We start from the raw sequence: 72089 nt of genomic DNA, 5'->3' as shown, positions 1-72089 counted from the left end.
ATTCTATTGGAGGGATCTTGTGGATTGAGAGCCTCAAATACCAACCTAGAGCTCCCTAGTCATGACATGCAAAGGAATGCAAATAGAAGTAGAATAGCTCTCAAATGAGCATGAGAATGCAACCCCTTGCAAGTACACAATGAAGTGGGAGATTCTAAGATAAGAGCAAGGATGCTAGTGTCTAAGAACCAATATGAGATGTTATACAAAATGCAACTAAGCTACATGAACTAACTAGCAAGAAAATGAGAGTGTTACAAGCCTTCTAGTTAAACTAGATGTGTTATTCTAATGCATAAAAGGAAACTATACTAATGTGACATGATGCTAAGATACTATTATATGCAAGTATGAGAGTATGAGGCCACAAGATCTTCCAAAGCTCTAAGAGTTCCTAGAAAAACTTGTATCATAACAATATTGTAAAAAGAGTCCTTCCAAGGTGAGGAGAGAGCTCTCCCTTTGAAAGAAGTGCAGGCAGTGGAGATCATGAAGCAAGAGGATCTAATCAAGGGCGGGGAGTTGAATTTTTCATGATCCATGTGCACAATCATTTCTACCAATCATAAAGAGTTGACTTTTTTGTCTCCATGTGAGACAAAAAGACTTTTCTTTTATTTTTAAAATGGGAAAATGCTTTTAAACTTAGGATAAGGGATGAATGGGATCTTTTTATTTAAAGGGGAAATATTTTCCTTTTAATTAAATAAGAACATAGGTTATAGTTGTCAAAATATAGGATAAAATCAAATGCATTAATTTTTGAGGATTTGATCAAAATAAGTGATTTAATAATTTTAGCAAAAATGTTAAGAAGGGAGATAATAGTTTAGATTGTTAGGATTAAACCATAGATAGAAATAAAAATTACATGCAAATATAACCAATAATAGAAAATAATAGATCACACAAAAAAGAACACAAGACACCAAGATTTAACATGGTTCACCCAATCCCTGGGCTACATCCACCAAACAACAAGTTTGATATTATTACAATCCATAATCCCTTATAGCACAATATTGCCACAAGAACCGATTTTGCATCACCACATAATAAAAAAACCTAACCCTAAGCCCTTTTATACAAGTAATTTTATACTACTTTAGAGTTACAGTACTTCCCTAATTAGTCACCACAAACTAACAATCTCCCACTTAGAGACTGGTCAGACTCCACACTAGACAATAATCTCCCACTTGGAGATTGATCCTATAGTAATACCACTACCACATGGGGCTCCCATTGGATCAAACCACCCTAGACTGTGTTGTTCATTGATTGTTATTCAATCTAGAAGACCAGCCGAAGCTAAAGAGGAATTGCGATTCTCCCTTGTCACTACCTTGGTAAACATATCTGCTAGATTTTCATCTATATGTATCTTCTCTAGCTTAAATTGTCCATCCTCCAAAACTAATTGAATGAAATGGTACTACAACTATATGTATTTTGTCTTTGAATGCATAGCTGAATTCTTCACAAGATGGATGGCACTCTGACTATTTGTAAACAAATAATTATCCTTCTGAGGATGTCCCAATTCTTCCAAGAAGAACTAAAGCCATATCATCTCCTTGGCTACCTCTATAGTAGCAACATACTCTACCTCTATAGTGGATAAACCATTAATCTTTTGTAACCTAGAAACCCAGCTCATGGCTACCCCACCAATAGTAATACATAACCTATAGTACCTCACCTGGTATCAATATCCCCTACCAAATTTGAGTCAACATAGCCCTGTAGAACAATAGTAGAGTGCTCAAACTAGAAACACTTATTGGATGTTCCTCTCCAAATATCTAAGAATCCACTTGACTATATTCCAATGCTCAATTCCTGAATGACTCATATACTTGCTAACAACTCCCACTACATGTGCAATATCTAGCCTACTACATACCATAGTATACATAAAGCTTCCTACAACTGAAGCATAGGGTACCATGGACATCTTATCCTCCTCTTCTTGTGTCTTGGAACATATCTCCTTAGTCAACTTCAAATGACCAGGTAAAGGTGTGCTGACAGCTTTAGCATTCTCCATAGAGAAATGTTGCAACACCTTCTCAACATAATCAGCCTGAGATAGTGTCAATATCTTGTTCTTCCTATCTCTACAAAGCTTCATATCAAGGATTTGTTTTGCTACCTCTAAATCCTCCATAGAAAATGCATGTTCTAACTGGCATTTCAGCCCCTTAATGTGATCCATGTTAGACCCAGCTACAAGAAAATAATCAACAATAAAAACATAAAATAATGTAGTTGTCATCATCCAACCTCTTATTGTAAACACAGTGATCTAAATGACACCTATTGTATCCATGCGCATGCATAAAACTGTCAAATTTTAGATACCATTGTCGAGGTGCTTGCTTCAAGCCACATAAACTTTTCTTCAATTTGCACACTAAGTTTTCCTTACCTTTGACCTCAAATCCCCATGGTTGAGCCATATATATATATATATCTTCATCCAAATCACCATGAAGAAAGGTTGTTTTAACATCAAGCTACTCTAAATGCAAATCTTTAGTAGCCACAATACTTAAAATAAGAGAAAATATCTCATCAAAATTGATACCTTTTTTTTTTGTACAAATCCTTTTACCACTAACCTGGCTTTAAATATTTTCTTACCTCCTTCCTCTTCTTTCAACTTGTAAACCCACTTATTCTATAAAGCCTTTTTACTTATAGGCAACTTGCATAAATGACATGTCTTAATCTTCAACAAAGAGTCAATTTTGTCTTTCATTGTAGACTCCCACTGAATCTTAGTATCCACCTACATAGCTTCATTATAACATTCAGGTTCACCAACATCTGTTAATAAAATAAAATACAAAGAGGGAGAAAGTCTTTCTAGAGGTCTAATTTTCCTTGTTGACTATCTAACATTCACTGACCGTGTGCATGGTATTTGTTGTTGCGGTTGTTGCACATCATGAGGAATGGCTAGAACATCATCTTTTGGCGTATCATCCAGCACTACATAATCATCTTCTTTCTTCTCACGTTGCTGCAATAGATCTTTGTACAAAACTTTCTCATTGAATATGACATCCCTGCTTCTCACAATTTTATGATTTTTAAAATCTCAAAGCCTATAACCAAATTCATTAATTCCATATCCAAAAAATACACATTTCTTTGACTTAGCTTCTAGCTTGGTTCTATTTTCAGAATCTATATGAGCAAATGTTTCACAATCGAAGGTTCTGATAAAAGAATAACTCACCTTCTTACCAGTCCATGATTCCTCGAGAGTACCACAACCCAAAGGAGTAGAGGTACCTCTATTAATAAAATATACAATAGTATTGACAACCTCCACACACATGTATAAGGGCAACCCACCATGCAACCTCATGCTCCTTGCACGCTCTATTATAGTCTTGTTTATATGTTCAGCCACTCCATTTTCTAGTGAAGTCCTTGGAACAATTTTTTGTCTACGAATTCCATTAGTGGAGCAATAATCTTCAAATTCAAGACTACAATACTCACCACCATTATTAGATCTAAGACATTTTAATTTCTTACCAATCTCATTTTCAACCAAGCATTTCCATTTCTTAAATGTTTGAAATACATTAGATTTATGTCTAAGGAAATAAATTCATACCTTTCTAGTTGCATCATCAATAAATGTAACATAATAATGAAAGCCTCCAAGGGAAGATACCTAAGTTGGTCTCCATACATCGGTATGCACAAGTTCTAATTTTTCCTTTTTGTTTTCCTTCTCGATCTTAACAAAACTCACTCTCTTTTGTTTTCCATACACACAACTTTCACAGAAATCTTGATTAACACATTTGACCTGGTAGAAAATTCTTTGAATGAAGTACTTTCATACCTTTCTCACTCATGTGCCCAAGTCTATTGTGCCACAGTGCTATATTAGAATTTACAGCAGCTATTTGTTCTCCCTACTCAACTATAGAAATTGTTCCTGAACATTCATTTTTCTTTGAAACAATTAAAGTAGAAGGAACAATATGACCTATACAAAGATATAAGGTGCCTACTTTCACACCTTTTGCTACTACAAGGGAACCTTTTGAAACCTTCCAATTTTTATCATTAAAAGTAACTACACAACCCTCATCACCAAGTTGCCTTGCTGAAATTAAATTTCGACTCAGTGTTGGAACATGTCTTACCTCATGTTATAGCCAATGATTCTCATTCTACAACTTAATCTTAATTTTTCCCTTTTCAACAATTTGACAAGCTTCATTATCCCCCAAATAAACAAGTCCAAAATCCCCTTGAACATTATCAATGAAATAACCTCTATGAGGTGTAGTATGAAATGAAGCACCAGAATCTAAAACCCATGAATCATCAACGCTTTCTAAAGATAGAAGCAAAGCATCCTCTTCAAATTTGTTACTTACCACATTTTTCTCCTTGTCTCCTTCATTGTTCTTTTGATTTCAACAATATTTCTTTTTATGACCTAGTTTCCCATAGTACCAGCAGTCATTTGGTCCTCTCGAATGAGACCTCCTCCCCTTTGACTTTTCTCTTGATTTCCCATGAATTCTGGAATCACTTCCTCTCTCTATCATTTTGCCTCAACTTTTTGCATTCAAAGCACTTCTTGATATAGATCCACTTGAAGATTTCCTATGAGTTTCCTCACTCAAAATAACACCGATCACATCATATTTTAGGGTATTAGATCTAGGAACAAAATTACTAATAGCCATTACCAAGCCATTCTAGCTTTCAGGAAAAGAACACAAAATCAAGAGAGCCCTAATTTCTTCATCAAAATTGATACCCACAAAAGATAACTAACTAGTAATAGTATTAAACTCATTTAAATGATTTACAACAGATCCACCTTTTGCCATTTTCATATTAAATAAATGCTTCATGAGAAATACCTTTTTTGAAGAAGAGGGCTTTTCATACAGTGTTGCTAGGGTTTTCATCAACTCTTTTGTTGTCTTCACTTTTGTAATATTAAATGCCACCAATGATGTCAGGCATAATTGAATGCTTCCAAGTGTCTTTCCCTCTAAAAGATCCCATTTGTCATTTGACATAGATCCTTGATTCTTGGTTTTTCCTTCCAAAGGCTTCCATAAATCCTTCTGATAAAGATAATCTTCCATTTGCATCTTCCATAATTAAAATTTCTACCCATTAAATCTATCAACCCTCAGCTTACCCTCGTCTGCCATCACTCCCACTCAAACGTGAGACTTTCCTATAGAGGATAACTGAAAAAACAACCTCACTTTGATACCACTTGTTAGGATTAAACCACGAACAGAAATAACAATTACATGCAAATATAATCAATAACAAAAAATAATAAATCACATAGAAAAGAACACAAGACACCAAGATTTAATGTGGCTCACCCAATCCCCGAGCTATGTCCACCAAACAGCAAGTCTTATATTACTATAATCAAGTGATTGTAACCTAATTACAATCTATAATCCCTTACAGCTCAATACTGTTGCAAGAACCAATTTTGCATCACCACATAATAAAAATACCTAACCCTAGGCCCTTTTATAGAAGTAATTTTATGCCATTTTAGGGTTACAACATGTCAGCCATACATCGACCATGACCCAAAAAAAAATTTGGGGCTCTGCTCCAAACTCCAAAGAATTTATGATGTATAGTACTTCCCTAATCAGTCACCACAAACTAACATAGATGACCATTTTTGGGTGATTACACTACTGCAGGTGAAATAGAGAAGAACCCTGAATATTTACAAGAGATTTTATTCAAAAGAGTTGAGACATAACTTAGATTTTACATGAAATTCAAACCCCAACCATCATGAAGTTAAAGTTATAGAGAAGCAATAAATAAATATCAGAATAAAATCAGATTTTTTTAGCAACTTGCTCTTAGATGTGACAGAAAAGCTAAAAAGAATGCATCCAATAGTTGAAATGATAAATCTTACATAAGAAAATCTTTGTAGTAGTAAGTAGGCATGGAGATGCACTAACATCGTGCTACCAATGCCAAAAAGGGCACTTAGTGTTAAATAACTCGCCTTGAAAATGTGTTGTGGTTGCAAAGAATTAGATTGTGCTATTGTTATAAAATGTGGAAATGGATAACATGAAGTGTTAACCCACCTATGTACACCTATAGAGTTGACTCATGTCAAAAAGAATATAATTTGCTAGAAAAAAGATGAACCATCGATGAAGATCTTTCTATTTTAGATGGGCAACCCAAATGCTCCAAAATATTTCCAATAAAATATTAAAACATAATGATTGATGAGTATATCCTTAAAATATGATAGTTGGCACATTTTCCAAAAAATGTTGAAAGAACCAGCAAAAGGTTTTTCCATTTCCAAGAATGCCAAAATGACCTATTATGAAATATAAAAATGGGTTAACATGAAGGTTAAACCCCCACCACATGGCACTATCATGGGCCCACCACAATTGTTGGTCCAAAGAAGGAAAATACATGGAAGGTGTAAAGGATTCCTGTTAAATGGTGAAACTAGCTTATAATAGGAAGGTTTCTCTATTTTGCAAAGGGAACATGGGTATATCTTGTTAAATAGTGGTATATAGACAACACAAAAGTTAACTAAAAATATGACAAGCTAACACACTATGAAATAATTTATCCCTTTGAAGATCTCTCAAATCATTTATCCGTGATGATTTGAATGGAGGAAAAAATAACCAGCAATAACCAAAACATGTAATAGTTAACATTATTTATATACTACCATTTGTTAACATCCCCCCTATTGGAAAGATTCAAGTAAGGTACTAAGAACGGGGGTGGATTGGTACCACACAAATTTCACACTTATTTAACTTTCTAACCAAAAATAGATAAATTGTATTTCAGTTTTATTGATATATGTTGTATTGTTGATTAATTAATTGATATGTAATAACTTAATACAATTACTGAAATCTAAAGTAATAAACTTGAAAATAGAACAATGAAACAAAACTCATAACACAATATTTTGGTTTTGCAAAAAAACCTTGGCTAGAGGGAAAATTTGCAATGGGGATGGTACCCATAACTCATTAATGCAGCAATAAGGTGCCTAGTTTAGAGCATACACAAGTGTCATCTTTTGAATAACTAATTCACCCTATTAGGAGTGATTGATACCTTGTTAGAAGTATCTCAAGTCTTGTAAGAGACTACTTTGTTAAGATGTTTTATCCCACTAATACAATGTTCACCTTGTTAAGGGATTTAAACTAACCTCCTGATTATAACTTCTAAGTATGGCTAAAGACTACCCAATAAAGGGATCTTACAATCTTCCTACTAAATTGTTAGGAATAAATCAACAAAATATCGACCTATAATCGCTTTCACCTAAGTCTTGTTAGATAATATTTTGCTCCTTTTTTCTGCAGTCCTTTGTTCTTTGTTCTTGCTTTTTGATGATATACAACAATAGTATGCTTTGCTTCACACTCGCACACACTCTTCTCTCTTGATAATTCTTATTTATTCTCTCATCCTTAACACTTCCCTAAACCTATTTGGGGTTTTATAATGTTGGAATATTCAAATAGGAATAATGCTTCTGAGAGGGGAGGGTTGAATCAAAAGTATTGTATTTTTACCATTAAAATGTTTAACTGAAAGTAGATTGCATGCATATAAACACATCAAACAATTATGAGAAACACATATGCATCACCACATAACACTTGAGATTTTGGTAACCCAGAAACCCTCCAGGAATAAGAAGGTAAAACTAGGGTGGTGATGATACCCACAAAAATTATTGTAGCAATAATATTTAACCACTTCTGATGGTCTGCCCTATTAAAGACTTTACACCGTATCAATAGTGACCTGATTAAAGGATTTTGAAACACCTTACATGAAGTGTTACATTGTTAAAGGATTTAATCACCTATTTAAAGGATCTACAAAATAGCTGCTAAGCTAACCTATCACCATAGGGTTTTCTTTCTAATACAGTTGCTGGAGAGTATTAGGTATAATAAACCTGATAGCTTACAATCCTTTGATTGCTGAATACAGGCACTTGATCTGCTTTCTCTAATCTCGATCCTCTGTGATCTGATACTCTTTACTCTAAAAATTATTTTTCCTTACACACCCTCGTCCATCCACACACATACAATGGGATATTGTCTTCCTTATAAAGATACTTGAAGACTTAGGGTTAGGTATGGGTCTACAATCCATTTGAATCTCTATTTCCCACTCATTCCTTGCACTTTTACTATTGGTTGCATGCCTTCTCCATTTTTGTTATTGGCTGCATGTAGATCGCATAGCAAAGACAAAAGATTCATTCTTATCTTTTTAATCCTTTGAGATTCGTCAAATGTCGGCCATGAAAATGGTTTACATCTAAATTTGTAATGTTACAAACTTATATGTGTATTCTGTGTTGCTTGGCACTTACTGATTTCAGATGCTCGGAACATATAACAAACTGGCTTACTCGGCATTGTCTATGACTCAACACTCAAATGTCACTCGGCACTTGTATCATGCTTGGCACCTAAAGTCATTTGGCACTTGAACTTCACTCGGCACCTAATCTTCACTTGACACCTGAATGTTGCTCGGCACCTGAAGATCACTCAACACTTGAACTTCACTTGACTCATGTTGTGGCTCGGCATACATGGTGTATTCTGCTCTAATGTAGAAAGTGGTTAAGTGTGTTGGCACTCAAGTGTCAAAAACCATTTTGAGGTTAAGAATCTCCCCCTTTGACATGAGTGACAAAAATACTTAACTGACCTTATGAGTACATTCACTAATCTGCTTGGTATATACAGAGGTGTTAAAACCTTAATAAAAATTTGTAATTGACAATATATATACCTCAAAAGTATTGTAACTCCCCCCGAGCTGATTGTGTCATTATCAGTGCTATCTTGGTAAGCAAAATTTGATGATGTATATTATGCTCTACCTTTTTATCTTATCTCCCCCATTATCTTGTCTCCCTCTTTTTGACACTTATGTCCAAGGTTTTTAAGGGTTAAGACCATATTTCGCCAAAAATGTGTTGTTTACCTCCATGATCATCCTAAGAGTTGCATCCCAATTATGCAAAGCAATTTCCAATGATTTATGATGGAGGGTAGTCTCTGCAACAAGGTGAATAAATCCTTCTGAAGTAGAAAGATTAGGGTCTTTCTTGAGAATAGTTTTAGCATAGACTTGTTCTTTATGGAGGATTTCCAAATGTGGGGTAATAGAAGATTAGAGTTGTAGTAGTTTGGCCTTGATGGTGGCCTCTTCTGCTGTTAATACAGCTTTTTATTTTTGAGTGTGAAGCGTTTGAGCAAAATGCTTCTCACTTTGAGTTGGATCTTGTGATAGCTGCATCCTAGAAATACTCAAATTTCTCTCCAGGCTCATTATCTTTTGGCTAGTCTCTTGTGTAAAATATGAAAAGTCACACAACTTTTTGTACAATGATAATATATTCTCAAGTACCTTTTTCACTTTGTCTATGACCTTTTCCAATTCAATCTGAGAAAGTGCTATTTCACTAGATATTTTCTCATTAACTTTTCCTTGAAATTTTCTTTCAGACCATTCCATGAGTTTTGCATTTGTCACTTGTTCAACAATATCTGATAATTGTTCCATGATATGCTTTGACTTATCTAGTGACTGAATATTGAAAGCATCCATAAATATATCTTTAATTTCATGCATTGTTTGCTTTTGTTGATACTCCTTTCTAAGTATCTCTTGCCTCTTTCTTCTATTTAGTGCTTCCTGCACCTTATTGATTTGATCAATGTTTTTTTTTTTGAGTCATAACTTGGTATGACTATCTCCTCATCTAGTTCAGGGTCTCCATAGTGAAGTACCCTTGCAACTTTTATAGAGCTTGATCCTAGTGCTGATATTTGTAAAGGCTTTTGTGAAGGAGTCCTCGAGGTAGGCAAATTTATCAATGTTTGTATTGCCTCCTGCTCTTTAGGGGTTTCTTCTATTTTCTCCTCCTGCTGTCTACCTTAATCAGTTATTGTAATTTTAGGAAGTGCAACTTGAGTTTGTGTTGAAGGATCAAATGTAATAGTCTGTCCTGTTTGTTTTATTTATTTGTCTATTGCTGCACTCAGCTTCTGAACTATGGTGTCAACTATGCCTGTTGAAATAACTATTGGCATTTGAAGTTGACCACTAGTAGATGTAGAGATGATGGAAGGTAGTTCTTGTCGATTCACCTTATCTCTAATTGTGTTTTCTACTAGTTTTTGTAATTCATCCATACTGACCAATACTGGATCCGCCCATAATCTTTATTGTTGTGTAGATTGGTCAAGGATTCTTTTGAGATCTTCTGCACTTAATGGATTGATGTTCTGAGTAGAAGTGTCAAGAACATCCTGTACAATTATTGTTTTTGTAGGTGTGATGGGTACATGAGGAGGGCTAGAAGGCAGCATTTTTGTGTCTTGCACACTCTGATCTTGTTGCTGCTCTTCCTCAGTTTTTGCCATTTTAGTTTTCTTTTGATTCTCCTCCTCAGTTTCTTTCTTTTCTTCTTCCTTCTTCTCATCTTCTTGTTTCTTTTCTTCTTCCTTCTTTTCTTCTCTACCTTGATCTACTCCTGTCTTCTCTTCTCTCCTTTTTCTTCTCTCTTCTGGTGGAGCAGAAGCTTCTTCCTTGTATTCTTCTTCAAAAAAAATCTTCAATCTTTTTGTACAAGTTCTTCCATGATTTTTTTGTTCTTTTTACAATATCTTCCATTTTGTTTTGGAGAATGAAGAATGCCATGTATTTAGGTGTAAACCTGGTATTGTGCCTTTTGACTACTTTGTTTATTTTCTCTTTAGTCAAATTAGGCAGTATGCTTGCTAGGTTTGTTTCTCTCATCTCCTTCTCCATTCTTAAACAAAAATGCCATCTATCTTCTACAATTTTAGATAGTTCATCTGGCAATTGTCCATATAGTTCAAGAGGGGTGTACTTGAACTATGCCATCATTCCATAAACTGATTCTTCTATTCTATTATGTTCTTCTTTAGTGAACTTATTGAAATCAACTTTATTTATGTTTCTTAAATCTCCATTTCCAATCTTTTTACATAATGTATCAACTGAAGAATGGCTTACCTCTTTAGATTGATCTTCTTCATCAGTATCAGATTGAGCTACATATTTTCTTCTTTTCCTTGGCTCTTCCTGTGTCTTCTTGATTGGTTTCTTCTTTGTAGCTTCCTCTTTAGCTTTTTGAGTAGGGGCCCTTGTTGTAGCTCTAGTTGTTGGCTTTTGGGGTGATGGTGTGGCAGTTTTCTTTGGTTTGGGCTGAGCTGGAGGCTAATCTTTTGCCTTTCTCTTCTTTGGCTTGGCCTGGATTGGTGCTTCCTTGGCTTCTTCTTCCTCAGCACCTTCCTCCTTGTCTTCACCTAGGCCTTGAGCTAATTCCATTGGGCCTTGCTCCTGTCCATCCTCTTCATCATCATTGTCATCATTATCTTCTTCAACTTCAACCTCTACCCCTTCACCAAATCTCTTCTTAATTTTCTTCATCAATTTATCTTTCTTTTTCAATGTGGAGGTAGTTTTTAATTCCATATTTATCTTTGACCTTACCACATCATAAGTTTAAAGTGTGGGGCACTCTTATCTGTCTGTTCTGCCAACAATGCAGTTATTGTTGCGGATGCTTCATCAATGTTAATTTCATAACCAAATGGCCTTAGCCATCTCACCCTTGGAGTTGCTGCTTGGATATAGGTGAAGTCAATATCAACTAAGAATCATAGATCATTAATTTTTTTCTACTAAGGAAGTTGGTATCCTCACTCTTTGCTTTATGGATTTCTTGAAATCCTCAAAATAACTTGTCATCAGGGTGTCAAAATTGTCTCCTATTTGTTCTATATATTCATTTATTTGGGATATGATAGTCCTATCACTCCTCCATGTAACTTTTCCAAAAGAAGGAAATTCATTCTGAACATAACAGAATATACAAACCAAAATTGCTCCAAATTTGCATTGGGCACCCTTTGACCTTCTTATAGTTGTTAGGTTTTCATTTATCTGGTATAGTTGCAATTCAGCAAGATCATAAGTATGATCCTTTTTCACCAATTTTTAACCTACATCCATCGCTATACATGGCACACTGTTGAGTCTACTGGATTGGTAGAATTTGTGGGCAATAACTCTAACAGAAAATTCAACTAGAGGATCCTGAATGGTATGAATAGTCATTCCTCTTTTGTTCCACTGAGCACCTGTATTCTTTTCAATGACCTCCTTGGATTCACTTCTCAAGGTCTTGTGCCGATCTAGGGTAGGATATCCAATTACCCTATGAATTATTCTTTTTGTTAGTTTGGCAGGGACATCTTCTAACCATAGACTACCATCATGAACTCTGCTCAATACAAGTCTAAACCACTCTGTCTTGAATATGGTGGGAAAACTCAAAACTTGTGTCAAACCCTTCCTTTCAACAATTTTGTATTCATCTTTTAATACTCCATAGACACACAGCTTCGCAAAGGCTTCTCTTATTTCCATGTCTCCTAGGGCTCCTATCTTGCAATTGTAGCGTCTTGTTACATCCTAGATCATAACAACGTTTGGGGGTATACAAGAAAGGGCTCTAGCTGGGTTGTTTTTGTATGCAACTTTAGGAATAGGGAAAAAATTAGGCTTCCTAACCTCATTAGGCACTAGCTGGACTTCAAACGATTATTTTTCTAGGGTTTTCTTGGAACTTGAAGCCATTTATGCAAACTAGGGTTTACTTTACACAGAAATATGAAATTGCATAGCTCGGCACAAATGAACATACCTCAAGATCGATGAAAATGCATTGTAGGAGGTTGCAATCTGCTTGGAATGTTGGATTCTCTGCTGTGAAATTGCTCTGCGCCCTTTATCTTCTTTGCTTCTTGATTGCGATGAGGAAAAAATGAATCAAATCACACTAATATACCCTATTTCCATTGCATTAAATGCTCAACTGCAAACTTGGCTTATGAAGGATTTTAACATCACTCGGCTTGCTCTACATTTCCATTTTACTCACCTTCCATAGGAGTTACTCAACTCTGCATTAGTCATCAACTCGATCGTTGTTAGGAACTCGGCTTCCACTAGAATTTTTACTCGGCACCCAAAGACAGCTCGGCATCATCATTTAGAATTTTGTCTTGGCATCTTGTTCCATGTAGATTTGTACTTTGCATTGCTTCTTCATGATTTAGGGATGATGTATGATACTTCCTTATATGTATCAACCCCATAGACTAATCTTGAGATTAATTGGATGAGAAATGATCACTTGACCTTGTGGGTGAAGTGACCCTTTCATTGGATTTACTTGATTCATTCTTTTTCTACCATGTCTTCTTCATGTAGATGTTCTTATGTGTTCCACATCAATATTTTCTTTGTCTTTGTTTTCTTCAATCTTTGGTGCCTTTGACCTTGTAGAAGAGTTTCTGCTGATATGACCAGTTTTCAGGCAACTAAAACATGTGGTTTGGCTTAGCCATCTGCTATAATTCCCTCTAAAATGTGTTCTTATGAAATTCTGGGGTATATGTCCATATTCCTAAAAATAATGACAGCTATACCTAGTTTTGTAATCCCAATGGTACTGACTTTCATTTCCTTTTGTTTTTGTTGGTTGATTCAATGTCCACATAGGCTTTGATCTACATTCAAATGCTCTGTGTCCAAAATTCTTACAATTATGACAATGTCCATCAAATCTTTATGTCCTTGTAACTCTGGATCTGCAATCTTGTGTCATATGTCCTTGCATGTTGCACTTGTGACAGTAACTTTTGTTTTTGGGTGTGTTTGTCTGATTGATTCTTCTACTCCTGCAAATATTAGCAGTATGCCCCCTTTTATTACAGTAATGACAAGTAGGTTTAGAATCCTTACCTTTGTCACTTCTTTATTCAATTCTCTTTGATGATTCTCCAATTTCAGTGTTGTTGTATCCAAGTGCTAATGTATCATGGGCTGATCTTGGAAATTTCATCAATTGTTCAAAGTACTTGATGGCTTCACTTGATTTGTTGAGATTCTCTGCTATCTCTTTTTCTCTGTTCAATTCATTCTACAATTGTTCATTCTGCATCCTTAGAGTAGAGATCTCAATATCTTTTATGTTGAGTTCATGATGAAGATTCATTATTTGGGCAAGTGTATCCATCTGCATGTTTGAGATCCTTAATAATTCAGTACATTTTTCTTCAAGTCTATTTGCAAGATTTATTTTGTTATTTTCCATCATGACTCTATCCTCAACTTCTCTTTTCTTTTGTTCAATGATTTCACATAACATTATGGCCTAAGATTCATGTTCCATCTTGAGAGATGTTATCTCATCTGCTTGAACTTTGTTTTTCTCCATCAGTTCTGCTATTCCTGCATCAAACTCTTTAGTGTCTCCATTGGTACACAGTTTTGTGGTGTCAATCTCCTTGTAGTTTATATCATTTTCAACTATGGCTATATCATTCCTTCTCTTCAAGGATTTTCTCAATTCCTCCTTTGCTTCCTCTACTTTGTGTAGAGCTAGTTGCACATCAATCACTTGATTGTCAAAATCTTCCCAAGTTTGAAGACTTCCATCTTTTGATCTTTTTCTCCAAGCTGTTAGGCTTCCTTTTTATGAGAACTTTTAGCTTTGATACCAATTGTTGGAATATTCAAATAGGAATAATGCTTTTGAGAGGGGAGGGATGAATCAGAAGTATTGTACTTTTACCATTAAAATTTTTAACCGAAAGTAGATTGCATGCATATAAACACATCAAACAATTATGAGAAACACATATGCATCACCACATAACACTTGAGATTTTGGTAACCCAGAAACCCTCCAGGAATAAGAAGGTAAAATTGGGGTGGGGATGATACCCACAAAAAGTATTGCAGCAATAATATTTAACCACTTCTGATGGTCTGCCCTGTTAAAGGCTTGCCCTGTTAAAGACTTTACACTGTATTAATAGTAACCTAATTAAAAGATTTCAAAACACCTTACATGAAGTGTTACCTTGTTAAAGGATTTAATCACATATTTAAAGGATCTACAAAATAGCTACTAAGCTAACCTATCACCATAGGGTTTTCTTTCTAATACAATTGCTGGAGAGTATTAGGTATAATAAACCTGATAGCTTACAATCCTTCGATTGTTGAATACAGGCACTTGATCTGCTTTGTCTAATCTTGATCCTCTATGATCTGATACTCTTTACTCTGAAAATTAGTTTTCCTTACACACCCTCGTCCATCCACACACATACAATGGAATTTTTTCTTCCTTATAAAGATACTCGAAGACTTAGGGTTAGGTATGGATCTACGATCCATATTGAATCTTTGTTTCCCGCTCATTCCTTGCACTTTTACTATTGGTTGCATGCCTTCTCCATTTTTGTTATTGGCTACATGTAGATCGCATAGGAAAGACAAAAGATTCATTCTTATCTTTTTAATCCTTTGAGATTCGTCAAATGTCGGCCATGAAAATGGTTTACATCTGAATTTGTAATGTTTCAAACTTATATGTGCATTTTGTGTTGCTCAGCACTTACTGATTTCAGATGCTAGTGGGCATACCAAAGGTAGGAGTGAATCTCTGGGTTATAGGTTAATTCCTTATGATGCTTCACCCATTCACTCATCAAACATTAAATTAAACTTGAGAGGAGAAGGGATAGAAGTAGTATTGAAATTGAAAGCCTAAACTAAGGTAATGCACCAAACATTTAGGATGAAAATACTATTGAAAAGACATGAGGGAGCTTTCTTAAATGGTTAAGGATGATACAATATTGATCTCAAAATATATTCACACATAAATATTTCACAAGAAGGATAGACTTGAGATGAGATGCTAAAGGGAATGCAAGCATTCACAATTTGACAACTTTAAATAAAGCATAAGTGTCACAACTTGTAACCTATATGAAGATTCCAAAAACCTCACTTGTAGATAAGGACTAAGACACAAACTCAGGGACTCAAAAATAAATCACAAGAGTATATTAGATCAATAGCTTACACAACTAAAATGAACAAAATAAGGGCCTTTAATTGTTCCTTTATTTCTATCTTCCAAGGTAGCTCGACAACATTCCATCCAATTGTTACAAGTAATATGTAGGAATTTGTAAAGGACTCCTAAGAGATCATGACAGGATCACTTTTTACAAAACAATTGGAACCCCTAATATAGATTTACAATTGCATGTTGTCACAAAAGCTTGCACCCTTGCCTAAATTCTTTTACCTAAAGGCAACCCTATGAAACATGGGAACAATCTCTAAGCTGCAAGACTTGAATTGTGAGATTGAGTCTTTGGAGAAGGTTGGATTCCTTACTATCAAGGTGCACCTAAATACTCTTTAACAGGATAAGGGAGAAGGAATGCATGAAAAAAAACTACCTAATCTAATCTAAAGGGGGTGATACTCCAAAATAGTTTGTCCAACCTTATTTCTTCCTAACAATGCACTATCCATCAACATATTCCCAAGATACACTAATTCAACCCTTGATTCAATACAATAACCACACACAGATCAAAAACCAAATGAAATGCTACAAGGAAGGAAATTTTAGAGTAATTATTTGTTCACACTTATTAATTAAATCACTTTTATTTAATTAAATAAGTTTCCTATTACTCTAGTTTGCTTAAGCTATCTTGTAGGTCATATAATTAATATTTTATTAATTATATTGTGCAACCTAGCTTTTTTAGGCTTTAGGTTACCCTTTTCGGGTTTCGATCTCCTTTATAAGGATTGATCTCTTTGTATTTTTTCATTATGAAGATCCATTGAATAATATTTTCTTCATCTAAGTTTTTTAGATCAAACCCTTGCCTCTTCTCATCTTTTTCTTCTCCGTGATAGGTTTTCTGCATGCAGGTTTTCTTGGGCTTTGTGGATTTGTTATGTGCTTTTGCTCAAATTCTACATGGTATCAAAGCCAAATCTATTGTAGCTTGTTCGATGTTTAAAGAAAAAGGGAGAACAAGGGTTTGGCAGATCAGATCTAGTGGTTTTTTAGGTTTTTTCTTAGAAAATAGGGGGATCACTGATTCTCGGAGTAGTTTGAGCCAAAACGGACATCACGGATGGATTCAAAAGGCATCAAAACTCCCGTTTCTAAATAAAATTTGTCTGATTTGGACAACGTTGATCTAGGAGGCCAAAAAAATTTTCCCGACAGGGCCATATGACCCCTAGCATGTGGATCGAGGCAAAAATTTCAAAAAAAATTGCAAAAAAAAAACATTTGTGACATTTTTTTGGCTGCAGCGATTAACTAACCGCTAGCAGCGCTGCGCGATAACTGCTAGTGGCTCCACCGTGGCACCACCACAGCCCCACCCGGCTGCCATGCCGCCGGTGGTTAGGGGGGTGGTTTTTTTTTTTTTAATTAATTTTTTTATTTTATTAAAAAAAAAAAATTCTTGCATTTCGGAGGCCTTGGAGGTTTTTTGGCCGTAACTTGAGCATACGGACATATTTTTTTGATTTGAAAAATGTACTGAAAAGCTGGTTCTGAGACAGAGATGCTAGTATATGTTTTTTTGGTTTTTGATGCAGTTTGGTTGCCTATTTTGGTAGTCAAAGTTGGATGTTCTGTCTTACATTTCGAGAGGCTATCTTGAGCATCCGATCTCTATTTTTGGACTTCTTTATATCTTTGGAAAGCTCTTTATGCACTCTTTCCAGTGATGCTAGTTGTTGTTCCATATTTTTTTCTAGGCACATCCCATTCAGTCTTTTTCATTTTAGCAGTTTGGTGGATATCCTAATTGTTTCAGGTCCGGTGGTCAATTTTGTTGCTTCAGATGCTTCGTTTTGGGCTCTACCTTTTGTTGTTTTAGCCTTTTTTTTTTTTATCATTGTTGTTATTTATTGTAAGCATCTCTATGCAACACACTGAGATAAAGTGCCACTCTTGCATTTTGGGATCCTTTTCATCATTATGATTCATTGTACTCGCACTACTTTATAAAGTGCCATGGGGGGTATATTTTTTTGCTGCTTATAGGCCCTCTTTCTCTTTTGCCTCATGCAGTATCAATGACATGTGACTTTATTGGTGTCTGTACCTCACTCTCAATGTGTCTAGTTCCTGTGTTGTAGGAGATTCTTTGGCCGACCTTTTTAGCTACCTGTCACCTTACCTACATCAAGGGGGGGTTATATTGTTGTTCTATGCTTCTTTGGTTGATGGTTTGTTGGTGTGAGCTATGTATTTCGTACTTGATCCTACATACTAGGCGATTGTAGTAGCTGGCTACCTATGCATTTCGGTGAGATGAATCATCTACCATATAGACACACTCGGTTCATGCCTTCTATTTCCATGGAGGTTCTATAGATCAGCATTTTGACAGATTTTTGTGGTTCTTCATGCTTCATTGATTCTCTTTTGATCTCTTTGTTCCTTCTTCTGGAACATTCTTTGCTATCTCTTTTTGGAGTAGGGTTTTTCCCATTTGATTTTCTCTATTTCTCCTCTTTATAAAGATTTTTTTGTGATTGGGTACCTGATCAAACCTTGTTTCTGGGACCCAATTTTCTGCTTTCGTAGTTGTGCTAGGTTAGCTTACCTCCTGAGCTTCGCTTAAGGGGGTGTGTTAGAGTAATTATTTGTTCACACTTATTAATTAAATCACTTTGATTTAATGAAATAAGTTGACTATTACTCTAGTTTGCTTAAGCTATCTTGTAGGTGCATATAATTAATATTTTATTAATTATATTGTGCAACCTAGCTTTTTTAGGCTTTAGGTTACCCTTTTCGAGTTTTGATCTCCTTTATAAGGATTGATCTCTTTGTATTTTTTTATTATGAAGATCCATTGAATAATATTTTCTTCGTCTGAGTTTTTCAAATCAAACCCTTGCCTCTTCTTGTCTTTTTCTTCTCCATGATAGGTTTTCGGCATGCAAGTTTTCTTGGGCTTCATGGATTTGTTGTGCGCTTTTGCTCAAATCCTATAGGAACTTCACTCTATAACATCTAAGGAAAAAAAGGTACTGTTATGCAAATTGAAGGATAGAAGAAAAAACATCAACAAAGGCAAGAAAGTGTTACACTTATATTAATGGAAGAATGAGGTAAGACATAGAATACATTCATGCATAAACAAAAGGAAAATTATAGTTACAAAGCATAAAATGCAATACTAATGAATCAAAAAAAGGTTGACCCTAAGAAGGGTTACAAAATTTTATTTTATAGTGCAAGCATAACTCAAATAGCTTCTACCCTAAGGTAAAGGACAATAACTGCATTTAAGGTTGTAGAGAACAATCACTACAAATCTAGGGAGGATCTGATCTTGGTACACATCCAGATGCAGAAAAATCATATCATTCATCAAATAGAGCCTTGAGAAAATAGAAATGGTAGTCATTAATGCATAACTAGATAAATCAATAACCAGGTGGTGATGGAGCATCCCTTTACATTTATCAGGCATAGAGAATGTTTGTAAGTGGTTGTAGATGATCAAGAAGATCATATTTTCCATTAAAGACTTGTCTTTCTTTGTTCTTGGCATGCCAAGTCATCCATGTCATCAGTCAACTAGATTTAATCCTCAAGCTTCACTACATGGTCCAACCATAAAAAAAACATTCCACCACCCTGTTAAACCTTCTAACTTTATGTTGACCACTAACTACCTACTATTGCAAATTTGCCACCTTTTTTCTTCGAGTTTGCTTATCATTTCCTGATGACCTTTCAACCTTCCTAGAGCATGCCACATAGGGACATTTTATTTGCTTCCTATTGTTCTAGCTTTACCACCCAGGCCCATGAGGACACATGTCAAACTACCATTATGTCCATATGAAAATTGAACATATAATTTTCCATAGCGACAATGCGACAATACTCAATCTATTTTTAATCTGACCATCAAGAAAATACAACACTCTATGAACTATGATGGGCCCGTCGGGATACATGTTGCATTGTTGCTATCTCACTATGTATTTTCATCGTAAAACCTTCTATGGCGACATAGTGACAATTGTTGATCTTGGAAGATTAGATGACCATGACAAAACACTCTTCTCTTTCGATGCTTATACCTACAACAAATAGGAACCTAATAGTTGGAGCTTCATTTATGGTAGAAAACACTCGATAGCTCCTCACATGGGCTAGTCTCACCATCTCTGTTAGTTTGTGGTGATTGATCAAGGAAGTACTGTACATATTTCATATTTTGGGCTACTATTCACCAATGGCTAACATTTTCCAATTAGCTATTGTTTATATTCACCAATTTATGGCTAACATGTTGTAACTAATTTTAACCCTAAAGCGACAAAAATACTTATATAAAACGGCTTAGGGTTAGGGATTGTTTGATAGGGTGTGATGTGAAAATTGGTTCTTGCAACAATATTGAGTTGTAAGGGATTATAGATTATAATCAGATTGTAATAATATTGGATTTTATATTTGGTGGACGTAGTCCAGGGTTTGGGTGAACCATGTTAGATCTTGGTGTCTTGTGTTCTCTTATATGCAATCTATTTTTTATGTTATTGTTTATATTTGCATGTAATTGTTATTTCTATCCGTGTTTAAATCCTTAGTTATGGAAGATGCAAACAGAGGACTATCTTGATCAAAAAGATTTATGGAAGCTATTGGGAGGAAAAACTAAGAACCAAGGATATATGACAAATGACGACTAGGATCTTTTAGACAAAAAGGCACATGGAAGCATTTGATTATGCCTAGCACCATTAGTGGCATTTAATATAACAAAAGTCAAGATGACAAAGGAGTTGATGGAAACCCTAGCAAAATTGTATAAAAATCCCTCCACTTCAAACAAGGTATTTCTCATGAAGTGCTTATTCAATATAAAAATGGCAGAAGGTGGATCTATTGCAGACCATTTAAATGAGTTTAATATTATTACTAGTCAGTTATCTTTTGTGGTTATTAATTTTGATGAAGAAATTAGGGTTCTCATGATTTTGTGTTCTTTACCTGAAAGCTAGAATGGCTTGGTAGTGGCTGTGAGAAATTATGTTTCTAGATCTAATACCATAAAATATGATGATGTGATCAGTGTTATTTTGAGTGATAATACTCATTTGAAAACCTCAGGTGAATCTACATCAAGAAGTGCTTTGTACACACAAAGCAGAGCCAGAATGACTGAAAGAGGAAATAATTTTGAAAATTGTGAGAAATTAAGAGGAAAGTCAAAGGGGAAGAGGTCTCAATCTAGAGGATCAAGAGATTGCTGGTATTGTGGTAAAACGGGGCATAACAAGAAATATTGTTGTACTCAAAAGAACAATGAAGGAGATAATCTAGAAGGGAACAAGGAAGCAAATGTGGTAAGTAACAAATCCAAAGAGGATTCTTTTCTTCTATCTATAGAAAGTGTTGATGATTCATGGGTTTTAGATTTTGTGCTTCATTTCATGCTACACCTCATAGAGGTTATTTCATTGATTATATACAAGGGGATTTTGGGCTTGTTTATATGGGGGATAATGAACCCTGTCAAATTGTTGGAAAGGGTAATATTAAGATTAAGTTGCAGAATGGGAATCATTGATTACTACATGAGGTAAGGCATGTTCCAAGGTTGGGTAGAAATTTAATTTTAGTAGAACAACTCAATGATGAAGGTTGTATAGTTACTTTTAATGATAAAAATTGGAAGGCTTCAAAAGGTTACCTTGTAGTAGCAAAAGGTGTGAAAGTAGGCACCCTATATCTTTGTACAAGTCATATTTTTCCTTCTACTTTAATTGTTTTAGAGAAAAATGAATGTTTAGGAACAATTTTTGTAGTTGAGTAGGGAGGACAAATAGTTGTTGTACATTTTGATACAACATTGTGGCAAAATAGACTTGGGCACATGAGTGAGAAAGGTATGAAAGTACTTCATTCAAAGAAAGTTTCACCAGGTTTGAAATGTGTTAATATGGATTTTTGTGAAGGTTGTGTGTATGAAAAATAAAAGAGAGTGGGTTTTATGAAGACTTGGAAGGAAAATAAAAGGAGAAATTAGAGCTTGTGCATATAGATGTATGCGGACTAGTTCAGGTATCCTCCCTTGGTGGCTCTCATTATTATGTTACATTTATTGATAATGCAACTAGAAAAGTATGAATTATTGTTGCTAAGTATTATAGTCATGAATTTGAAGATTATTGCTCCACTAATGGTATTCATAGACAAAAAACTATTCCAGTGACTCCATAGGAAAATGGAGTGGTTGAATGCATGAACAAGACTATAATGGAGCATGCAAGGAGCATGAGGTTGGATGTTGGGTTGACCTTACACATGTGAGAGAAGATTATCAATACTACTTTATATTTGATTAATAGAGGTCCCTCTACTCCTTTGGGTTGTGGTATTCTAGAGGAAGCATGGACTGATAAGAAAGTGAGTTATTCTTTTCTCAAAACCTTTGGTTGTAAAGCATTTACTCATATAGAATCTGAAAATAGAACCAAGTTGGAAAATAAGTCAAAGAAATGTGTATTTGTTGGATATGGCATTGATGAATTTGGTTATAGGCTTTGGAATTTTGAAAATTGTAAAATTGTAAGAAGCGGGAATGTCATATTCAATGAGAAAGTGTTGTACAAAGATCTGTTGCAGCAATATAAGAAGAAAGAAGATGATTATGTAGGGCTAGATGATGTTCTATCCATTCCTCATGATGTACAACAACTACAAAAACAAATACCACACACACCAGCAACTATTAGATAGTCAACAAGGCTAGTTAGATCTCCAAAAATATTTTCTCCCTCTTTGTATTCTATTTTACTAACTAATGTTGGTGAACTTGAATTTTATGATGAAGCTATGTAGGTGGATACTAAGATTTAGTAGGTGGATACGAGATGGACTCTTTGCTGAAAAATAAGACATGGGATTTATGCAAGTTGTCGTCAAGTAAAAGGGCTTTACAGAATAAGTGGGTTCATAAGTTGAAAGAAGAGGATGTAGGTAAGAAAATATTTAAAGCCAAGTTAGTGGTAAAAGGATTTGCACATAAAAAATGCTGATTTTGATGAGATATTCTCTCTTGTTGTTAAAATGACTTCTATTTGCACTATTTTAAGTATTGTGGCTACTGAAGATTTGCACTTGGAGTAGCTTGATGTTAAAACAACCTTCCTTTATGGTGATTTGAATGAAGATATATATATGGCATAGCCACAAGGATTTGATGTCAAAGGTAAGGAGAACTTAGTGTGCAAATTGAAGAAAAGTTTATATGGCTTGAAGAAAGAACCTCGGCAATGGTATCTAAATTTTGATAGTTTTATGCATGAGCATGGATATAGTAGGTGCCATTCAGATCATTGTGTTTACTTTCAGAGTTTGGATGATGACAGCTACATTATTTTATGTTTATATGTTCATGATATGCTTGTAGCTGGGTCTAACATGGATCACATTAAGGGGTTGAAATGCTAGTTAGCACATGCATTTTATATGAAGGATATGGGGGCAGCAAAACAAATTCTTATATGCAAATTTTCAAAGATAGGAAGAATACGAAATTGACTTTATCTCAAGTTGCTTATATTTAGAAGGTGTTGCAACATTTCTCTATGGAGAATGCTAAAGCTATCAGCACACCTTTACCTAGTCATTTGAAGTTGACTAAGGAGATGTGTCCTAAGACATAAGAAGAGGAGGATATGTCCAAGCTACCCTATACTTTAGCTATAAAAAGCTTAATGTATGCTATGATATGTGCAAGGCTAGATAGTACACATGTAGTTGGAGTCATTAGCAGGTATATGAGTCATCTAGGAATTGAGCATTGGAATGCAGTTAAAAGAATTCTTAGATATTTGAGAGGTACATCTAGTAAGTGTTTACACTTTGGGGGCTCTACTACTAATTTGCAATGCTATGTTGACTCAGATTTGGTAGGGGATATTGATACCAGGCGGAGTAGTATAGGTTATGTATTTATTGTTGGTGGGGCAGTAGTTCTTCTTGGAATAATTGGGACACCCTTAGAGGGATAATTATTTGTTTATAGATAGTCAGAGTGTCATTCATCTTGTGAATAATTCTGATCTACATTCAAAGACAAAAAAATATTCAACTGTGGTACCATTTCATTCGATCAATTTTGGATGATGGATAGTTAAAGTTGGATAAGATACATATAGATGACAATCCAACAGATATGTTTACAAAGGTAGTGACAAGGGAGAAGTTAAATTCCTCTTCAACTTCAGTTGGTCTTCTAGATTGAACAAGAATAAAAGAACAACAAAGTCTAGGGTGGTTTGATCTAGTGGGAGCCCCATGTGGTAGTGGTATTGCTACAAGATCAGTCTCCAAGTGGAGAATGTTGTCTAGTGTGGAGTCTAACTAATCCCCAAGTAGGAGATTGTTAGTTTGTGGTGACTAATCAGGGAAGTACTATAAATAGTTCATAAAAATAAATTGGGCTACTATTTGCCAATGGTGGGCTACTATTCACCAATGGCTAATATTCACCAATTGGCTATTGCTTATATTCACCAAATTATGACCGACATGTTGTAGCTAATTTTAACCCTAAAGCAGCAAAAATATTTATATTAAAGGGCTTAAGGTTAGGGATTTTTTGATTGGGTGTGATGCAAAAATTGGTTCTTATGGTGGTATTGAGTTGTAAGGGATTACAAATTGTAATCAAGCTGAAATCACTAGATTGTAATAATATTGGATTTTTGTTTTGGTGGAAGTAGCCCAGGGTTTGGGTGAACCACATTAAATCTTGGTGTCTTGTGTTCTCTTTTATGTGATCTATTATTTTCTATTATTGTTTATATTTTCATGTAATTTCTATTTCTATCTATGTTTAAATCCTAACAATCTCCACACAGTGAGCTTTTGTTCTGTTGCTATGAAAATTCATTGTACAATTTTCCATAACGACAATGTGATAGCCATAGATTTACTTTGAGATCAATGGTAGACAAAGGCACATTAAGGGGTTGGCCCATCTCAATAAGGCACAAATAAGACTTGGATAGCTATCATGTCCTTTGACATCCTCCACTAGCTACAAAGAAGAAAGGCCTACCTAGGATATATGGCACATTGTCATTATGTCACTATTAAAAAAGATTGTACATTTTTTCATAGTGACAAAGTGGCATTCCTTGATTTTAGATCTAATCGATAGTGTTGGTTGAATATTTCAAGAACTTGGCTTAGTTGCAAAATGACCAATTAAAAAGGAACACCTTTCATCTCCTCTAACATCCTTATAAGACACAAAAGGAAGTGGCCCATTGGGACACATGACACAATGTCATTATGTTTCTATAAAAAATTAACATACAATTTTTCATAGTGACAATGTGACTTTTGTAGATCCATTTTCAATCTATGGTTGAGATGTTTTTTGCTGATTGTTGTGCATGACCCAAAGTAAGAGGCCCCATTCAAATGCATGTCACATTGTCTTTATGTCATTATGGAAAATCAATGTACAACTTTCTATAGCAACATAGCAACATTCATTGATCTATTTTCAGTTGGATGACTGAGAAGATGTGGGCCTACCAAGGTGTTTATGATGTGAAACACCTTGAAGACTTAGTATATAAAAATAACTCAAGGTTTTATTATGTATCTTTATAACATCAAAATGTTTGAAAATTTGAATATTTTAAAAGATATGACCGTTGGCCATGCTTGATAGGAAAAACTCAAATTTTGGCAGGAGGGTAAAAAATGGCTAACAATATTGGAAAATCAGAGGGGATACTAGCTTGCTAAGTATATGACTAGTGACCTTAAGCATCCATTGGGCTATGGATTCATAAAATGGAACTTGTACTTTGTGAAACCATAAATCTTCCTCTGTCTTTCTATAACTACAAAATTTCAAAACCTTTCTATCTTACAGAGAGATAACCTGTGCTCATGCACTTCTTGGAAAAAACTAAAAAAACTAACCTACTATATACACAAATTTACATGGATGAAAACTATACAAACCCATTGGTTGGTTTGTTGAAATAGCTTCCCTTCTTTCTTACTTTGGAATGTTTGATAAGTTCAAGCATCAACCCTTTATCATCAATGTGGCTGACTGTAATACCACACTCCCCTAGAATTTGACACATAAGGTGGCTCACCCTTGTATTCATACCTTTCACTTTTATGAAAAAAATCATCATCTATATCCTAGAAGACCAAAATATCATCTTCACTCTCTTGAGAGAACCATATTTGTTCTAGTTGCTTTGTCTCCTTATGTTGCTCAAAGAACTCAGCTAGTGTTGACTTGGGTAGAAACTCCTCCTTCTTAGCTTGGATCAAAGTTGGAATGATGACATCTTTTTTATGTATAACATAGACCCTTGGTTCAAGTTCCTCTATGTTCCTAAAAGGATTCAAGTGCCTCTCCTCCCTATCAAAGATAGTACAATTCATGTCTGCAAGGTCAACCATGTAAGGATCAACATGCTTGGTATTGAATGCCTCTATCATGATGAAGGTTTTTGTGCAATTCCTAGCTTTGAAGAACATCTAGGACCAATTAGAAGCAAAACACCCACCACTAATCTTAGTAGTGAAATCTCTAGATAAGAAAATGATAGAGCATGCAAGGAGATCTATAATTGATATATCTTGCAACATAGTGTAGCCAAGACATGCATGTAGAGTCACCTCTAAATCTTTAAATACTCCTATTTTTATACAAGAACTACCATAAAACTAAGTAATCTCATTGGTCACAGGCTCATATTTTATGCCTAGTTGATCAGAAATCCTCTTAGGCATGACTAAGATACAAGCACCAAAGTCTATCATGCAATTGTGAACTATCTTATCTCCTATGACTAAAGAGATATAAAAGGGAGGTGACTTCATTTTCCTACCTTGATTCTCTTCCTTGTAGGGTTGTGTATAGGTGGATAAATTTGAAGATTTTCCCTATGTTGCTATAGAAGCAGTCTAGGCTCCTCCTTCTTCTTGCAACTTTTCCCTCTATTCTAATTTTGAACTAGTGTAGCTACCCCATTTGCTATCCCTGGATCCATAACATGCATGGTTTTGGTGCTATTGTTCTTCTCACTCATTAAGTTCTTCCTTACCAAAGATGGCATAAGAAGCATTCCCTTGCATTTGAGCTTGATATCCAACATCAGAGTGATTTGCATATGTCTTCTATCCTAAAATTGTCGGTACCTCTTGTGTAGTCAAAGCTTGAGAAAATGTACCTTGATCATTAGATTGACAACCATATGTGTTTCCATGTTGTTCTTGAGAAAGGTTGTTCTAATGAACAATTTCTTCTGACTAATCTAGGGCTACATAAGGTACACCATTGAAAGATTTATTTTGGGCCCATGGGGCCTATCCTTGATGTGTTGGCCTATATGACTGCAAGGGTTGAGGGGACCAAACAATCTAGGATTTTTGTACTTTGAGGGTTTTCACCTCACTTCCAAGGGTTTGGAGTAATGATTTTTGCTAACCCATAGCCTGCTTGATAGTTTTTGTTTATAAGATTTGGTCTTGGAACCTCTTACCCATGTCATAACTATAATCTTAAAGCCTCTTATCTATATTTTGCATCAACATCTACATCATGGCCTCAATCTTATCTATCTCATTTGAGGATGTAGAAGTTATTGGAGGTGTGGCTAGAGGTTGGCATGTAGATGTGGTAGGGAGAGGGGCTACTATAGGTTGATGATTGGGAATATTAGGGAAGAAAGGCATTGGATGCCTTAGAGCTAACTTTCCTACTTGGATCAAGATATTCTTTTCCCTTATACCAATTTCATAGGCATTAGGTAAAGTGTCTCATCCCATGGTTTTCATTGTGGTAGAAATATCATTGTTGAAGGCTCTAAGGTAATGTAAGAAATCATTACCAGGAGAAGGCTTCATTGCGATGGGTATTCTATCCCATATTTTTTGAAATCTATAATTGAAATCTATCATGTACTCATGGGAGGCTCTCTTAATAGTTTTTAGCTACTCCAAGAGTGATAGATGATCACTCTTATCCTCTAAGTGTTTACAAATCGCTATTCCTAACCCATCCTAATCAGTAAAATAATTGTGAAGCAGCCCTCTATACCATTGTTAGGCTTTCCCCTTTAAGGATGAAGCTAGAATTCTAACAACAACATCATCCTCTATAATACCATGTTTATTATTGACATTTGAAATCTCTTGAATATGTTCTATAGAAGAGATAGAAGTTTCACCAATGAAATCAGGTGTACTTTTGAGAGCTAATATTGGGATATCATGTCTTTAAGCCAATAGGAGAGGAATCCCACCATTAAAGGTGGAAAATGTATGTTCTCTAGGTTGTTCCATATGGAAAAGTGATCTATCTAAATGAAAATATGGCAACCTAGGTTGTGATCTATCAACAAGAGGAGTGGAGAGAGATCTTGCAGTTGTATGTGCTATTGTTGCACACCTAACTAGTGATAGAGATCATCTATTTCTCTTTCTTCTAGGGTTTGAAAATTAGAGCTCAATGTATTGAAAATTACCTCTAGATGATGCTCTTGCATGAGCCTTGGGCATGAATCATAGCAACTTGGTTTGAAACCAAATGTATTGTAAAATAGAGTTGCCAAGTACTTGGTAAAGAAGAGTCTCTTGAAGGCTTGTAATACTGAGAGCAACACTATCTTCTAAACATGTATTTGAACTTTTCTACTTGGGCACTAGTGAAATAAGAATGCTTCAAATGTTAGTCCCACCAAACATGCTAAAAAATGTTGTCGCAAAAGCTTGCACCCTTTCCTAAAATGTTTTACCTAAAGGCAACCTTGTGAAACATGGAAGCAATCTCCAAACTATAGGACATGAACTATGAGATTAAGTCTCTGGAGAAGGTTGGCTTCCTTACTATCAACGTACACCTAACTACTCTTTGAGAGGAAAAGGGAGAAGGAATACATGAAAGAAAACTAGCTAATCTAACCAAAAGGGGCTGATACACCAAAATAGTTTGTTCAACCTTATTTATGCCTAACAATGCACTATTAATCAACATATTCCCAAGATACACTAATTCAACCCTTACTTCAATCCAATAGCCATACACAGATCAAAAACCAAATGAAATTCTACAACGAAGGAACTTCACTCTATAACATCCGAGGCAAAATAGATATTGGTATGCAAATTGAAGGATAGAAGACAAAACATCAACAAAGGCATCAACAAAGGTAAGGAAGTTTTGAACTTATATTAATGGAAGAATGATGTAAGATAGAAAATACATTTATGTATAAACAAAAGGAAAATTATAGTAGCAAAGAATAAAATGAAATACTAATGAATCAAAAAAAGGCCAAGCCTAAGAAGGGTTAGAAAATTTTCTTTTATAGTGAAAGCATAACTAAGATAGCTTCTACCCTACGGCAAAGCACAAAAACTGCATTTAAGGTTGTAGAGAACAATCACTACAATCTAATCTTGATACACATCCAAATGTAGAAAAATCATATCATTCATCAAATGGAGCCTTAAGAAGAAAAAAATGGCAACTAATGTTGAACTAGATAAATGGATAATTAGGTGGTGATCGAGTGTCCCTTTATATTTATCAGGCATAGAGAATGTTTGTAAGTGGTTATAAACAATCAAGAAGATCAAATTTTCCATTAAAGAGTTTTCTTTCTTTTTTCTTGGCATGCCAAGGCAGCCATGTCATCAATCAACTAGAGTCAATCCTCAGGCTTCACCATTTAGTCCAACCATAACGAAACATTCGGCCACCTTGTTAAACCATCTAACTTTATGTTGACCATTGACTTCCTATTAACACAACTTCACCACCTTTTTTGTTCAACTTTGCTTACCATTTATTGTTGACCTTTCAACCTTCTTGGAGCATGCCACATGGAAACATTCAATTTGATTTCTTTTTTTTTGGCTTTACCACATGGGCCCGTGAGTACACATGTCAACCTATCGCTATGTTCCTATGAAAATCCAATGTACAATTTTCCATAGCGACAACATAACAACCCTCAATCTATTTTTAATTTGATGGTCAAGAAAATACAATAATCTATGAACTATGATGGGCCCAATAGGACATGTGTTGCATCATCACTATCTCGCTATGTATTTTCATCGTACAACTTTCCATCGTGACATAGAAACAATCATTGATCTTGGAACATGGGATGACCATGACAAAATACTCTTCTCTTCCTACATTTATACCTATAGTGAATAGGAATTTGATAGTTGGAGCTTCATTTATGGCAGAAAACCCTCAACAACTCCCCACATGGGCTGGTCCTACCATCTACATGTGGAAAGCTATCATTATGTTTTTATGAAAATTCATCGTACAATTTTCCATAGAGACAAAGTGATAGTCATAGATTTACTTTGAGATCAATAGTGGACAAAGACACATTAAGAGGTTGGTCAACCTCTGTAAGGCACAAATAAGACTTGGATAGTTTTCATCTCCTCTGACATACTCCACCAACTACAAAGAAGAAAGGCCCACCTGGGATATATAGCATGCTATCATTATCTCACTACAAAAAAATATCATACATTTTTTTCATAATGACAAAGCAATGTTCATTGATTTCAGATTTGATCAACAGTATTGGTTGAATATTTCAAGAACTTGGCTAAGTTGTAGAACAACCAATTAAAAAGGAACACCTATCATCTCCTCTAACATCCTTAAAAGTTTCAAAAGGAAGTGGTCCACTACGATGCATGGCGTAGTATCATTATGTCACTGTGAAAATTCAATGTACAATTTTCCATAGAGACAACACGATGATCATAGATCCATTTTCAATCTATGGTGGAGATGTTTTTTGTTGATTCTTGTGCATTACTTGAAGCAAGAGGCCCCACCTAGATGTGTGTCACATTGTTGTTATGACATTATGGAAAATCAACATACAACTTTCCATACCGACATTCGTCAATCTATTTTCAATCAGACAACTAAGAAGATGTGGGCCTGCCAAGGTGTTTATGATGTGAAATAGCTTGAAGACTTAGGATATGAAAATAAACCAAGGTTTTATATGTATCTTTATAAAATTATAATGTTTGAAAATTTAAATATTTGAAAAGATATGACCATTGGCCATGCTTGATAGGAAAAACTCAAATTTTGGTAGGAGGGTGAAAAATGGCCAACATTGCCTTTTATAGAGTTTAGGCATAACTTAGATATTACATTAAGTTCAAAGTCTCACCAGGTAGTATTGAGATTATAGAGGAGCAATAACTACTGATCATAAAAGATTATGATCAGATGCACATTCACATAATAGAAGATTTGATCTTTTACATGCAAATTTGGTCCTTGTAGATAGAAGTGGTGGCCATAATAATCAGATTGGGTAGAGGGATTGATATGGCAAAGGAGGAATTAAACCTCATTGAATTGGCATGGAGAACAATCAAAAAAGATGGCTACAAGTAATCCTAGACCTATTCACCATTAAAGAGTTGCTTCTTCTTTGTTCTTAACATGCCAAATGAGATATATCTCTAGGTCAACCATATTCAACCTTTGCACATACCTTTTTTGCAATTTCATTGGCTGAGGGCACCACTTATATTTTTTAGCTTAGAAAAACAATCACCTTTTCCTTCATCAACCTAGGGTCTTATGATCTTACAATAGTTAGTGAAGTCAAAACCCTTCATAACATCTTTAGCTATGAAATCGGCCTTTGTGATCTTGCGATCGATCAAAATTAAAATCCTTATGATCTCATGACAAATCATTCTTATGACAATACCTTTGGCTTAACATTGGAGACCTATCAATCTGCCCTTGAGATCTCATGATCACATTTTATCATAAGATCAGAAGATCCTTTGTTGGCCTCTATCAATGTAAAGGTTTGATTCAACCCTTGTTGCCTTCCCTTTGAAAATGACCCTTGCGATGCTACAACAATAGGAACTCACAAGACTGGGCCAATCTAGACATGTATCTAAAGCTTGCTTCCCCCAATAGCTAAATATCATTCATTTCCAAAAAGTGTGCAAGTGATAACCATTGATCTTCTTTCATCCAATGGCTAGGAGGATGTGGGCCCTCTGATGTGTTCCTATGCATATTTGACTTGTGACCATGTAAACAAGGCACTGTGCAACCTCGCAACTTGAATCTTTGACCCATCACTAACCCTTGCAAAAGAGAGAACAAAGACTTTTCATAGTTTTCACCTTAACCATGGTCTACATCTTATCCCCTGCAAACATTTGAGAACACTAAGATCACCACCTCATAGAATGAACCCTAGGTTAACCTTAATTACTTACAATGGAGCAAAACACTAAGGATCATTTCTATGGTTTGATCACAACCACGCAACCTTTGAATCCATAAGCCCTTAACCATTTGTGAAGATGTGTTGACTGTAGACATAGTTGTTTCACGCCTTTGTGGCCAAGTTGAGGGTTAATCTGTGGATTCTTGAGATCATGCAAACAAGGAAAACTTCACAAGATCACAACTTGGATAATAAAACATAGCATGCAATATGAAGGAGCTAAGACTTAGGGATATAAAGAAAATACATTTGACTAAGGTTTTACATATCCCTCTAAAGTTTGCATGGCAATAAATGAATGATGTCAAAGGACATGGACATGGCTATCAACCTAATTTTTTGAGACTGGTCAACCTTTATACCAACTTGCACAATGATAAAAAATTGGTCACATTTTGGTAACTTCTACTATATGGCTACCTACTAGACATCAAAATAGTAGCCTTATACATTCTACTAGTTATAGAGTCAATTCAGGTGTAAGAATGAGTCTCAAAACCAAGTGTTCATGCTTAGATGTATGTGTTTGGGTTTGTACATAGACTACAAAATGGTTGTAAATTTGAGGGCATTGACACATTAGCATGCATGTGACATACTTTGCTTTCTTAGAACTTTGGAAATTTAGGAACCTTCATTGAAGGCAAGAAAACTAAACTAAAGAAAACTTGTGCTAGAAAAACACTTAAGAAAAATAAAAGTAGGAAAACTATATAAAAGACGAGACCCACATATCATACCTTGAAGCAACACTTAAGGTGTATCCTATTCACAAGTATGGGAAAAATATCTCCCTCCATAGTTGATAGCTAGTAGGCATTGTGTTCCTTGCATTCTAAAATTATGAATGGCCCTGCCTACATGTGATCAAACTTGTTATGGTGACCCAGTCTTCTTTTCAAGACATCCTAGCATAGAACCAAATCTCCTTCCTTAAAATTTCTAAGCTTAGATTTCTTGTCAAAAACCTTCTTCATCTAAATCTGTTGGTATTCCATCACCTATAATGAGTTATTTATTTCCTCTTCTAGCTCTAGTATTTTTTCATACCTCATCTTTAATGGATCATCCTCTTCAAAAAGCATTAGATTATTAGCTAACTCTAATGAAGGGAATTCTACAAAAATAGGCAACTTTGCTTACTTCCCATATACCAGAACATAATGTGAATTGCAAGGAATTTTTTTAGGAGTGATTCTATCGAGCCATAAGGCTAATTTTAACTTGGAATGCCAATTATGTTTGTTGTCTACCAAGGTCCTTGAAGTATCCTCAACAAGGGTTTATTAGTGCTTTCAACTAAACCATTTCCTTGAGGATAATAATTAAATGAAGTATTGAGGTAGATTCCATTTTTCAAGGCCCACTCAGTTGTTTTTGCCCTCGCAAATGCTAAGGCATTATCAAATATAATAGAGTCAAGAACTCCAAATATGCAAACCAAATAAGTATAGAAGTTCAAAATAATAGTTTCATTGGCCTCTTTCAAAACTATTGCTTATGTCCAATGTGTGAAATAATTTGTAGTAGTTAGGATCCATTTGTGGCTGCCATTGGAATTTTGATTTATGGGCCCCACAAAATTGATACCCCATTTCAGAAATGGCTGATCAATTAGAATAGGATACAAGGGTAAGGTGACCAACTTTTCTTTTCCAAAAAATAATACACATTTCTTGCATTTTATTTCCTAGGCATGAGAATCTTTAAATAAGCGTTAGGCCAATAATATCCAGCCTTCATAATTTTATAGGTTGTTTTCCTTGGAGAAAAATGACCTCCTACATCATGGAACTGCTCCAAAAACTTACCGGTCTAGTTATTGTCAATACACATGAGGAGGAATCTATTCATATCTTTTTTGAACAAAATATCATCTACTAATATGTAAGGTATAGATTGCAACCTGAAATACCTTCACTTAGTTCTATCAAGCAATGGAGGACATTCCCTAGTTTGTAGAAAATGAACCATCTCTTGTAGTCAGCTCTCTGATAGGCCTTTTTTGGGGATATATTGATTGGTAAGGACAATTTCTACTATATCATCTGTAGTTTGAGCCTTCTCATTTGCTAGTTGCTTGCATAAGCCTTTTCCTCTAACAAGCTTGGTTACTTGAATATCTACACTATATTCCATAACTCAAGTTATCCAACTAGCCCTTTTCTCATTGAGATCCTTTCTTAACAAAAATTCCTTCACACTAGGGTGAGCTACCATAAGATGAACCTTGCTTTTAGAAATTAGAAGTCTAAATTTTTATAGGCTTTTTACCATAGCAAGCACATGTTTTTCAATGAAACTATATTTTGTTTATACCCCTCTAAACCTTTACTAAAGAAAGCAATGGGTTGTTCTAAACATTGATCATTTTTATGAACTAGTACTACAAAAATTATATCCATACTACCATATATATACAATATGAAGTCTTTTGAAAAAATAGGATTTACTAGGGTAGGGGCAGTTGATAATGCCTCTTTTATTGCTTCAAAACTACATTGGGCTTCTTTTGACCAGTTGAAAACAACATTTCTCTTAAGCATTGATGTTAATGGCTTCAATAAGTTAGAAATATCTAGAATAAAGCATCTTAAAAAATTGATTCTCCCAATAAAACTTTGCAACCCCTTCTTATGATGTTCCAAAGGTAACTCCAAAATGGTTGCAACCCTTTGAGGATCAATAGTAATGCCTTGCTTGGATACAATATATCCCAATAACTTGCCTTCATGGAAAGAAAACATACATTTCTTTGGATTGAGAGATATGCCAAATTCCTTGCATCTATGTTCAATGTGATCTACAATATGTTTGGAGAGAACTGTGATATCATCCAAATAGATTAGCACGAATTTGTATATCAAACTACTGAAAGTCATTTCCATGGCCTTTTGAAAATTTGCCCCTACATTGGATAAGCCAAAGGGCATTCTTTTATATGCCATAGTACCCCACTTTATGGTGAATGTAGTTTTGAACTAATCTTCCTCCTTAGCTAAAATTTGATTATAGCCAAAGTTTCCATCAAGAAGTTAAAACCTCTCAAAACCTAAAACATATTGGAGCATTTGTTCCATAGATGGAAAAGCGTGGCAATCTTTCAATGGCACTTTATTAAGGTCTCTAAAGTCAACACATAATCTCAGCTCCCCATTCTTTTCTCTAATGGGAACCATATTTTTTACACCTAATTGGTGTGCTTGATAGGGAATATTATACCACTCTCAATGAGCTTGAAAACCTCCTTTTGCATTAAGGGTTCAAGCTTTGGGTTGATCGGCCTTTGTTTCTGTCTTATGGGTTTGGAATTGGATTCTAACTCAATAGTGTGTTGGGCAAGGTGTGGTTTAAAACCCTTAAGATCTACATATTCTTAGGAAAAAACATCATTGAACTCTTGAAAAAGTTGAATGTACAATTGCCTTTCTTAGTAGGAATTGCCTTGCCAAATTTTAAATTCTTTCCCTCAGAAATCTCAAGGTCTTCATAATGATCTTGTTGAACCAGAAAGCTTGTTTTATCCTTTTGACTTGGTCATCTATGTTAAAGATGGATTCTAGAGTAACCAACCCCTTGGGTAGTTTATTGGAATTCAACTGTATAATCTGATCACCATATTGTTGTCTCACTTTATGTTTATTAGAGGTTGGAAGCATGTCTTCTTCAAGTAGAAAATTCAAAATTATTTTATCACTATCAAAAACCTACTAATTAACATCATTATTTGGTATAGAGAGTCTGACCACAACTTTGATATGCTTTTGTATATCGTCCTTGTTAATATTTTCAACTATATCAAATTGTGCTCCTATTGTGGCTAATCTATCAACATATTGATTTAATCTTCTAGGGATGGTGACCATATTAAAAGCATCAAAATCTTCAATTATATCCCGAACTCTTTGTTTGTAGCTTTTTAATTTGTCATTTTTTATCATGTGCAACTTTTCTCACCTGGTTGACAACTAACTTGTTATCCCCAAATACTTTTATGCATTTGACACCCCTCATTCTGGCCAATTCCAAACCTTGAATTAGCCCCTCATAGTAAACTGTATTGTTTGTGCATGCAAAACTAAAATGGAAAGATGCATACTATTTATCTCCATGAGGAGAGATCAACATTTCTCCCCCATCTAAACCATTTTTTCTCCTAGAGCCATCAAAGTATAATTCCCAAACCTCATTTCGCTGCTCAAAATGATCAATTGTATCTTTGACAAGGTTTGGCATTACTAACCTAGCCTCTTGGAAGACATAATTTCCTAGACCAATATTTACAATATTGTTGGTCCCATCTATTGAGGTGTCTTCTATTTCCCACTCATCTAACAAGACATCAAGAATACTATCAACTTGAGTATTTGTCTTGGGCAACAAGTTCCTCCTCTTGATCAAGCATTGTACAATTGGCATTGATCACACTAGATGAGTAAGGTTCAATGTGGTCTTTTGCAAGTAACTTAGACCTGATTGTTACTTTGGTTCCATATCTTTTCCTAAATAATATGTGTGACCAATCTACAAATGAGTAGCCTCCTATATTGGCTATGAATTCTCTTGACAAACAAAGGGAAAAATATGGAGGCAAATTTATTATGAAGATATCTTGGGGAATAGAAAAGGTGGGACATGCATGGAGTGTCAAACTTGCATTCTTTATGAGACCCATTATGTTAACACATGAACCATCTAGTTGGACTACATGTTTCTCTAAGGGTTCATACTTTAGGCCCAGCTGGTCTACTATCTTCTTGGGCATGACAGAGCTTGTGGCCCCACTATTTACCATATAATTATGAGCCAACTTGTTTCCCATAATCAATGAAACATAAAATGGTGGAGGCTTTATGTCCTTACCTTGGATCTAATTTCTCTTCTAGTTTCTATCTTGAGTAACATCTCCTTGGTTTGTGAATATAGCCTTGCAAGGTTCATCAACAACTTGATTTGGAATTTCTACCACCAAGACCTCCTTTAACAAGTCAGTTTGTCCTAGAATAGCTAAAGAATCCCACGTAGACATCATGATGCTCATCTTTTTCATGTTTTCTATAATATTAAATGGTATCGTAGCATGTACCTTTGATTAGATTTTAGAAACAGTAGGTTGTATTTGCTATTGTGGTTGTTCTTGAGTGGAAACAAGAGGATTTATGTGTTGCTCTCTCCGTCCCTAAAGTACAAATGGTTTCTCAGTTGACATATCCTTACTTATCACCATTTCATTGTCTACGGCCTTCTTCTTTTCTCTAGTACATACACCACTTGGGGCATTATCTCTATTTACAAGACAATGTTCTTCTTCTTGTAAATTCATGAATGTAGCATCTATAAGAGGAACTTCTTATTGTTTCTTAGCTTCAACATTAGCTGTAGTTTGTGTACCTGAACCACCTTGAACCATTAAGGCTTGATTCATTATCCCATTGGAGCATGTAGCCTGATTATGTTGTTGATTGCAAGGGTAACACCAAGAATAGTCTATACTAAGTTATTTTGAGCAAGGACAATATCTCTAATGGTATTTAAAGGAGGAGCAGTATTCAAAGAGGTAGGGTTAGAAGGCCTAAAAGGTATTTGGTTAAAAAATTTCCTATTTGGTGGATATTGACCTTGAAACTATTGTTGGGCAAGTTTATTTGAAATATGATTTTGATATTGGGATGGTTGCCTAGCCTAGAAATGCTACTTCTTAATATTTACCAGCTCATTGGCAAAATTTTACATGAGGTTTTCCATCTTAAGCTGGCCATTTCTTATCTCTTGTAGTTCTTGTGAAGGACCTATAGCTATGACTTCTTGGCTTGGAGTAGTCAACAATGGATTAAAAGGTGGTACAACCAAAGGTATATTAGGATGAATATCTAGATATATGGGCATTAGAGGCCTAGGGGAGATTTTACTTGTTTGAATAAGACTATTCTTAGCTCTTATAGAAATTTCATAACCTTGCGGTAATGAAAAACTCCCCATAGATTGTATCATAATAGAAATATCACTGTTTAAGCTTCACAAATAATAAAGAAAGGCATGGTCTATTAAAGGCCTTATCGAATTTGGTATTCTATGCCATGTTCTTTGAAATCTATAATTGAAGTCCACCATCTGCTCATTAGGAGAACATTTGATGGTTGTGACCTACTCAATAAGAGATAAATAATCTGACTTATCATCAAAAAATCTTCCAATGCATCCTAGGAATTAATTAAAACCATAGCAAGGCTTCGAAACCATTATAGATCTTTTCCTTTGAGTGAGGTTGCAAGCAATTTCACAACAATGTCTTCCTGTGTGATGTGATGCACATTACATAGTGTTGCAACATCTCTGATATGCTCAAATCATGGCATTTGGCCTTTCCTATTGAAGTCTAGAAAAAAAAAGTTAAGGCAGCTAAGGGTATACCATGGTTTTGAGAAAAATCTAATGGACTTCCTTGATCGAATGGAACAAAAGCATATTGCCTTGTCATTAGTACTTGGAAAATTTTCCTCCTTGGAATAGTGATTTGTCTTATCACAATGATCGAACTTGTTGGTGAAGGAGTGGATCTAGCCTTCCTCATATGAATGAGGGCCTCTTGGACTCTTTTATTTGTTCTACCTCTCCTTCTAGGTGAGGACAACTCCTTGTATTCAAAACTTGTAGAGCTACTCCTTGTCTACCCTCTTCTCATAAGTCATATGCATTAATCTTTCTTTCCACAGCTTAGAGTCACTAGATGTGTATTTTTTTTACCTCTAAATAGGTTTATTTGTTGTTGTACATAGAAACAACAACAAATAAATATAGAGAAATTTGAAAACATCTTTTTGTCCCATTGGGCATGCTAGAATTATTATATCTAAAAGTTGTACCTTGACTGGATCCTAGGATTTAGTCACTTCGAGTAACATGGCAGCACTCCTAAGGAAGTGGGTGTACCATAGGCAAGAAAAAATCTTTGGGATATAGGCTAGTTCCTTATGATGCTTCACCTATTCACTCTTTGAACATGAAATTAAACTTGAGAGGGAAACAGATAGAAGGAGTACTGAAATTTTAAACCTAAACTAAGGTGATGCTTCACAAATTTAGGATGAAAATACTGTTAAAAATACACAAGGGAGATTTCCTACATGATTCAGGGTAGTACTATATTGATATCAAAAGACATTCACACATAAATATTTCACAAGAAGGATAGACTTTAGATGAGATGCTAACGGGAATTCTAGCATTTACAATTTGACAAATTGAAAAAAGAATAAGTGCCATGACTTGCAACCTATATGAATTTCCAAAAAAATCACTTGTAGATAAGGAATAAGACAAAAACTTAGGGACTCTAAAATAAATCACAAGAGTATATCAGATCAGTAGCTTACACTATAAAAATGAACACAATAAGAGCCTTGAACTGTTCATTTATTACTAACTTCCAAGATAGTTCGACAGCATTCCATCTAGTGGTTACAAGTAATATGCAGAAAAGTATGAAGGACTCCTAAGAGATCATGATAGGATCACTTTTTGCAAAACAAATGGAACCCCTAATATAGATTTACAATTTCCTTTTATAGAGTTCAAGCATAACTCAAATATTGCATTGAGTTCAAACTCTCACCAGGTGGAGTTGAGATTATAGAGGAGAAATAACTACTCATCATAAAAGATTATGATCAGATGCATATTCCCATGCTAGAAGATTTGATCTTTTACATGCAAATATGGTTCTTGTAGACAAAAGCAGTGACCATAAGAATTAGATTGGGTAGATGGATCGATATGGAAAAGGAGGAATTAAACCTCATTGAATAGGCATGGAGACAACTCAAAAAAGATGGCTACAAGTAATCCAGGACCTACTCTCCATTAAAGAGTTGCTTCTTCTTTGTTCTTAACATGCCAAATTAGATATATCACCAAGTCAACCATATTCAACCTTTGCACATACCTTTCTTGCAATTTCATTGGCCGAGGGAACCTCTTATATTTTTTAGCTCAAACAAGCGATCACATTTTCCTTCGTCAACCTAGGGTCTTATGATCTTATGATCATCAATGAAGTCAAAATCCTTCATAACATCTTCATCTAAGAAACTAGCCTTTGCAATATTATGATCAATCAAAATTAAAATTCGTACGATCTCACAACAACATGATCTTACGACAATACCTTTGGCATAGCATCAAAGACCTATCAATCTACACTTGAGATCTCATGATCAAAGTTTATCATAAGATCAGAAGATCCTTTGTTGGCCTCTATCAATGTAAAGCTTTGATTCAACTCTTGTTTCCTTTGTTTGATGTATTATCCCTTCAAAAATTACCCTCATAATGCTACAACAATTGGAACTCATAATATCGGGCCCACTTGAACATTTATCCAAAGCTCGCTTCCCTGCAATGGCTAAACATCATTTAGTTCTAGAAAGTGCACAAGTGATGACCATTGATCTTCTTTCATCAAATGGTTAGGAGACTATGGGCCCTTTGAGGTGTTCCTATGCATATTTGACTTGAGACCATGTGAACAAGAGCACTGCACAACCTCGCAACTTGAATCTTTAACCCATCACTAACCCTTGTGAAATAGAGATCAAAGACTTTGCATAGTCACCACCTTAACCATGGTCTACATCTTATCCCCTATGAACATGTGAGAACACTAAGATCACAACTTCACAACCTGAACACTAGGTTAACCTTAATCACTTGTGATGGAGTGAAACACTAGAGATCATTGCTATGGTTTGATCACAACCTCGTAAACTTTGAACCCATAAGCCCTTAACCATCTATGAAGATGTGTTGACTATAGAGATAGTTGTTTCACACCTTCACAACCAAGTTAAGGGTTAAGACATGAATGCTTGTGATCATGCAAACAAGGAAACCTTTGCAAGATTGCAACTTGGATCATAAAACATAACATGCAATATGAAGGATCTAAGACTTGGGGATATAAAGAAAATACATTTGACTAAATTTTTACATGTAGACACCTAAAAACCTTTAGAAAATAAAGTATTTTTATTTTCTGAAAAAATCCTGATGACATCATCATTTATTAATTAATTAATTATTTAATTTATTTATTTATTTTTATGCCATTAAATCCCTTTATCTTAATTAAAAATATTTAATTAACGAATCCCTCCCAAAAATGTTTAAATCTTATTTAAACATTATTTCCTTATTTATTAATTATTTAATTAATAAATTGACCAAAAAACCCAAAATAAATTTAAAAATTTATTTTTTGCCCAAAACTTGGCCAATTTCCTTAAGACCACTAACCTCTTTCAAAATCTTCTAATCCTTCTTTAATTTTGATTAAAGGCTAATCCCATCATTTCCTACCCCTAATCCCAACTCAAAATATTTAATTAAGATTAAATATTAATCCTCATGTTTATTAAAAAAATTTTAATAAATATCTCCTCAACCCAAACCCTTGAAATAAATAAAACTTTATTTATTTCCTAAAAATCTAATTTATCCTCATCCTAAGAAGTTCTAGACTCTTCTAGAAAGTCTTCATCCTCATCCTAGGAAGTTCTAGACTATTCTAGAAAGTCTTTATCCTCATCCAAAGTCTAGACTCTTCTAGAAGATGTCTTTAAACCTAATCCTAATCCCCTCCTAACCTTGTCACATTCTCTAAACATGGGTTAAAACTTACTAACCCAAGCCAAAGTTAACAAATATCTCCTCCTTCACCCACCCTCATTAAATGCCATCCACTTGCCTATCCCTAAGCTAATCCTAAACCATCCTAATCCATCCTCTAATCATTTGCACAATCCTAAGCAAGCTTAAAACCCTCCTAATCAAGCCCAAGTCGAAATTGCTCTCATCTACTTCAAAATATCTCAACCATAAAACTTTATGAAGCCCACAAGGTCATAAATGGCTCTTCCAAGCCCTTTTATTGCTCTTACAAGCCATTATGAGGGTCTTTATGAAGATTTTATCCCTTGAGCCTCCTTTGTTGACTCATCCTTCCCCTTTCCTCCATCCTCTCACCATGTGACATGTGTCACTCTCTGATTGGCTATAAGGAAGCACAATCCATGTGCTCTCTTCTCATGCAATCTGAGCCCTCCATGAGCTTTTTCCCATCCTAGCATCTTATCCCTCAATCCCTCAAGCCTCTTGCCTATAAATTGGATCCTTCCCCTTTGCAAAATAACACAATCCATGAAGTAAAGTCATAATGCCATTTTAAGAAGCAATTTTACATCAAAACCATGCACTCACACCCAAATTCCAACTCCATTTGAAGCCCTTTTTGAAGCATAAGCTTGAGCATACATCCTATCTATTTATACAAAGCTACTCAACAAGAGAGCTTCTCATTGAGAGAGCCCATTAATGGCTCATATTCTTAATTGAGAGCTCATCTTAGTCTATCTTGAAGTTTATGAATTTTGTTTAGTTTGTAGAAGTTTTATTTAAATTTGGTTTCTATTAGCATACTAACATTGCTCATATACATTACATATCCCTCTAAAGTTTGCATGACAATAAATGAATGATGTCAAAAGATGTGGACATGGCTATCATCCTGATTGTTCGAGATTGGTCAACCTTTCTACCAATTTGTAGAGTGATAAAAAAATGGTAACAGTCACTTTATATACTTTTATTTATCTCTGTCAGTCCAAAGTTTCTCCTTAACTTTCTCTCTAATTATTCTTTGATAATATGATCTATGTTGATTGTGAACAAAAACTCCTTCAATTGATCTCTGTAGGATTCATCATCATTAGTAGTAATTGTCAGTAGTGCACCTTGTTAAATTGTGAGTGCCTCAATTTAATGATGATTTATCACCCATTTAAGGCAAGTTCATTGTACATTTGCATATTTCCTCTTTCTTCCCTTTTCTATCCTTTCTCCTTGGTGGACATGGGATAAAACCGAATGGATCCATTTTAAAGCTCTTATTTTCATGGTGTTAAGTTTGAGGTAGGATCTATCCTCCTAGGTCCTCCCTTCCCATCATTTAACCACTTAGAATATACTCTTCACACTGAAATGATTATATCTCTAACTCTATGCCTAATTTCTAGGATTAGGCCCATAGTGTACCCTCGATTGGGCCCTATTTTGGGTCATGTGTTTGGGTACCTTTGGGGTGTTAATTTCTAGGTAGGTTAGCATGCAAAGGTTAGTCAATTTTGGGCTATATATAAACCCTTCCATTTTCTCCATTCCATACATATACAATAAATATCATTCCTTACATGTTCAAGAATTCAAGTTCTCAAGTGTTCAAGCATTTGTCAAGCATTCAAGGTGTTCACACAATCTTTATCAAGGATTTATGCATTCAAGCTATTGAAAGAGTTTATGATAAATCTTCTATTGAATTTTTTACATTCAAGATCTCCCTTCATACATTCAAGATCATGTATTGCATCTTCTACATTCATGCTCTCAAGATCTACATTCATCTAAAATTATTCATAAGATGTATTTCAAGCATGTCCATTCATGAAGGTTTTGGTTTCACTTGGATTTCCTTTCTATGGGGTTTGAAGTTGAGTCAAATCTATTGCATCTACATACTTGATTACATTACAAATTCAAGTGCATATTCATAGATTTACATTTATTTATGTTAGATCTATCACTTCTAGTTGCTAGAAATATGTCTTTATTTTAATCCAAGGTTGTAACAAAAAAATAAATCTTTTATTTTGTAGGTTTTGGATCTTGAAATTGTGAAAAAATTACTATTTTGGATACCCTATTCATCTTTATGTGGAACTGCAAAATTGGAATCAATGTCGCATACATTCTATTAGGGTCAACTAGGCTGCCCCTAATCATCCAATGTTCTCCTTACATATTGCCAAATAATTTCTAGGCTTCATCCCTCTTGCAGTCTTCATCCTAAAAGTTGGACTATGGAAATTTTTGTTATCATTTGACATCCTATTTTTAAGTTCATATTCCATAAGGTATATTATCTTCCTCTCTTTTATTTATATATACTTTATCATATTTTTATATTCAATTTCATATTATGTTCTTCCTTAAACCCTTTTAAGGTGAAGGTGAGAGGAAACTAAATCCAAGTTATTAATTTGTTTGTACTAATACTTCCTTTTGTATCAACCAAATCCTAATCAAAAGGCATGGATCTTGGTCTTCCCCCTCTATTGTGTGTAGAGGGTGGATTGTTTCCATTCACCCCCTTCATATTGGGTTCACCAATAATGTATAGGGGGAATGCAAGCAATCTTCCCTATACACACAATGAAGGGGGAAGACCAAGATTCACCCCTTTTGATTGGGACTTGATTGACACAAAAGGAAGTATTAATTAAAAATCTAAATGCAAAAGGATGAATAACTTGGATTTAGCTCCCTCTCACCTCCACCTTAAGAGGGTTTAAGAAAAAAATTAATATGATGTTGAATATAACAATATTATTTAAAGTCTATAGAAACAAAAGAGACAAAGATAAGATACCTTGTGGAATACACACCTGAAAATGGGATGTCAAATGATATCAAAAATTGTTGTAGATTAAGGTCTAACATTAAAACAATGAGATGGGAAAAACCCATAAATTGTTCGGCAATCTATCAAGGGTGAATTGAATTATCAAAGCCAACTCAATCACCATTGATACATTAGGGGTGACCTAGTTAGCCCTGATAGAATGTATGTGATGTTGATTCTAATTTTGTAGTTCTATAGAAAGTTGAAATGGGTATCCAACTATACAACTTGTTCGCCAATCTAAGATCCAAAACCTTCAAAATAAGGGGTTTTTTTTTGTTTTTTTTGTTGGGGGGGGGGGAGAGAGTTCCTTAGTTAAGTTTAACAATTAACCTTGGATTGGAATAAAGATATAGTCCTAGCAGGTAGTAGTCATAGATATAACATGAAGCAAAGTATATGTATGAATATTGTCTTGAATTTTGAATGTAATAACATATGTAGATACAATATATTTCACTTAACTTCAAAAACCATAGAAAGGAAATCCAAGTGAAACCAAAACCTTCATGAATGTATGTGCTTTAAATCTACCTTATGAATAAGTGTAGATGAATGTAAGTCTTGAGAGAATGAATGTCAAAGATGAAATAGAGGATCTTGAATTAATGAAGGGAGATCTTGAATGTTGATGCTACAAAATTTTGGGTCAAATTGTGATGGAAATGTAATTTGTGGTGATTTTCATGTTTTTTTTTTATAGTTGTCTCTAACGTTGTTGCAATACTGATGTTGGCATCATAATTACAACGTCGGCATGATTATAAACAAAAAAAAGAAACACGATATTAATCATTCCCATTTGATTTATTGTGGAGAGTTGTACAAAAAATATTATGGAGAGCTACAAATGAGAGTATAGAGAAGTTGTGAGAGAGTGTGGAGTGTGGAGATCTACGATTTCCTAGTCGTGCCCTTGCTCTATATTTGGTTTCCCTTTCTCTATATTTTATTGCCATGTTATTTTTAGTATAATGCATTATCCTCATTATTTATTATTTCTATCATTTCACACTAACTTTGAATATCTTCCTCCCTATATGAGATCTTAAACTTAATAAAATGTTTTTTTTGTTGTCCATGGCATCGAATGAGCTTGATTGTATTGCAATAATTTCCAGTCAATCTATGGTCATGCCCTAACTTTGTGATTGCATTGTTTTGTCATGCCCTTGCTTTTCCCTTACTACATACATATTCTAGAATCCAAATAATAAAACAATAAAACTCACTCAACCTGTGCTTACATATTCCCAGCTAGTAGGATCAAATATAGTTTTCCAAGGTGATAAAATTGTATATGTAGATGCATCACTTGCATGCTAGGAATGAAATGCAATCCCCAATTTATAATGAATTGCTGGATATAAAGGCTCCATACATTGGCCCAACAATGGAAGCCAAGGATGTAAACATGCATGTATTGGCACAATCTCCCTATGAGAATCTCAAGTATCTATTGTTGTTATTAATTTGGGCATAACTATATGATCCAAAATGTTATGAAGTAGTAAAGTTGGTAGTAACTTATCCCATGTCTCAAGAAAATGTAGCATAGGTTTAGGGTCACTTAGCTCCTAAGAATTTTTAGTAGTTATTCTCATTGTTGGAAGAATAACTTCAATGAAGAGTTGAGTGTAAGGAGATGAAGAAGCAAGTTCTTGTATGTAGATGTCATAGTCATGAGGATCATTCCCTTACAAAAGCCTTTGCCACAATGACATTACCTCTAAACCATGCAAAGGATGTTGAAGTGGTTCCCAACCTTGAAATGCCCTTATAAGAAATCGATACTTGAGATCATCATAGGGAGACTGTGCCAATAATTGAAACACTCTTATAAAAAAATGCAAATGCAATACATGAAAAATTGCACAAATTGTAGTTCTCCTGATATTTGGACTATAAATTCTCAAATACACTTGTAAGTGATTCCAATTTCATAGTACCTACCACAACACTTTCCAAGATTCTATCTAGTACCACTCTCATAATATCCTCTATGTTTTCTAGTTGTTGTTTCTATTGTGCAGTCTCTTGCATATGCATTCTTCTAGAGGTGTGTTTGGTAGCACCTCTAAAAAACGTGTGATTTCTCCATCTAGGGTTGTGAATGTCCATTTCTCATCAACCTTTAATCCCAAAATAGATTTAGCAGTTCTCCAGTAGTGGTCTAAAGTGGAATCATAGACATGCATTCAATTATTCATACCATTAGATCATATAGAACATATTTCACATGTCATTCTTGTGTAGAAGAGAGTGTTACCAAAATAATTCCATTAGTGGAGGACTAGACAACCACCTTACCTCACTTTGTATATTTCATGGCCTTAGTTTTATAGTACAACTCAAATTGATCCCTTTACTAATTTTTGTGTATGTGTTTTTAGTTGTGAATGAGATTATTGTGAGAGAGGTGATCAATTATTTTGCAATTTCATTTTCAAGATCAGTTTTTCAATCATAATTATTGGGAAAATGAGGTTTAGGGTTGTGCTAGTTGATGTTCCATAAAGTATAGTTTCTTCTATTTATTATGTTAACTGTTTAACGATATTGAAATTTTTCTAGGCTAGTTTAGTTTTTGTGTGTTGTTACTATATGATTCTTTTTCTCTTCATCAATTTAGATATAAATCCTCACTCAATTAGGGGATTGAACCTCAAGTTTGGAATCTTCCTTCACTGGCAGCCATTTTATTCTTATTTGAATCATTTTATGTTTCAGATCAATATTTTTGACAACATTTCATTTATATTCCTTTCCTATATGATCATCTTAACTGTGAATTATAAGTTTTAACCTCGATAGGTGTTCAAAGAAAAAATAACTTAAATAATTCAATTTTTAAAAATGTTCAATATAATATGTGTTCACCTACCACTCAAAGATTTTATGTGTAGGGAAGCTAATCATTGCCAATGGAGATATTTATGAGCCTCATTGAAAAATACTTAACCTATCCACAATTATCTTATTCAATCAAGCCTTGGTTAAAATCTAAAGTAGTCACATTATGGTTGAAAGATGAGGTAATGTATTCATTAATGCAAATTAGCGAAAGACATAAAAGACCTTAAAATGTGTTGACATATCAGTCAAGTTTTTTATTAGTGACACACACTTATTTAGATTTTGTATAGCTACCGAGCTCTTTGAACAATCTATAGTGTTTGCCATGTAATTCAGTAGCCACCAACTATAGTTGCTATCGAGTCTTTTGGACTAATCCTAGTGGTTACCAAGAAGATTCAATCAAAGTGAAGTTCATCAGTTCAAATCGAGGATTTTAGTACTCACTGAGTCTATCAGTGGTTACCAAGCATTGCAGTGTCTACCAAGTTCATAGTTTATGTGATGTGAAGCCAGTGTTAACCGAGCTACTTTATGACAACCAAGTGATTCAGTGTTTGCTGAGTTGCACAATATCTACTAAGTCACTAGTGCAGACCGAGTTCAAGACTACTTGAAAGTGATCAGTATGGACTAAGCTTCTATGTCTACCAAGTGCATGACAATGTCAAGTATTGATAGTGGATGTCGAATATCAGAACCTCACTAAGTCATTCTTCAGAACTTGAGTATCTTCATGTGGGCCAACTTTGTAATATTTGTATTAACTTGTGTCCTGGACGACTTTGTAATTTTGTAATTTGGATTGGTATATATATGTAATGTATTGTACAATATAAAATGTAAGAACAAAAAAGAGTAAGAATATGAATGTGAGCATATGTATTGTAAGGTGGATGTGGATGTGAAAAGTTCAAGTTATGAATGCAACAGATAAAGAATTATAAAGGCCATATCAGTATAAGGAGCAGCAGAGACATATCTATCACAAAGAGGTGATTAGTACACTAAGGAATCTCTATCAACAAACTCAATTGCAAGTCATAGATCTATTGCTTCATCTTAATAGGTGAACTAGTCAAAATCCTCTAACAAGGTAGACCTAATAGTCTTTTATAAATCTCTTTATTGAGTGCATACTTCATTGTGTGTTTAAAAATCCTCTCACAAGGTGGACCTAGTAGTCCTATTTGCTCCTAATAGGGTAGATCATCAGAAGTGATCAATATAAGCCTTAACAGGCCAACTTTATGTTGTAGTACTAAAGTTTGTGGGTATCATCTCCACCCCAGTTTTACTTTCTATTTGGAAGGTTTCTGGGTCACCAAATCTTTGTGTTCAAGTATTATGGATGCTTTCATGTTTTCAATTTCTCATGCATGCAATTAGGTCAGATGTGATGAATTAAGTACTAATTGATTTATTGGATTAAGAATTGAAATTGTTAAAGTTTAAGAAGTTACTGATTCACCCCTCCCCTCTCAGTAACTTAGCATAGTCTTGAATATTTCTAACAAAAATGGATAATTTCAATATATATTGAATTTTTTTACCATTTCAATGTTCATTATAATGGAATTTTTCCTTTGGATTCATAATTATCTCACTCACATGGCATCAATAATGCATATTAATATTTGTTAAATAAATATAGTTCTTGATTTAGCTCTATTTCTTATAAGAAGTTATGTATAGGTTGGAATAAAAACTGGTCTAACCAAAACAAGATAGGATTCATAATAACGATCTTCTATGCGTTTCCAAATTGTATGTAAATTGGTGAATAACAATACCTTTTTTATTTACATTGAGAGTGTAGGGATTATCACACTAGATTTTAGTTTTATTTGTTAGTCACTAGATTATAGTTTTCAAGTCAATCTAGTCTATAGTTTTTTTTTTGGAGAATTTCATAAAATTATTCTTATCATATGCTTGTTGAAAATGATTGAAAAGATCATGAGGCAAATTGTTGGAATGATCATATGGAACTAGTTAAGTATGTTCTCAATCATTGTTTTGTCATTGATGTCAAACTTGCTACTTGCAGGAATGACAATTGCTTTAGTGATCCAAATACTATCAATTGGTTGATTGACAAGGAGGAGGCAATCAATAAAGATGTAACTAGAACACCTAGAGAAAGGTTGAAGTTATGATGTTGTAATGAAGTACAAGGATCAACTAAGCCATTGATGAAATAAGTGTATTGATGGCATACTCTAAGAAACAGAGAATGGGCACACTAAAACATATCAAAGATGTAAGGTTTTAGCTAAGTCATTTGTAAAGCCCAACTAAGTTCATTAGAAAGAGGGAGCCGAGCAAGCTAGTAGGTGTCGAACAGATTCCTAGTTGAAGCCGAGCAAGTTCAACTTCAGGTGCCGAGTAAAATCAAGTGCTGAGTAAAATCAGATGCCGAGTAAAATCAAGTGCCAAGTAAAATCAGATGCCAAGTAAAATCAAGTGCTAAGCAGAATCAAGTGTCGAGCAGATACAAGTGCTGAGAAAAACCAAGTGCCGAGCAGAAACAGATGCCAAGCATCAGAAAACCAATAGTGTCGAGTAACACAGAGATGCTGAGCATCAATAAACCAATAATGTTGAGTTGCTGCATTATTTTGAAAATTGAAGATTCGCTAGATCTAAGCTGACATGGTTGTTATCTAAAAGTCTGTGAATTAAATAGAAGATAAGATTGATGAGCTGGTGGCACAGAACACCATGTAGAACATTTTTGGAGAATACAACTGGACTCTAGACGAAGTTTCTAGATAAGAGAAAGATATAGGGTAGATACATTGTATCCTACCTAATCCATTTGAAACCCTAAAATTGGAAAGGGAGAATTGAGCAGCAAAGGCAAACCAGATCTCTATTTAAGGAGTCATAAGGTCATGAAACAAAAAAAAAAAAAAGTGATAAGAGGTCAAGCATGAAAGCATAATTGCTGAAAGAGGTGCTAAAGAGAAAGAAAGCACGTTTACTCTGCTTCAACAGATGACCATAGATATGGGTGCATTGGCATGATGAGTAAGAAGACTCAAGGAGATGAAGCTTGAGATGACAAGCTGTAAGAATTGAAGTGATTAAAAGCCAAGCAAAAGGAATGAACTGAAGAGTGATCTGAAATCTACAAAGTATGTTGTAAGTTGTATCAAGTCAAAAAGACATTATTGTTACTCTCTAGCAATTATAACAGATAGTTTAAATCCTATGGACTTAGGTTGGTTTAATAGCCATGTTGTAAATCCTTTAACAGGGTGACATTCCAAGTGAATGTTCTAAAGTCCTTTGATCAGGCCCATTCCTAACAGTATGGTGAAATCCTCTAACAAGGTCACATTTAATAGTGTGTTGTAAGCCTTTAACAGGGTAGGCTTTTAATAGAGCATCACTTTAGAAGAGTGAAATTCAAGTAGCATGTTACTGGTGGTTTTTCCCAAATTGGGTTTCCACGTAAATCACTGTGTCATGTGTTGATCTTGCATGTTTTATCTCTGCATGTTGATTTACTGTAATTTGCTAAGGATGATTGATTTAAGTTTGGATGGATGAAAAGTGTATGGATTCATTATAAGTAGTGAAAAAGTATTATTAGGGCATTTGGACCTTGAATAACTGATTCCCCCCCCCTCTCAATTATTCTAAAGAAAATTCTAACAATGCTAAATTTTCATTTTTCTATTTAAGGTGAATTTTGGTTTTTTATTTCTTATTTTTTATTGGTTGTACTTATTTTTCTAGGAATTCTTCTTCTTTTTTGAGAAAAAACAATAGAAAATAAGGCCACTACAAACATGGCAAGTTGCATGTCTTTCACATGTCTCCTCAAGCTTGCACAGATGATGTTGCTACCAAACATGTTCCTTTCATTCAAGAGCTCAAACTCTACCAAAATCTCATTCTCGTTGCAAACACATTAAAGCATCACTTTGCATTAGAAACAAAGGAACCAACAATACTATTAAGGATAGAAGCACCCACAAAGGTAGATACAAAGGCAAAGGACCAAGAAGCTACTAATTTTGTTGACCCAATATCATTAGCAATTCACCTACAATGGATCGAGATGGACAACATAAATCAAAAGATCTTCCTTAAGTTCAAAAATCAGCAACTATTCCAATAGAGGTTGATTTTGATTGGGAAGATGTAAAAACATTGGATTTATTTTACCTAATTCTAATAATTAGATAGGCATAATCCCTTTGGTCAGGTCCATATTCACTAGTTGTAGAAAAGAAACCTAAAACTAAGATAGGGTGTTGTGCATGACCTATTTAGTTTTAAGGGTGTTTTCATTTTTCAGAGATCATTTGTATGACCATTTAGCATTTGAATTGTATATAGTCATAAAATAGTTGGAGGTAGTGTTGGATGTACATTTATGGTTGATCTCATTCAAAGTTATGGCTCCTACTATTGGTCTATAATGCTTGGGATATTTATCTTGTGAAAGATACAGTGTTTTCCTCAATTGGAATGTAAAGTGAATTCTTTATAATTATAAATATTTATAACAAAATTCCTAATAATTGTAGAAAAGACACCTAAAACTGAGACAATGTGTTTCACATTACCTATTTAGTTTTAAGGGTGTTTGCATTTTTCAAAGATTATTTGTATGACCATTTAGTATTGAATTTTATATAATCACAAAATAGTTGGAAGTAGTGTTGGATGTACATTTATGGTTGATATCATTCAAAATTATGGCTCCTACAATTGGTCTATAATGCTTGGGATATTTATCTTGGGAAAGGTATAGTATTGTTCTCAATTGAAATGTAAAGAGATTTTTTTTATAATTGGAAATATTTATAACAAAATTCCTAATAATCAGTGCTATTCAAATTTATCTCTATTCATGACTAGGTTTTAATGAAGTGAATGTGCCTCTTAGACCATCAATGTGTAAATGTGATGACAATTCTTTGAAATCGTAGAGATTTGTAGTTCACATTCCTTAAAAAAAATCCCTAGAAAAATAAATACCCTTGTTCTATGTTGGGGTTATAGTGTAGTGTCTATTTAAGCATTTTAGATATGCAAAGATAGGGAAGAAATGTGGAATATTGTGCTTGGGCGGCACTAGGCAAACCACTATGAAGATTTTCAAGGAACTTGGGCATCATTTTACTATTATAACCACTTACAATAAGAAAAGAGAAGAGGCACTGAATGTCCTTGGAGTAGATGAATACTTTTTTAGCAATGGCACTACCCAAAATCAAGTTTTCTTTTAACAAAAGAAGCATACCAACAATTATCTTTGAATTGTCTAATTGAGAATCAAAAATCATTGCCCTTATTTGCTAATTTGTTGTTTGTACAAGTTTTAAATTTTTCATTGATGATAATTTTTATTAAGATTATGATGCTAAATCATGAAGACCATGCAACTTTCCAATCACATAATTAGTAGTAGTTTTTGTCTTTTTTCATGCATATATTAAGCAGAAGTTTTATGCTCTTGCTTGTAGTTTTAAAGTGGAATAAGTAGTTAAAAGTCCAAGAATAAATGTGTGATTTCACATGCATATCAAACTATTTTTTATGTCCAATAAACCATGTACAACATGCATAGGCATTGCCAAGACTTTCTCATTTCTTTCAATTAATTCAGTAACTAGATCTATAGTCTATGGTAGTAGGATAAATAAATAAAACTATGACTTGTATTCAACTTTTGTATGGAGTTTTAGCATTCAAGTTTTTAAGATTGGTCAAGACCCCATTTTTTTTTATCAATTGTGGAGAGTTGTGCATGAAAGAGGGTGGAGAGCTCCAAACGAAGGTGGAGAGCTTTGAACGTTGGTGGAGATCTAGGATTTCATTGTTGTTCCTTTGTGATCATTGCATTATTTGTTCATGCCCTTATGATCTCTGCATTTTATTGTCATGCCTTTGTGATCTATATGTATGTATGTATGTATGTATGTATGTATGTATTTATGTATGTATATATGTATACATATGTATATGTATGTATGTATGTATGTATGTATACATATGTATATGTGTGTGTGTGTGTGTGTATATATGTGTATATGTATATATGTATATGTATATGTATATATACATACACACACATATGTATGTGTCTATGTATGTATGTATGTATATACAAAGAGTGGTATTTTTTAAGGTTCTTATTGATCCAGTTGCATACATATTTCAGAATTCAAATAATCAAACAATAAAACTCACTCATTTGTCATGTGTTTATTTCACATGCACTATCATTTCTTAGGGGGCATTTTTTAATATTGGATTCATTTTATGCAAGAGGCAATGAGGACATTCTTGGATGTACCCATGTTAGACGTATGAGAAAACTAAATAATTTTAATGAATTGCTTGTGAGCAATTAAGATGGACTTCCCCTGAAAGTAGCCCAACTTCCAAGTACTTTAAAGATTGCTCCTTTCTTAAAGATTTTAGATATTAGCAAGGAATTTAGATGTTGTTCAGGGGGTGCGAATGAGCTTCCACCTTCATGTGGTTGGCCCTAATTAGTCGAGAATATTAAACTATTCTTGAAACCAAGTGAAGCTCAACATTAACCTATGAGTGCATGACAACTAACTGTGTGAATCTCTTACTTTTAGGAAATGCAGAAGGAGGCTCTAGAAGAGCCAACTTATCAATGTTGTATTATTTGTTTTTTTTTTTCATGTATAATTTTATCGTTTGATGTGATATGGGAAAGACAAACAATTTCTAGATACACATCATTTATTTTCACAATTTAAAATGATTGTAGGTGTAAAAAAGTAAATGGGTTCTATTAGAGAGAAGGTATCATTCAAATTGCCCTCAAATGAATATTTACATATAAGAAAAAGTGGGATATCTAAGGGACATATATTGATTACCCAAATGAATATTTATATGAAAGAAAAGATGGGATTTTTGAGGGACCATCCATGGAAAATCATGAATCTACTCCTTTTTATGTTTTTAGCCTCCTAATGAATTCAATGTTTTTATCTTGGACTGTGTGATTTGTAGGAAGATGTCAAAATAATGATGTTAATTACCCAAATGAATATTTATCTGAAAGAAAATGTGGGATTTTTGAGGGACCATCCATGGAAAATCATGAATCTACTCCTTTTTATGTTTTCAACCTCCTAATGAATTTAGTGTTTTTATCTTGGATTGTGTGATTTGTAGAAAGATGTGAAAATAATGATTGATTACCCAAATGAATATTTATATGAAAGAAAGCATGGGATTTTTGAGGGACCATCCATGGAAAATCATGAATCTACTCCTTTTTATGTTTTCAGCCTCCTAATGAATTTAGTGTTTTTATCTTGGACTATGTGATTTGTAGGGAGATGTAAAAATAATGAAGGACATGGACTTGAATGCATATAGGTTTTCCATATCCTGGTCATGGATATTACCATGTGAGCCAATTTTTTAGCCCTTAAACAAAAGTGACTAGAAATCACCAATGCTTTTCTTTAAAAAGTTTCTTTTTTTTGGTGAGAATAGATGACACAATCAAAGGTGGAATTAACAAAGTTTGAGTGGCCTACTACAAAAATATTATCAATGAAATCTTAAAACATGGTAAAAATTGATCTTGTTTTCTATTATGGACATAGAAATGATATCTATAATTTTATTCAAGCCATAACCAAATCATGTTTGACAAGTTCTAACTTAAATTTGATCCTTGAGAAGTTTTTCTCCTCAATTAGCTTATTTCTTTTTAATTTTGAAATAAATACATTTTCTAATATTGAGCACAAGTAACACTTACAAACTTTTTATTTCAATAATAAATAATATTACTTACATTTTTTTTGTAAATATCTACAGTCAATCAATTTTATGGGTCCAAGAACAACACTTCTTGGTCTAAATATTGCTCAAAACCCAACTATTGTAGTAATGTGGTTAATGACAACACTTAGTTTGAGTTTATTCAACCAAGCTGGTATTTTTCTAAATATGTACATAGGTCTCTTATCTTGATTGATATACCAATGTCTTCATTTTTAAACATATTACAATTGGTCTTTGTAGCTTATTGAATTGTATCATTCTACCATTGATTTAGAAGTTCTTCATTTGAATTCAGTGTGTGTCAATAGCTTCAAGAAACTTGAACAATGATATCATGGTTTTATCTACCTAGAAAAATCACTTTCTAAACATGTGGATTCTTCTTTCTTTGTTTTATTCAATAGTTGGGTTCATTCCAGTGTTTCTTGACACTTACTATCATTTTATATTTTTATTTCAACCATATTCTGGAATATGTATACCAGTGATGAAAAGGTATTTGATTGATTTGAGAAGGTTATAGATTCTCATTGACAAATAGATTTGTTAGTTTGCTTCCATATATACTAAATACCAATATAGTAATCGGCTAGCAAGTAGGCAAGCCCACATCCAACCGAATGATCTTCTTTTTGGGTATCCTAAAATAATGGGTTGACATCAAAAGGCTTAAGCTTCATCATATGATTTTACTCTGAAGTGTTCTAATAAGTGGGTATTCACATGTTTGTAGGTCCTGAGAGTAATTATATATTTGATCTCAAGAATTCTATGGCTCTAAATTTTTGTCTTGGGCCTTCTTAGATTTAAATCAAGGTCATACTTTCCACAAGATACATATTCTTGTTCAACCCATTTAATCAATTTTCTATCATCTACAATACCCTGGTCATTGGATCATTGTGAATGTGAAAAATTAATCTTCTTTGTAAGATGGTGTTTTCCATCCAAGTGATTTCAATGTCATAGTACCAACTACAACACTTTCATGGATTCTATACAATGCTCCTATAATATCATCTATATTGTCTAGTTGTTGTTTCTATTGTGAAATCTCTTTCTAAAGCTACGCCTTCTCCTTCTAGTATATTGCCACAAACTATCTCTCATGCCTTAAATTCTAATCAAACTTTTGAATATATGCCTCTACCATATCTAAAATAAACTTCACATTGTGTTGTAACTCTGGCATAGGTGTTTGATCCTTGATAGATTTAATTTCAGTATTTTAGCATTCAAGTTTCCTCTTCATTATATGCTTGGTTTACCTATCTCCAGATTGTGCAACCACTTGTTGTTTTATAGAATCTAGATAGATACTGACAGTTCCAAAGCCAAAAACTGAAGACCATCATGTGTGCAGTCCCACTTTAGGGAAAAAAATGGATGTCATATTCTTGCACATATGTTTCAATCACTTCCTTCAAACTCAACTAAGGTGCACCCATGGAATTATTCAGTTGAATCCCACTACCCATGCATGCTAAGGCTTAGTATTGAGAATATGCTATTACTACTTGTTGTTGTTGAAGTGCCTCAAATTGGCACTTCTCTGTCACCCTAAGATAGGTTGCATTCTCTCTAGCCCTAGGTTGTTCCACAGTGGCACCTTCTATAACTTGATTAATCATTTCAAGGGCTACATTTAGCTGACTTATTATCCTCTCATTATCAAGAAGCTCAGGGAAAAATAGTCCTTTCCACCCTAAAAATCACTATGTTACTTCTTTAAAAACATAATTTGAACAAAGCCAATGATACAAAACTTGTTGCCACTTTGGAAAAAATGTTGCCTCCAACATTGCAACCATATGATAAAAGGGACTAGCAAATGCCCAAGCCATAACCCAGTTAAATTGGTCTAGTTTCTAATTAGCTAGGTTGATTACAAATTCCTATATAATTGTCATCAAATTAGGTACAAAAAAATGAACAATCAATTGTTCCTAGCTAGCAGGATCAAATACAATTTTCTAAGTTGATAAAATTACATATGCAAATGCATCCCTTGCATGCCAAGCATGAAGCACATTCCCCAACTTATAATGAGTGGTTGGATATAAAGGCTCCATATGTTAGATATAAAGGCTCCATAGTAGATATGTGTGTTAGATAAACATGGTATAGACCCTTTAGATTGTATGATAATGAATGCAATGATAACATATCAAAATATATTAAAATATTCTCTAGAAACATTTTTTTAATAATTCAACTAGTCATCGCAAGTTTGGTAGAATGTTCCAATGGCTAGTCATCACTTGCATAGCAAGGGCATCGTAATTATGATGGCTCAATGTCGCTTCCACAACGAAGTTATTTCGAAGGTGTCACAATTACAATGGCAACCTAGATGCTTTAGACATTGTTAACATGAACTCTTGTCCCTTCCTTCTTCCAAGTTATGATAGTTTTATCTATTGAAATTGCAATGCATGACCTTACCATCACATTTTATGACAAAAAAAGTTTGACGACTATCGATGGGAGCCAATTTGTGCTTTTTTCACTTGGTGTTAGTTTGTGGTGACTACTCAGGGAAGTACTATACGTACTTTATAATTATTTGGACCCTATTTTATCAAGATTTTGGGTTGATATCTAATAATTAATTATAGCCCTAAAGTGGCAAAAATACTTATATAAAAGAGCCCAGGGTTTGGGTGAACCACGTTAAATCTTGGTGTCTTGTGTTCTCTTCTATGCAATTTATTATTTCCTGATATTGTTTATATTTGCATATAATTTTTGTTTCTGTGTATTATTATTCCTAACAAGTGGTATTTGAGCTAGGTTGTTTTTTTAGTTATCCTCTATAAGAAAGTCTCACAATTGAGTGGGAGCAATGGCAAATGAGGGTAAGTTGAAGGTTAACAAGTTTAATAGGCAGAACTTTTAGTTATGGAAAATGCAAATAGAAGACTATCTTTATCAAAAGGATTTATGGAATCCATTGGAAGTAAAAACAAAGAAACAACGAACTATGAAAAATAAGGACTGCGAGATTCTAGATAGAAAGGCACTTGGAAGCATTCGGTTACACCTGGCACCATCTGCTAAGCCAAAGAGAGGGATCAAAATCCTATAGCAATGGGTTTCTTAACCCAAGATTGGACATCTCAAGTGGTTCTTATCCAACACATTTGGACTCATTTAATTTATCAACCAGTGATGTAAACTTGAAATGGTGTTTGCAAAATATATGCTTCAAACTTATCTCAACTTAAGAACTACTCTATGGAAATTCAAGTGCTTAAACTACAAGAAATTTATGCTAAAGTTGCAAAACAAATCTATTTTAATAATGCATGAAAATACAACTAAGAATTACTTCAACTACCTATGTTGCAGGAACAATCCACTAATTCCTATAGGAACAACAGAGTCTACTTAGGTTCTACAAACTAAGTATAAATCCTATGCTAACTAATTAGTTCACTCCCTATGTGCGCCCTCACAGAGAAGTGAAGTAAAATAACTCAAAGATGAAAACCTGGAATGATCTTTTTATTCATAATAATAAAATGTACATACTTGATGAACAACAAGATTATATTCAGTACTTAAAAACTCAGCAACTTCTTCTTTCTATTGAAAAATGACTGACTAAAACCTGACACCTTTAGAACACAGACTTCCAGTTATTTAAAACACAAACTAGGAACAAAATTCCTAGATTCAAGACTCGTTAGCTATTGAAACAAATGATGTCATTGATTATTACAACAGGTGTATTAATTCTGGCACCAAATAGAGTAGTAATTTAGGAGCTCACGACCCCTAAATTTCCTCCACTCAAGGTTAGTCTATTAACGCGAGCAATCGCATTAATTCCCACTTGGTTGAGTTGACTTTGCTTTTATATTTATAAAATATTAGTTCTTCCAAAACAATAACATACATCAAGACTTATTCAAAACATGTTATCTAAATTAGTTTACCCTATGTCACATTGCTGCAAGAGAACTACCCAACCTAGCTAAGGAAGGAAAAGCATCATTCTTACTATTTTGTAATTAAATGACATATCTTTTCATAGCATATTCATTTTGATCCTAAAAAGCAATTATGCACACATTTTTCTGAAATCATCATAAACATCATGTTCTTGAACATCAAAGTCTTTAGAAAGTTTGCAAACTAAGCTAAAAATGAAATGACAAAATAGACCATATTCTGGTCTCATCATCATCTGTGACATTTAACATTACAAAAGCAAAGATGATGAAAGAGTTGATGGAAACTCTAGCAAAATTGTATGAAAACCTCTACTTCAAATAAGGTATTTCTCATGAATTGTTTATTTAATATGAAGATGGTTGAAGGTGGATCTATTGAGGATCATTTAAATGATTTTAATACTATTAATAGCTAGTTATCTTCAGTGGGTATTAATTTTGATGAAGAAACTAGTGCTCTCTTGATTTTGTGTTCTTTGCCTAAAAGCTATAATGGCTTGGTAATGGTTGTGAATAATGTTGTGGTTTCATAATGCATGCCCCATTTCTCCTAGAAACGGGGACCCCTTAGTAAACTTTTTGTCTCCCAAACCCTTAGTCTAGGGCCTACGTCATTTTGGAACTCTCTCAAGAGTCTAGGTCTAGCATTTTTGCTCTACCTGAGAAAACCCAAGTGTCAAAATTGGAGAATTTGGGAGATTTTTAGGTGTTTTAGTGCATGGATGTGCACTAGTGCACTTAGCGCACATGTGAAAATATCCAAGGTGCGTAGGTGCACTAAAGGAACAAGTGCATACTCATTTCCTTTGGACATGTGCACATGGCACCTATGCATGTGTGCACCTCCAAAGGGTGCACACTAGCCTCAAGCCTATATAACCCCAGGACCACCCCCCCTCCTCTCCTCACTTCTCCTAGTGTACTCCTAATTCCCACACCTTTACACCTCCAAAGGTGCACTTGACCCTACACACACCACCAAAACGCATAAGTGGTAGAAGACACCAAAGGTGCGCACATGTGCACCTCTATAAGGTTCGCATATGCACATCTTTTTTCAATCTTTTTGCAACCTATAAAACTAAGGCATCAACACTTAAAGAAATGTGCACACATGCACACCCTTTGCACAAGAAAAATCATAGGGGATAATTTTTCTCCTTTACACCTAGAATACACAAATGTACAATTTCATAGGTGTGCACCTCATCAAGGTGTGCATGAGTGCATCTACAGTAAAATGGTCATAAAAAAACCACTAAGCACACCTGTCAAGATGCACTAGGTGCACTATTTTGCATTCTAGGCTTTGTTGTTGGGGGGGGGTGGGGAATTGACTATTCTGATAGACTTCAAGTGTTTGGGTTTGTTTAGAGTTTTTCAACATAAGCTAACTAGTGTTTTCTTCTTTATGCAGATAAAAGGGCATCCTTAACCTGTCAAGGTCATAACTTTTGACTTAGAGCTTAGAATTCAAAATTGTTTACACTATTGGAAAGAAGAACTAAGAATCTAATTTCAATCTCTAAAATAGTGAGCCTTTGGCTCCACATTTTTAGAGATTGATGGAAGTTTCAACTTGAAATTTTGAGCAGAAGACCTCTGAAAAAGCCAATTAAAAATGCCTAGAAAAGCTTGTTAAAAAAGAAATGAAAATTTTTCAAAAATTTGATTATTTTGGATAATCTAGATCACCTGGTCTCTGACCAAGAAGGATCAAGTAGTCAGAGAGAAGAAAAAACCAAGGAATAGACTTCACAGTGCACGAAGTACCCATAACACAAAGGTGTGGCACATAACGTACAAGTGCACAGATTATCATGGCATCTTCATTATCAGCAACAATAGAGATTTTACCTAAGTTGGCAACCTTCACCTTCAAAGGAATCACACGTAAGTTTTGATTCATCAATTCACACTGAAGATCAAAGATACAGAGGTTGGACACATGAACTAGAATAAGTTCATCATCTTATGAATCTATTAATGATAAGTTTCAACATATGTAGGTGCCTTAGGATTTCAAATAGAAGAAGTAGGAGTTCAAATATATGAAAAAAAAATTGGCTATAAAGAGGGTATAAATCATCAAAAATGGAAAAATAAGTACACTAGAGTTCTCCTAGACCACGTCTGAGAAAAACCCAGAAACCATTTTTAAAATTGAAAACTTTGATTTTTTTGTGAATTTAGCACCATGCACAAATTTCATCAAGGTGTGTAGATGTGTTCACAAAAGTGCACCGACAATTTTGAAGAAGTAACAATACATCAACAGTTAACTACCAGTTCCTAATTTAGAGCTTTTCATGCACCAAAAACACATTCTAGCAGTAGTTTAACTCCTACAAACAATTAGAGAAGGTTAAACTTCTATTTTAGAGCCTCCAGTGACTCTTAGATCTTCTTACAGCTTCCTTCTTCCTATCTACTTATTCTTTCTTTTTTTTAAGACATGTAAAGGCTCATGCATGTTAGTTTGTGGTGAGTGATCAAGGAAGTACTGTACAAAAAAAAATTGGGTTGTGGCTGACATGTTGTAACCCTAAAGTGGGATAAAATTACTTGTATAAAATGGCTTACGGTTAGGCATCTTCATTAAGTTTTGATATGAAAAGTAGTTATTGTGGCGGTATTGAGCTGTAAGGGATTACAAATTGTAATCAGGTTGTAATCACTGGATCATAATAATATTGGACTTGTTGTTTGGTGAACATAGCCTAGAGATTGGGTGAACCACGTTAAATCTTGGTGTCTTGTGTTCTTTTCTATGTGATCTATTATTTTTTGTTATTGGTTATATTTGCATGTAATTTTTATTTCTATCTGTGGTTTAATTCTAACAAGTGGTATCAGAGCGAGCTTATTTTTTTCAATTATCCTCTATAGGAAAGTCTCATGGTTGAGTGGGAATCTCATGGTTGAATGGGAGCAATGGTAGAGGAGGGAAAGCTAAGGGTTGACAGGTTTAATGGGCAAAACTTTTAGTTATGGAAGATGCAAATGGAAGACTATCTTTATTAGAATGATTTATGGAAGTCATTGGAAGGCAAAACCAAGAATTAGGGATCTATGTCAAATGATGACTAGGATCTTTTGGATAGAAAAGAATTTGGAAGCATTCAATTATGCCTAGTACCATCAATGGAATTTAATATTACCAAATCAAAGACGGCGAAAGAGTTGATGCAAAACCTAGCGAAACTGTGTGAAAAGCCCTCCACTTCAAACAAGATATTTCTCATGAAATTTTTATTTAATATGAAAATGGTAGAAGGTGGATATATTGTGGATCATTTAAATGATTTTAATACTATTACTATTCAGTTATCTTCTTTGGGTATCAATTTTGATGAAGAAATTATGGCTCTCTTGATTTTGTGTTCTTTGCTTGAAAGTTGGAATGGCTTGGTAATGGTTGTGAGAAATTATGTTCTTGGATCTAGTACCCTAAAATATGATGATGTGATCAGTGTTATTTTGAGTGAGGGAACTCATAGAAAAATCTCAGGTGGATCTACATCAAGAAGTGCTTTGAACACACAAAGAAAAGGTAGAATGATTGAGAGAAGAAGCAATTCTAGAAATCATGGGAAATCAAGAGGAATGTCAAAGGGGAGGAGGTCTCAATTGAGAGGACCAAATGACTGTTGGTACTATGGGAAACTAGAGCATAAAAAGAAATATGTTGGACTTGAAAGAAAAATGAAGGAGATAAACTAGATGGAGACAAGGAAGAAAACGTGGTAAGTAAAAAATTTGAAGAGGATGCTTTGCTTCTGTCTTTAGAAAGTGTTGATGATTCATGGGTTTTAGATTCTAGTGCTTCATTTCATGCTACACCTCATAGAGGTTATTTCATCGATTATGTCCAAGGGGATTTTGGGCTTGTTTATTTGGGAGATAATGAACCCTGTTAGATTGTTGGAAAGGGAAAAGTTAAGATTAAGTTATAGAATGGGAATCATTGGCTACTACATGAGGTAAGACATGTTCCAAGGTTGAGTAGAAATTTAATTTCAGCATAGCAACTTGGTGATGAGAGTTGTGTAGTTACTTTTAATGATAAAAAATGGAAGTTTCAAAAGGTTCCCTTGTAATAGCAAAAGGTTTGAAAGTAGGAAACTTATATCTTTGTACAGGTCATATTGTTCCTTCTACTTTAATTATTTTAGAGAAACATGAATGTTCAGGAATAGTTGCTATAGTTGAGAAGGGAGAACAAATAGTCAGTGTAAATTTTGATACAACATTGTGGCACAACAAACTTGGGCATATGAGTGAGAAAGGTATGAAAGTACTTCATTCAAAGAATGTTTTACCAAGTCTAAAATGTGTTAATATGGATTTCTGTGAAAGTTATGTGTATGGAAAACAAAAGAGAGTGAACTTTGTGAAGATTGGAAAGGAAAATAAAAGGGAGAAATTAGAGCTTGTGCATACAGATGTATGAGGACTGGCTCAAGTATCTTCCCTTGGTGGCTCTCATTATTATGTTACATTTATTGATGATGCAACTAGAAAACTATGGGTTTATTTTCTTAGACATAAATATGATGTATTTCAAATTTTTAAGAAATGGAAATGCTTGGTTGAAAATAAGACTAGAAAAAATAAAAATGTCTCAGATCTGATAATGGTGGTGAGTACTACGATCATGAATTTGAAGATTATTGCTTCACTAATGGTATTCATCAATAGAAAAGTGTTCCAATGACTCCACAAGAAAACGGAGTGGTTGAACACATGAATAGGACTATAATGGAGTGTGCAAGGAGCATGAGGTTGCATGTTGGATTTTCCTTACACATTTGGGTAGAGGTTGTCAATACTATTATATATTTGATTAATAGAGGTCCCTCTACTCCTTTGTGTTAGAGGTATTCCAGAGGAAGCATGGACTAGTAAGAAGGTGAGTTATTCTTTTTTCAAAACCTTTGGTTATGAAACATTTACTCACATAGATTTTGAAAATAGAACCAAGCTGAAAGTTAAGTCAAAGAAATGTGCATTTGTTGGATATAGCATTAATGAATTTGGTTATAGGCTTTGGGATTTTGAAAATCATAAAATTATAAGAAGTAGGGATGTCATACTGAATGAGAAAGTGTTGTACAAAGATCTTCTATAGCAACATGAGAACAAAAAAGATGATTATGTAGTGCTAGATGATACTCCAAATGATGATGTTCCAGCCATTCCTCATGATGTGCAATAATAGAAAGAACAAATACCACATACACTAGTGAATGTTAGATGGTCAACAAGGCAAATTAGACTTCTAGAAATATTTTCTCCCTCTTTGTATTCTATTTTACTTATTGATGCTAGTGAACTTGAATGTTATGATGAAGTTGTGCTGGTGGGTACTAAGATTCAGTGGGAGTCTACAATGAAATATGAAGTGGACTCTTTGCTAAAAAATAAGACAAGGGATTTATGTAAGTATCTTGGAGATAAAAGAGCTTTACAAAATAAGTGGGTTTACAAGATAAAAGAAGAGGATGGAGGTAAGAAAATATTTAAAGCTAGGTTAGTTGTAAAAGCATTTGCACAAAAAAAGGGCATTGATTTTGATGAGATATTTTCTCCTATTGTTAAGATGACTTCTATCCATGTTGTTTTAAGTATTGTGTCTCCTAAAGATATGCATTTAAAGTATCTTAATGTTAAAATAGCCTTCCTTCATGGTGATTTGGATGAAGAGATATATATGGTTTAGCCATAGGGATATGAGGTCAAAGGCAAAGAGAACTTAGTGTGCAAATTGAAGAAAAGTTTATAAGGCTTGAAGCAAGCACCTCGGCAATGGTATCTAAAATTTGACAATTTTATGCATGAGCATGGATACAGTAGGTGTCATTCAGATCATTGTGTTTATTTTAAGAGGTTGGATTATGATAGCTACATTATTTTATGTTTATATGTTCATGATATTCTTGTAGCTAACTCTAACATGGATTAGGTTAAGGGGCTCAAATGCCAATTAGCACATGCATTTGCTATGAAGGATTTGGGGGTAGAAAAAAAAATCCTTGGTATGAAGATTTCTAGAGATAGGAAGAATAGGAAATTGGCACTATCTTTGATTGATCATGTTGAGAAGGTGTTGCAACGTTTCACTATGGAGAATGCTAAAGCTATCAGCACACTTTTACCTAGTCATTTTAAGTTGACTAAGGAGATGTGTCCTAAGACACAAGAAGAGGAGGATAAGATGTCAAAAGTACCCTATGCCTTAGCTGTAGGAAGCTTGATGTATGCTATGGTATGTACAAGACCAAATATTGTACATGTAGTGGGAGTCGTTAGCAAGTACATGAGTCATTCAAGAATTGATTATTGGAATGCAGTCAAATGGATTCTCAGATATTTGAGAGGAACATCCAGTAAGTGTTTACACTTCAGAGGCTCTAGTATTGATTTACAGGGCTATGTTGACTCAGATTTGGCAAGTGATATCAATACCAGGCAGAGTACTATAGGTTATGTCTTTACTATTGGTGGGATAGTTGTGAGCTAGGTTTCTAGTTACAGAAGGTTAATGCTTTATCCACTATAGAGGCAAAGTATGTTGCCACTATAAGAGGTAGCCAAGGAGATGATATGGCTTCAATTCTTCTTGGAAGAATTGGGACACCTTAGAGGGATAATTATTTGTTCACAAATAGTCGGAGTGTCATTCATCTTGCCAAGAATTTAGCTCTACATTCAAAGACAAAATACATTTAGTTGTGGTACCATTTCATTCGATCAATTTTGGATGATGGATAGTTAAAGCTAGATAAGATACATATAGATGAAAATCTAGTGGATTTGTTTACAAAGATAGTGACAAGGGAGAAGCTAAATTCATCTTTATCTTTGGTTGGTCTTCTCGACTAAACATGCATAAAAGAACAATAGAGTCTAAGGTGGTTTGATCTAGTGGGAGCCCCATGTGGTAGCAATATTGCTATAGGATTTGTATCTAAGTGGAAGATTGTTTTCTAGTGTGTAGTCTGATGAGTCCCCAAGTGGGAGATTTTTAGTTTGTGGTGATTGATTAGGGAAGCATTGTACATACTTCAAAAAAATTTGGGTCATGGCTGACATATGGCCAACATGTTGTAACCCTAAAGTGACATAAAATTACTTGTATAAAAGGGCTTAGGGTTAGGCATTTTCATTAAGTTGTGATGCAAAAATTGGTTCTTGTGGAGGTATTGAGTTGTAAGGGATTATGGATTGTAATGAGGTTGTAATCACTGGATTGTAATAATATTGGACTTGTTGTTTGGTGGATGTAACCCAGGGATTGGGTGAACCACGTTAAATATTGGTGTCTTGTGTTCTTTTCTGTGTGATCTATTATTTTTTATTATTGGTTATATTTACATTTAATTGTTATTTTTTTCCATGGTTTAATCCTAACAATGCACCCATTAATTGATAAAAATGAGGGTGGAGGCCTACTTAACACCATTTAGAGTCAATTTTTATATAATTAGCTTTATTTTATTAGTTTTAAGCATATGTTTGCATTAAGAGATCTCTCACCCTTAACACAAATTAAGGAGATGATTTCTTATAAATTCAAGAATGTAACTTGTATTCTAGGTCATTATTTTGATGCAATAATATATGCTTTTGGTGCTTTCATTCTAAGTGTAGTTATTCTTTCTAGAGTGCATTATTTTTGTGGATTCTTGTTCATGATAATAATGGAGCCAATAGTTTTTTTATGTTGATTTGATCATGCAATAGTTTAGTTTTGGTGTTTTTCACATATTGACAAATTTTGCTAATGTACGAAGTTGGAGAAGAGATCACCCTATTGTTCTTGCATAGCTTCTCGTCTCACATAAGTGCACTTTTCGTGGCCTTGTGATTTGATAAGAAGTGAAACATTTTTTGGTTTTACTAAATTCTCATCGACAATTGCATTAGTGGATTTGAGGAAGTTTTACTCCTACTTTCATTAGTTTCCTACCTAATCTTTTCAATCATTTAACTTGCAAAAGTGTTGTTACCATGGTTTATGTCTGTTAGGAATTTTCTTTTAATGCTAATTGCTTTCATCTCTCATTACCTTATCTTTTTTATTGGTTAAATTAGGAATTCATATAGTTGCATTGTTAGATTGTATTCATTTAAAAACAAAAAATACCAAAAATATATCTCTTTTTGTGGTTAATTTTAAAACAAGCAGATTGATCATCTTATCCAGAATTAGTATGAACCAAAAAAGGTCTCCCTATAAACAAATACATTTATCTTCAGCTGGTTGGGTTCCAATAGGTCACAAGATCACTCAAAACCTTGGAGTTGATCCTATATAAGCTTTTCAAGAGAGGATTTTGAAAGGATTCTTGTCGTTAAGCATCGTGCAAAATGATAGCTCAACAAGTAATTCTATTTCTGGATCTAATACCCTAAAATATTATAATGTGATTCATGCTATTTTGAGTGAGAAAACTCATAGGAAAACCTTAGGTGGATCTACATTAGGAATTTTTGTAAATGCACAAAGCAGAGGCAGAATGAGTGGGAGAGGAAATAAATCTGGAAATTGTGGGAAATCAAGAGGAAAGTCAAAGGGAAAGAGGTCTCAATCCAAAGGACCTAGATATCGTTGGTAATGCGGTAAACTAGTGCATAAGAAGAAAGATTGTTGGACTTGAAAGAAAAATGAAAGAGATAAACTAGAAGGGAACAAGGAGGAAAATGTGGTAAGTAAAAAATCCAAAGAGGATGCTTTGCTTCTTTCTTTAGAAAGTGTTGATGATTCATGGGTTTTAGATTCTAGTGCTTCATTTCATGCTACACCTTATAGAGTTTATTTTATTGATCATGTCCAAGGGGATTTTGGGCTTGTTTATTTAGGGGATAATGAACCCTATCAGATTGTTAGAGAGGGAAAAGTTAAGATTAAGTTGCAGAATGAGAATCATTGGCTACTACATGAGATAAGACATGTTCCAAGGATAAGTAAAAATTTAATTTCAATAGGGCAACTTGGTGATGAGGGTTGTGTAGTTACTTTTAATGATAAAAATTGGAAGGTTTCAAAAGGTTCCCTTGTAGTAGCCAAAGGTGTGAAAGTAGGCATCTTATATCTTTGTATAGATCATCTTTGATTGTTTCAAAGAAAAATGAATGTTCAGGAATAGTCGTTGTAGTTGAGTAGGGAAAACAAATAGTTGTTTTAGATTCTAATACACTGCTATGGAACAACAAACTTGGCCACATGAGTGAGAAAGGTATGAAAGTATTTCATTCAAAGCAAGATTTACTAGGTCTAAAATGTGTTAATATGGATTTCTATGAAAGTTGTGTGTATGGAAAACAAAAGAGAGTGAGTTTTGTGAAGAGTGGGAAGGAAAAGCAAAATGAGAGGTTAGAGCTTGTGCATATAGATGTATGGTGACCAGCTCAAGTATCTTCCCTTGGTAGCTCTTAATATTATGTTACATTTATTGATGATGCAACTAGAAAAGTATCAATTTATTTACTTAGACAAAAATCTAATGTATTTTAAACTTTTAAGAAATGGAAATCTTTGGTTGAAAATGATACTGGTAAGAAATTAAAATGTCTCAGATCTGATAATGGTGGTGAGTATTGTAGTCATGAATTTGAAGATTATTGCTCCACTAATGGTATTCGTAGACAAAAAATTGTTCCAAGGACTCCACAGGAAAATGGAGTGGTTGAATGCATGAATAGGACAATAATGGAGCATGCAAAGAGTGTGAGGTTACATGTTGGTTTGCCCTTAAATATTTGGCTAGAGGTTGTCAATACTACTATATATTTGATTAATAGAGGTCCCTCTACTCCTTTGGGTTGTAGTATTCTAGAGGAAGTGTGAAGTGGTAAGAAGGTAAGTTATTCTTTTCTCAATACCTTGGGTTGTGAAGCATTTTCTCATATAGATTTTGAAAATAGAACTAAGATGAAAGCAAAGTCAAATAAATGTGTATTTGTTGGATATGGAATTGATGAATTTGGTTATAGGCTTTGGGATTTTCAAAATCATAAAATTGTAAGAAGTAGGGATGTCATATTCAATAAGTGTTGTCCAAAGATTTGTTGTAGCAACATGAGAAGAAACAAGATGATTATGAAGTACTAGATGATACTCCAAAAGATTATGTTTCAGCAATTCCTCATGATCTGCAACAACCACAACAACAAATACCACACACCCTAGTGAATGTTAGACAATCAACAAGGCTAAGTAGACCTCCAGAATGAATTTCTCTTTCTTTGTACTCTATTTTACTAACAAAAGTTGGTGAACCTAATTATTATGATGAAGTTGTATCGGTGGATACTAAGATTCAATGGGAGATTGCTATGGAAGATGAAATGGACTCCTTGCTAAAAAAGGAGACTTGGGATTTATGCAAGTTGCCTATAGGTAAATGGACTTTATAGAATAAATAGGTTTACAGGTTGACAGAAGAGGATGGAGGTAAGAAAAGATTTAAAGTTAGGTTAATTGTAAAAGGATTTGCATAGAAAAAGGGCATTGACTTTGATGATATATCATCTCTTGTTGTAAAAATGACTTCTATTCGTATTGTTTTAAGTATTGTGGCTACTAAAGATTTGCATTTGGAGCAGCTTGATGTTAAAATAGCATTCCTTCATGGTGATTTAGATGAAGAGATATATATGGCACAATGTAAGGAAAACTTAGTTTGTAGATTAAAGAAAAGTTTATATGGCTTGAAGCAAGCACCTCGGTAATGGCATCTAAAATTTGACAATTTTATGCATAAGCATGGATATAGTAGGTGTCATTCATATCATTGTGTTTATTTTAAGAGGTTGGATGATGAAAACTACATTATTTTTTGTTTATATATTGATGATATACTTGTAGTGGGTCTAACATGGATCATATTAAGGGGTTATAATAAAAGATAGCCCGTTCATTTTCTATGAAGGATTTGGGGCCAAAAAAAAAAAATCCTTGGTATGAAGATTTGTAGAGATAGGAAGAACAAGAAATTGATAGTATCTCAGGTTGATTATATAGTGAAGGTGTTGCAATGTTTCTTTAAGGAGAATGCTAAAGTTGTCAGCACACATTTGCCTGGTCATTTGAAGTTCACTAAGGATATGTGTCCCAAGACACAAAAAGAGGAGGATAAGATGTCTAAGGTACTTTATGCTTCAGCTGTAATAAGCCTGATGTATGTTATGGTATGTATGAGACCAGATATTGCACATGTAGTGGGATTCATTAGTAGGTATATGAGTCATCCAGGAATTGAGCATTGGAATGCAGTAAAATAGATTCTCAGATATTTGAGAGGAACATACAATAAATGTCTACATTTTGGGGGCTCTACTACTAATTTACAGGGATATGTTGACTCATATTTGGCAAGGGATATTAATACCAGGAAAATTACTACAGGTTATGTATTTACTGTTGGTGAGGCAGCAGTGAGCTGGGTTTCTCAATTGCAAGAGGTTAATGGTTTATCCACTACAGAGGTAAAGTAGGTTGCTACTATAGAGGCAGCCAAGGAGATGATATGGATTTAGTTCTTCATGGAAGAAATTGGACATCCACAGAGGGATAATTATTTGTTTATAGATAGTCAAAGTGTCATTCATCTTGCGAATAATTTTGCTCTACATTCAAAAATAAAAACACATACAATTGCAGTACCATTTCATTCGATCACTTTTTGGATGATGGAAAATTAAAGGTGGGTAAGAAACATACAGATCAAAATCCAATGGATATGTTTACAAAGGTAGTGAAAAGGGAGAATTTGAACTCCTCTTCAGCTTCGATTGGTCTTCTAGACTGAATAGAATAAATGAATAGTAAAGTCCAAGGTGGTTTGATCTAGTGGGAGCCTCATGGAGTAGCGGCATAGCTACAAGATCAATTTCCAAGTTGGAAATTGTTGTTTAGTGTGGAGCTTGATCAATCTCCAAGTGGGAGATTCTTAGTTTCTGGTGATTGATTAGGGAAGTACTGTACATACTTCATAATGGCCCTATTTTATTAGGATTTTGGGTTAACATGTAATAATTAATTATAACACTAAAGTAGAAAAAATACTTATATAAAAGAGCTTAGAGTTAGTGATTTTCATAATGTGTGATGTGAAAATTTCTTCTTGTAGCGGTATTGAGTTATAAGGGATTACAAATTGTAATCTAGTTGTAATTGCTAGATCATAATAATATTGGACTTGTTGTTTGGTGGATGTAGCTAAGGGTTTGGGTGAACCACATTAAATTTTTGTGTCTTGTGTTCTCTTCTTTGTGATTTATTATTTTTTTGATATTGTCTATATTTGCATGTAATTCTTTTTTTTTTAAGTGTTTATTCCTAACACTTGGGTGATGGCTGGTCATCGCAAGTGTGATGGCTACTGTCGCAATTCTGTTCCAAATGTAGTAGTGTGAAAAATAAGATCTAGCATAAACTCCTCCAATATCTTGAATGCATGATTCCTTGATAGTGATTGCTTGAACACCTTGAATTGTTGAAGAACACTCGAGAATGTGAATTCTTGCACACATGAGGAATGAGATTAATTGTGGATGTATGAAATGGAGAAAATGGAAGGGTTTATATA

The sequence above is a fragment of the Cupressus sempervirens genome, chromosome 1, assembly GCF_028749045.1.
Source record: "Cupressus sempervirens isolate cs-2001-9-10 chromosome 1, ASM2874904v1, whole genome shotgun sequence".
Lineage (NCBI taxonomy): Eukaryota > Viridiplantae > Streptophyta > Pinopsida > Cupressales > Cupressaceae > Cupressus > Cupressus sempervirens.
The sequence above is the reverse complement of the archived record's forward strand: the minus strand, read 5'-3'. Positions refer to the sequence as shown.